General features: G+C 36.0%; 3 protein-coding genes across 4 annotated transcripts; 2 read left to right on the top strand and 1 right to left on the bottom strand.

The window, feature by feature from the left end:
- Positions 1-631: 631 nt before the first annotated feature.
- On the bottom strand, positions 632-6,729 carry LOC148852015 (uncharacterized). Its single transcript, XM_088942535.1, has 7 exons — positions 6,500-6,729; positions 3,259-3,358; positions 3,015-3,135; positions 1,990-2,111; positions 1,767-1,888; positions 1,501-1,660; positions 632-903 (listed from the first exon to the last, which is right to left on the bottom strand). The coding sequence occupies exons 1-7, from the start codon at positions 6,624-6,626 to the stop codon at positions 849-851; spliced, it is 807 nt and encodes a 268-aa protein (XP_088798661.1). The 5' UTR covers positions 6,627-6,729; the 3' UTR covers positions 632-848.
- A 13,439-nt stretch (positions 6,730-20,168) lies between these two features.
- Positions 20,169-22,926, top strand: LOC148852014 (BTB/POZ domain-containing protein At1g21780-like). Of its 2 annotated transcripts, XM_088944933.1 has the most exons (4): positions 20,169-20,412; positions 20,606-20,751; positions 21,822-21,937; positions 22,039-22,926. In XM_088944933.1, the coding sequence occupies exons 1-4, from the start codon at positions 20,300-20,302 to the stop codon at positions 22,645-22,647; spliced, it is 984 nt and encodes a 327-aa protein (XP_088801059.1). In that variant the 5' UTR covers positions 20,169-20,299; the 3' UTR covers positions 22,648-22,926. The 2 variants fall into 2 exon arrangements, with proteins under 2 accessions (XP_088801059.1, XP_088801060.1); XM_088944934.1 differs by lacking the exon at positions 21,822-21,937 and having other exon boundaries at positions 20,196-20,412; positions 22,034-22,926.
- Positions 22,927-30,372: 7,446 nt separating this feature from the next.
- Positions 30,373-33,692, top strand: LOC148852013 (putative pentatricopeptide repeat-containing protein At3g15130). Its single transcript, XM_088943680.1, has one exon. It carries the CDS (start codon positions 30,884-30,886, stop codon positions 32,933-32,935), a length of 2,052 nt encoding a protein of 683 aa, XP_088799806.1. The 5' UTR covers positions 30,373-30,883; the 3' UTR covers positions 32,936-33,692.
- The last annotated feature ends 24,232 nt before the right edge of the window (positions 33,693-57,924 follow it).

The following is a 57,924-nucleotide window of genomic DNA, read 5'->3' as shown; positions in this document are numbered from 1 at the left end:
ATCTGCTCCCAACAAATGTTCCCGATGCTGTTCCAACAAACCACTATAGTCGTACATCGAGAACATCTCCCAACAAACCGCTATAGTCGTACATCTAGAACATTTCCCAGGAAGATCAAAGAGATGTTAACAATAATGTGTTACTGCATTATTTTGTTGGGACAGTATTGGGAGCGTTTCATTGGTAGCATATCCCTAACTGTGGGTTGTGAGCAGTCATAATAAGTCATTACAGTCGGACATCAAGAACATCTCCCCATGGATGAGAAAGATGTTCTCAATGTGTGTGAATGCATTGGTTAGTTGGAACAGTGTTAGTGTTAGGAGCGTTTCATTGGTAGTACATCATCTCAACAAATGCTCCCAATGCTGTCCAACAAGCCATTACAGTCGTACATCAGGAACATCTCCCGGAGATGTTGCCAATGTGTGACTGCATTGTCCCTGTCCCATTGGGACAGTGTTGGGAGGGTTTCATTGATGCCAGATCCCTAAGCGTGGGTTGTGGGGCATGTGCACTTGGTGGCTGTCGTGGGATTTTGTTATTTGATTAAACAGTCAGTAACACAACTCGCCATCAAGTGCAGATCAACCGATTACTTGAAAAAAGGAAATACACTGAAGATGAAGATAATTCCATAGCATACCTAAAACCCATCGAATTAAAGGAACATATTTACAAAGTAAAGGGCGAATTTCATCCTTCCTTACAGTTACAGAATCCACACACAACAGAATATCTAGCTACTTTGTATATGCAACTCTTAAGCAGTATGCATTTTGTTTTTTCAAGTCGGAAGAACACACTTCTTGAAACAGAGTTTAACTCTAAGTACAAGTCTCCAATTTCACTCCGTTTTAACCGCTGACTTGGAAATCCTCAATGAATCGAACACACTTCGCCTGTATTAAAGAAATATAGTTGTTGATGAGTAAAAAGTTCACTAAACAGACCTTGAGAGTTGAGGGTCACTATTCCCATCACCGAGTTCTCCTTTCATCCTGGGTGGACCCAAAACATACCACAATCATAGCAAATAAATGAAAAACAAAAGATAAAAAAGAAAAGAACAAGGTTCAAGATTCTCTCAGCTAGTAGAAGGTGTGATGGGAAAAGAAAGCTCTACAATAAAGAGCCTTATAAAACTTGGTTTTTCTTTCCTTTCCTTTCCTTTAAATGTTCAATTAAAAAACAAGAGATTTGATCCATAACATTTAAGATGTGAGTATTGAGTTGTGAATAGAATTCTTTTATGCAACCTGCTCCATGAACCAACCCGGCTTGACTTTTGTGGAGAAGAACTTGGTGGGTGTGAAGCGCTTGGGCCGATAGGGTTTGGGTCTAGTGTATATACATCATGTTTCTAGTGTTTTTGTAGGGTGTTTTCGTGGATGTAGTCTAAGATTGATTGGCTGAACCATTAAATGTGCTCTTGTTGCTTTGTTTCTGTTAAAATGTGCGAAAGCTCTATTTGCTAAAAGGGTGCAATGGAAACTAACCTCTTAAGTGCAACACTCCTCTTGGCAAGCATGATGCTTGTGAAAACAGAAACCATTGCAAGGCCCAAATGCTTAAGAGTATGCCCACCGATTACTTGGCGAGTCAAGTCGTAGATTTGTTGGTCCGCTAATTCTCCTATTTTACCTATGAGAAAAAATACTGCAACAATGGGAGTAAATACCATGAGTAATCTGAACCAATGTGATAAACAGCATTGCTAGACTACAGACTTTCATGAAATATCTATATTCCAAGAACCACAAACCTCCAGCCCAAAGCCAATAAATGGAATGAGTATACATTGGAGGCAATAAGATGGCCATTGCAGCAATAGCAAGGCAAGAAACCAACTGGAATAGTATGTATAGACGGACATCACGAAAAATCCTGCAGCATGAATAAGGGAACAAGAGCGATGCAATGAGATGACTAAGTCCCAAAGGTAATCTTCATTATATATTGAGAAGAATGGGATCTTAAATGCTTACCTCCAATACAAAATGCTTCCTAAACCTGCCATGATAAGGGGAATGATAGACATTGTTCCCTTCTTCTCATCAACCCTTTCAATGATAAATATTGCCAGAACTGATGCCAATGCAACACTCATCTGTATTAATTAGGAACATTTATTTATGGTGTGTAAAAACAGTAAGAAGATAATAATCTGAAGAAATACAAGTAAATAAAACAAGAACAAGAAGAGCACGTTCTGTTTCTTGGTGACTACATGGTCAGTCCAGAGGTTCTCCTACTTGATGGATTGCCTAGATTGGCCCATCTTTCCTTTGCTGGACAATTAGGTTTGTTAATCTAGAGAATTAGACTAAAATGTGAGAAGTAATTGCCAAAAACAAAGATCTTGTCATTCTCATTGGTGTTATGGTTCTCTGGAGACCGGCTCTAGTCGTAACTAGGGTCCCAACAGCTATTGCAGCTGTACATTGGGAACATCTCGCCATGGAGGACAAGGGAGATGTTCCTGAACATCACAATGCAGCAGTTCATTGACATTGTATGTCCTTATGGCTAATACCCACAAATAGATGAATTAATACAATAAAAAACTCGCCATCTTCCAGTTTCAGCAATTGTTAGATAGAAATCCTTATAGGAATTAACTGATATGATCTTTCATGCATGTTCTTGCTGGCAAGGAGAAGCTAGACCAAAGGGAGTAGAAAAAGCAGGACAGAAACCATTTTTCTAGTCATATATGAACCAAAAGTAACCATGTAAATATTTTGATCTTTTTTTCTTTTTATGCAAGCATTTTGTGTTCATTTCTACAAACTAGTCTCCTACATGGATTCACATAACTACCACTCATCCGCACATAATGAAGTCTAGCAATCTAACATAGTGTTGAATTCTAATTTATGTGCTATATTATAAAAATAAAACCGTATGCTATAGAAATTTCTCAATATGTGCTGCAAAGGGAAAAGATGTAACTAGATGCCCAATCCATGAAAAAGATTATTGCCCTTCACCTCCAAAAGAATAAACTCACCGGCACACGATCCCATACGAGTCGAGGATCATTTGGCTGGAGATGATAATAGCCTGACCCTAATCCAACAGCTGCCATGCTAATGTAAAAAATTGTCCAAGCCAACAATTCTCCTTGCAAGCTATATCCGCAGCAACAATTCATCAGCAACTCATAATCAAGATCATTTATCAACAAGGATAAATGAACAGAAACAATAATAGAAGAGGCTGATCAGTGATCATTGCTAAATTTTCAAAATTACCTCAATCGAAAATAATTTCCACGATAGCAAACTATGAGCCCGATAATACCAGCAATAAGAAAGGGTACATTTGAAACCACATCCAATGTATTAGGTATCCCTGACAGAATAAGAACTTTATAAGGTAGGAAATATCAAATAACAAGAAAAAAAGGGTACTGAAAAATAACATGAAAGGGTACTTACGTAGGAAGTTAGCTATGCTACTAAACAAATAAAAAGAGAAACGGTTAAAATCCTAAGATTGAAGAATGAAAAAAAAAATGTAGCATCACATGATCGTATTTTTAAGTTAATTGGTTTCTCACATAATATAACAATAGACAAAAGCACAAATTACCAGCAAAAAAGTAATAATCACAATATACAAATACAAACACATTTATAAAACCAATCATAAAAGTAATAATCAATCAGTTGGACTTTCATCAAAATTCAAGGGGGAATTTTGATTGATCAAAGCCTTTCCAGTACCATGTCTTTCCAGCATCATAAATTTTTTTGTATAATACGTTTAGAAATTATAAATAAATAAACCTATATATTAGGGCTGCAAATAAGTCAGATCAGATCTGATTCGAATCCAAATTCAATCCAATAAGAGTTAGATTCGGATACCTCCCTTGATCCTAACAAATTGTGTCGAATCGAAAAAGTCGATCCATTTAATTAATAGATTGAATTTGAATATATCCCAATCTATTTCACCATGACCCAATCGAATCAGTTAGTTAGTTATATTATATTATATTATATTATATTTTATTATATTATATTGTATATTATAAAAATAATATAATTTATTATTTATATTATATCATCAATTTTTTATTACAATCCAAATCGAATCGAATATCTGAATTTGAATTCGAATCCTAATCTTGGATATCAAACGATCGAATCAGATCAGGTATACCCTTTACTAAATCTGATGCAATCCATTTGCAGCCTTATATATACAAGTATGAGTTGGGCTAGACCCAATGGGTATAGAAGTTTTGGCCTTAGATCAGACCAGAATTTGTGGACCTTCCAAGTCAAGCAAAAAAGCCCAAACAAGAAGAATTATAGCAAAATTTGTGGAGCTTTTGAGTTCGGAACTGGTCCCAACATAGGCTCCCAACAACATCACAATAGGCATTGTACGTATGCATTGTTGAACATCTCGCTATGAAGGAGAAGGGAAATGTTCTCACTTCTCAATGCATGGCTGCAACTAGGGGTGATCATTTCAACCCGACCCGAAAAATCTAGGCTTGGGCCTAGGTTTTTTGTTAAGACCCGGGCCCCACAAAATTTAGGGTTGGGTTTGAGCCTAATTGTTAAGGCCCAACCCAGATATTTATAAATAATATATATCTTTATGTATATATGTTATTTAAAAATATTTGATATTGATATTTTATATGTTAAATAGAGATTAATAGAGATTTGTAGGAGATTAAAGATTTTAATCTTAAAGTCTTAGACCTTAAGAAATTATAATCTAGTATTTAATGAAATATAGAAATTACTAAACCCTAATCTTCTCGATTCTTTCTCTCTCTCACCAATTTCACAAAACCACCACTACGACCAATCTCTCTCTCCCTCCAAAAGACAAATCTTCTAGTGATGAAAATTCCATTGATGAAGATAAATCTAAAGTTTAAAGTGGTTGCAAGTTTTGGGTAAATAGAAACCACTTTCAATATTTTATTACTTACTTATTTACATTAATTTGAACTATTTTTTCTTAGTTTGATAATATATATTTTTTTATTTCAGTTTTTATTTGTAGGAGTTTGAGTGGAAGATGGAGCCCCTTTTGTGAATTTTACATGACAATAGATTGTTATTTTTTTTATAGATATTATAGGTTTAAAGGTTGATTTTTTGTTGATAGAAGAATTAGTTTGTTAAAAATACTAATGACCAATTGAAACTTATAAGTATTAAGTATTTAATTTACTAGGGGAAAAAAGTATAACTGTTTAATTTTAGAACTGAAATACAATAATTTGGCTCATAATCTTGACCGTCAGGCATGGGCTTGTATTTTTAGGCCCATAGTGCAGATCGGGCCGGGCCAAGCCTAGCCTAAGCCCGTTGTTACGAAAGCAAAGCCTGACCCGACCTGGGCAACACAGGGATGATTATGGGTCGGGCAGGGTTTTTCTAGAATCTTAACAAAATATAGAGCTGCCTAGGCCTGGCCCAAACCGTACCCTAGCTTAAGAATATGTGTTTAGGCCTGGGACCAGGCTGAGCTGGGTCGGAGTACGGGCATGTCCACATAGACATCAATTGATAATTAACTTTCAACTTTGAACTACTTGGTCTTGGGCTTGAGCTTAGGCCCCCAACTATACTAAAACATCAAATGATGATTCAACGTCCAACTTTCAACTATAAACATCTCAGTTTTCTATCAATGATATTCTTATAACAATAAGATAATAAAGAAATCAAAGGCTGCCTAAATTTCTTAAACATCAAAAATGTAACTCGCCATATAGCAGCAAAATTCTTTCCCCTCTTTTACCTCAAAGGTTAAATAACTTATTATATTTATAAAAAACTTGCCTTTTTTTGTCAAAGTAAGAGACCCTTATATACCCAAAAAGAAATCAAAAGCAACCTGTATTTTTTAAAAATCAACACCATAACCTCTGCATTCACATTTAGTACTACAACTCTTAAAAAATAAAAAACCCTTAACCCTACTTATATGTCCCAGCCGGATCGGGTTTTACGGGCCTAATGTTTTCAGCACTCAGGCCCGTCCCGTATTTCATGCGGGCTTGAAACGGGTCCGGGCAGGGGAGGCGAGGGCCGGGACGGGCAAACCGGGCCATAAATGATATCCCTACTGCACTGCAAGTCTGCAACGGCTATTGTTAGGACCCTGCGTTGGAACTAGATGACGAGTTGGCCACTCCTTTCCTCTTCAATCGGGGTTTAAGCAAGCATTTAAGCTCACTTCAGATTTGGCTTCTGTACCCCAGAACGAGTATATGAAGCCGTTTGTTGTGTTGAGCGAGAGAATGAACTCAACCAGAAATCCATTTTCCTTTTAGTCCAATTAGTTTAACTGGATACAAATTCTCAAAATCTCCCGGAGCACAATCCACTTCCCAAATCCAATCACGGACAAGAAAGAAACGAAGCAAACGCAGAGCGAATTCATGAATTTCAAACATGGAACTCAAGACAGAGCAAAAGATGGAGAGATTAATTAAAAAACAATTGATGGAAATACCGAAGAAGTTGCGCTGATCAGCGAAATCGTGATAAGCTTGAGGCTGGGGAATTCTGGGAGTTACGATCATCAGAACTACTAGAGACGCAATCGAAACTCCCCATATGTTCAGTGTTCTCTTCTCCATTTCCTTGCACCAGACCAGACCACCTGAGAGAGAGAGAGAGAGAGAGAGAGAGATGTATGAAACTGAGAGGAATCGATACGGTTGAGAACGACGGTGGTCTGGCTCGATCGGATATTAAATAAATATGCAACAATGCTTATGCTTCTACACTTCTACTGAATCGTCAACGTGGCATAATGAGGTCGCTGTAGGGGCACCATGGCTTCGACATCTGTAGTCGGCTCATTTTTGTTTTATGGATACGTCATACGTTCCACATTCATCCATGATCCATTATCCATAACTAAGCGTGGGCTCATATTGAGTGACACGTATTCCCGCATGCACCGAAACGAAGAGCTGCAAATGAATCGGATCAAATCGGATACATGGAGTTAAAGGTATATCCGATCCAACCCCAGCTTCTTCGCATGGGATTGAGCTTCAGGATCACGGGATAGGCCTCGTTTAGGAGTGGAATTGAATCGGATATTGATCCGATCCGATCATAATCTGATTCTATTTTATGGATTTGGACAATCTGTTGTTGGGCTTCGGATTGTATAATAGGATCTAATTTATCTATTTGGATCATATACACAACGGGTGTCCGATTTCTCCGATCGGGTTAAGGATGGAGAATAAAGTCTCCCTATATATATTAAATATTAAATATATAATATTATTTATATATGTCAAAATATTGAAAATATTATCTATATTTAAAACTTTATATTCATTTTTAAGTAAATTTATATTTTAAAAAAATACCATTAACTAAAAAGTATTGGGAAACTAGGTCTCTATAGAGAATTTATCTCTGTCATAGATTAAAGGTGGAGGACAACTTTTATCCCGACAGGATAGGGTCGAGGATCAACTATTATTCAAACCATTGATATGCATCTTGCTGCAAAATGAATTCACATTTGCACCTCACAAAAGGGTGCCCCACAATGTCCCACGGCATATTTCCGCCGTATATTGGGAACATCTCCCAATAATACTACAAGAATTGATGATGTCATCATCGTGAGATATTTCCAATACAAGGTGGGGATGTACTATAGGACGTTGTGGATACCACTTTGTGGGGCACAAATCTGACCTTCTGCATAATATATCAATATTTTGAACCATGTTGTATAGACCTCCAAATTTGAATGGCTTAAAATTTGTATTACAACTGTTTAATTGTGACAAAAAAGAAAGGGTAAATCTCTTAAATTATCCCTACTTTTTACCTATTTTCTTGTAGTACCTTAAGTTTTCTAACAATTGTCATTAAGCTTTCTAACCTTAGAAGGAAATGAAATGTCAAATTTGCCCGCCACTATTCTTCAAATTTCATCCCCTCTTCTTATTCTCTTTCTCCTTCTTTCTCTGCTTATCCTTCATCCATCTTCATCTCTGTTCATTGTCTTCTCAACTGTAAATAGAGAACTACCATTGGCCTCATTGTAGACATTCTTTCAACCCTCTTTTGAGCTCCTGAGCTAACAAAGAGATATTCTTCTCCGTCAACACCAAATCAGTTCTCAAATTAACATTTTTATCAAGATCAACCCTCCGTTGAGCTCCTAAGCTAACAAAGATGATGAATAGTCAAACTCTCATCACTCCATTGAGCTCCTGAACTGTTGGATTTTAATCTCATAAAAGATTAAATCCAATGGGTTTGATTGGTCAATTACATGAGAAATTTCAGCTGCACACTTGATTGAAAAATTAGCTTTTCTCTTGCCAAACCCAGTTTTGAACTTGTCCCACATTGGAAAAGTATAAGCTTTGTTTTCAGTATTTTAATAGGAGCTGATTTACACTCCTTAGAATTAGTAGAGGAGAGTATGGAGATTCGATACCGCACAACGTGCGCACGCGTGTGTGCAGTGCAATGAGGCACTTTAGAGGCGCACTTTGCTCGCACCTGCGTGGCTCGCGAAGGGCGGCTTTGGTTTTGATGCGTTGCTGACCGTTGATCACCATTGATGAGATCAACGGTCACAATTCGATCGGGTGTGATCAAGAGGCACAATTCAAAGTTAACAGTCATTAACTTTTAACTACTTTTTAAACAGTCACAATGTTTGAAATTGTGACTATTCAAGGTGCCTTCTCTAAACCAGCACCTACATTTTCTTCATACCTCTTCATAAACTATTTAAGGAGCATGAATCAAACTCCAAAAACACACAATTTTGAAATTCACTCACTCTCTCTCTCTCAGTCCGGTCTGCTACAGTCTCACAAAAGGTTTCTTTGGAGACTCTTTAACTTTGCTGGTTGCAGATTCTTGCCCAAGGCTCTGTTGTATCCTGGGAACGAATTTTCCTATAACCCAACAGCAAACTCAATGAAACTGAGTGGGGGCAAATAACATTCTAAAGACAATGTCTCCAGATGCGCCTCAAAGCTTCTCCTCCAAAGTTACAGTGACCCCATTTCTCCAACAATTTTAGAATGTTATTCTGCAATGGAGGCAAAAACAAGCATAAATTCGATCAAGATGATGAACCAAGATCTTGTTTGACTAAACAAGTTCGATGGAGCAAACTTCAACCGATGGCAAGACAAGATGATCTTCTTTCTAATCACACTAAAAGTATACTATCTGTTGGACCCGAATCTACAATCACTTTCTGAACCCATTGACAAAGACTCAGAAAAACCTAAAGAATGAAAGAGCAAAACGAGAAGATGACTCATTTATGTGTCGATGACACATACTGAATGCCTTATCAGACTGGCTCTACAACTTCTACAAAGAACTTACATCTCCAAAAGAAATCCAGAAGGCCCTGGAATTCAAATGCAAGGTGCAAGAAGTAGGTGCGAATAAGTATCTTATTGCAGAATACTTTGACTTCACTATGAACGACCATAAACCCATACTGGAGCAAGTTTATGAACTACAGGTGATAGTCAACAAAATTCAATCCCTTAACATTATCCTTCCTAAATCTTTCCAAATGTGAGCAATCATTGCCAAACTTCCACCCTCTTGGAAGGATTAGAGGAAGAAGATTCTGCACAATGCTGAAGAACTTACCTTGGAGTAAATTCAGCAACACCTTCGTATTGAAGAAGAGTCTCGGATTAGAGATAGTAGGGATAAGACCCTGGCCGGTATGCTGAACTCTAAGGTCAATTTTGTGGAAAATTGATCGAAGAAGACTAACACTGCATTACAAGTAAAGAATAAGGATGGGAACTTCAAGAAGAGCAACAATAAGAAAGGATCCTGCTATGTTTGTGGAAAGAATGGACATTATGCCTGACTCTGCCGACATCAGAAAGGCAGAACCAAGTCTGCAAATATGGTAGAAGACAATCTAGTGGCCATGATTATTGAAGTCAACATGGCAGAATCATCTTCTAGATGGTGGTTTGATTCAGGCGCCACAGTCCATGTTTGCAAGGACAAGTCCTTGTTCAAGACATATGAAGAAGTGACTGATGGCCAAGAGGTACAGATGAGAAACCAAACATGTGCCAAAGTTGCTGGAAGAGACAATGTAGAGTTGAACTTCACCTCTGGAAAGACACTGACTCTCCTGAATGTTCTCCATGTTCCTAACACTAAAAAGAACTTGGTCTTAGTAAATATTGTCTGTAAGAGGGGATGCAAAGTTGTCTTTGAATCCGACAAACTAATCCTATCCAAGAATGGGATGTTTATTGTAAAGGGATATGGTTGTAATGGTATGTTCAAATTAAGTATTAATGAATGAAAAGCTTCTGCTTATATTGTTGATTATTTCTCTTTATGGCATGATAGATTAGCACATTTAAATTTTAAATTCATAAAGAACATGAGCAAACTTGGTATAATTGCTTCAAGTAATGAATCAACTGAAAAATGTGAGATATGTGTAAAATCTAAAATGGCTAAGAAACATTTCCCTAGTGTTGAGAGGAATTCTCAACTTCTAGAACTAATTCATTCTGACATCTATGAACTCAATGGTGTATTAACTAGAGGAGGTAAGAGATACTTCATAACATTTATAAATGACTTTTCTAGGTACATCTATGTCTATTTTATGAGAACTAAGGATGAAGCCTTTGACATGTTTAAACTGTATAAGACTGAAGTTGAAAATCAACTAGAAAAGAAAATTAAAATCCTTAGAAGTGATAGGGTACTGAATACTTTAAAAATGAGTTTAATTCTTTCTGTGAAGAATTTGGAATAATACATCAGTGTATTGCTCTCTATACCCTTCAACAGAATGGCCTGACTGAAAGGAAAAATAGAACACTTACAGAAATGATAAATTGCATGTTGTTAAAAGTTAATGCACCCTTAAACCTGTGGGGGGAAGCACTCCTGACAGCCTGTCATTTACATAACAGAAATGTTTCTAGAGTTAATAACAAATGCTCATATGAATTATAGACAGGAAGAAAGCCTAATTTAGCATATCTAAAAGTGTGGAGGTGCTTAGCATATTTTAGAGTTTCAAATCCTAAAAGAACCAAGTCAGGTTTGAGAGCTAAGAGAAGTATGTTTGTTGGATATGCAGGACATAGCAAGGCCTATAGGCTTCTAGACTTAGAGTCCAACATAATAATTGAAACTAGAGATGTTGAACTCTTTGAAAATAATTTGTATTCTGAATCTACAGAAAATGACAGAGAACCTGAAAGAGAAACTCACATCTCAATACTTGTTGATAATAATGAGACTGAAAGAATAAATGACACAACCGTAACACCTACAATAGGACTTAGAAGAAGTCAAAGACAAAGAACAGAGAAACACTTAGGTTCAGATTTTATCTCTATTCAATCAATTGTATTTTTGGTTGAGGCTGATAGAAAGAAGATTTTAAATAAGATACCTATTGTCCTAAACATTGAAAATGATCCAAAAACCTACAATGAGGCTATGACTTCTAGAGATGCTGCCTTTTGGAAGGAAGTTGTAAATGATGAAATTGATTCAATAATGTCAAGTAACACATGGGTACTGGTAGACCTGCCTCCAGGATCAAAACAAATAAAATGTAAATGGGTGTTTAGAAGAAAATACAACACTGATGGAACTGTACAAACTTTTAAGGCTAGATTGGTAGTCAAAGGATTTACTCAAAAGGAATGGATTGATTACTTTGACACCTATGCACCAGTGGCTAGAACAACTTCTATTAGAACACTCATAGCATTAGCATCCATTTATCACTTATCTGTTTACCAAATGGATGTTAAAACTGATTTCTTAAATGGTAATTTAAATGAAGAGATTTATATGGAACAATCAGAAGGATTTGATCTTATTGAAAATGAGAAGAAAGTCTGTAAACTGGTTAAATCACTATATGTATTAAAACAAGCACCTAAATAGTGGCATGAGAAATTTGATTCTTGCATTCTAGTTTTTGGTTTTAAACATAATAGTGCTGATAGATGCATCTACTCAAAATTCACCGAAAATTATGAAGTAATTGTATGTCTTTATGTTGATGATATGCTTATTGTGGGTACAAATATGATTGGCATAAATGAAACTAAAAATTACTTATCTTTTGTCTTCAAGATGAAAGATTTAGGAGAAGTAGATACCATATTAGGAATAAAAGTTAAAAAGCATAGTAGGGGTTATGCATTAAGCCAATCACATTATATTGAGAAAGTATTTGAAAAATTTAAGCATCTAGGGTTTAAAGAATATAGCATGCCATATGATTTTAGTATAAAGTTAGTAGAAAATACTGGTAGAACAATTGCACAACTTGAGTATGCTAGTGCAGTAGGAAGCTTGATGTATGCTATGCTTTGTATCATACCTGATATTGTATTTGTAATAAATAAAATCAGTCGGTTTACAAGTAATCCCGGTGTAGAACACTGGAAGGCAATTGAGAGAGTTCTTGGGTATCTCAAGAAAACCTTAGAACTTGGCTTGTTTTACTGTGATTATCCAGCTGTACTAGAAGGGTACACTGATGCAAGTTGGATTACCGGTAATGGAGATAACAAGTCCACCTTTGGATGGATTTTCGTCCTTGGTGGGGGTGCGATCTCTTGGGCATCCAAGAGACAAACTTGTATATCTTACTCAACCATGGAATTCGAATTCATAGTCTTAGCGGCTATTGGAAAAAAGGCTGAATGGATTAGGAATTTATTATTGGATATAAAATTTTGGCCTAGTCCTATGCCTCCAATTTCCATTTACTGTGATAGTGAGGCAACTCTGTCAAGAGCCTACAGTGGTACCTACAATGGTAAGTCCAGACATATAAATCTGAGACATGAATTTGTTAGGCAACTAATTCAAAATGGAGTCATCACTATAACCTATGTGAGGTCAAGTAAAAACTTGACTAATCCTCTTAGTAAGGGCTTAGCTAGAGAATTGGTAAGAATGACAACAAAAGAGATGAGATTAAAACTTTACTTAGTCACTTATAATGGTAACCCAACATGAACTAAAAAACCATCAATATTGGGTTTAATGGATAACAAGTTACAGCAATGTGACTGTTAGCACTGACATTGAGAAATTTCTCATCATAACATAAACAATGTTGTCCATTATGATGAGAGGTTGAGTTAAACTCTTAATGAAGTTCTGAAATGTGTCAAATAACATAACACATAGTGGAACTTCACTTATGTGAACATAGAAGTGGTGCTGCTTCTCATGAGAGTTTGGGTTTGCTCTCAGGATTATTCATGAAACCAGGAAATAAGCACATGGCCATAACAGTGCTGAGTAAAACTTGAAACTCTTGTAGAGACTGGACATTTTTGTGTGTATAGGTGTCTCTGGTCTGTCTTGAGAGTAATTGGTTTAAAGTCTTACCACCAATAACTTTGACAAGGCTCTGAGATATCTATACTAACAAGAGGTTTAAGTTGATAAACACCTTTTGTATGCATAACTGTGTCATAGTAGTTTGGATTGAAAGAGAACTATGTAATTGATCAATCAATGTGGAGAATTGTTGGATTTTAATCTCATAAGAGATTAAATCCAATGGGTTTGATTGGTCAATTACATAAGAAATTTCACCTGCACACTTGATTGAAAAATTAGCTTTTCTCTTGCAAAACCCAATTTGACATTGTCCCACATTGGAAAATTATAAGCTTTGTTTTCAATATTCAAAATTAACAGTCATTAACTGTTAACTACATTTTAAACAGTCACAATGTTTGAAATTGTAACTATTTAAGGTGCCTTCTCTAAACCAACACATACCTTTTCTTCATACCTCTTCATAAACTATTTAAGGAGCATGAATCAGACTCCAAAAACACACAATTTCGAAATTCTCTCTAACTCTCTCTCTCTCTTAATTCGGTCTACTACAGTCTCACAGAATGTTTCTTTGGAGACTCTTCAACTTTGCTGGTTGCAGATTCTTGCCCAAGGCTTTGTTGTATCCTATAAATGATTTTGCCTGTAACCCAACAGCAAACTCAGTGAAACTGAGTGGGGGCAAATAACGTTCTAAAGACAGTGTCTTCAGACGCGCCTCAGAGCTTCTCCTCCGGTGACCCCATTTCTCCAACATGAGCTAACAAAGACGATGGGCCACCAGAATACGGGAATACGTACTCATGGATATACTTAAATGAAAAACGCCATGAAAAGGCTCTATAACTCACTGTAATCCCCTCTACTCTGTTCCCTCCCTTTTCTCTCTCATAGAGATGAAAAAGTTTGTTTTTTCTTTTTTTAATAACAGAGATATTGGTTGGGCTAGCAGGCCGAGGGGTCGGGGGGTGCATCGGCACCAACAACGGTGCCGACACTAACAAACAACGAAGATACGGGTATAAAACCAGAACCGATGATGTTGTATACTCAGCACCGACGTCGTATCGCTGCTGGAGAACTCCAGAAAGCTGCTGATGTTGTATACTCAAATCGGTGTTGTATATACTCCGGGTTCTTCATCTTGACACGAACCGTAGGTAACTTTCTGGGTTCTCCTTACAGATCTCAGATGGACGGTGACTCGGTGAGTACCTACATTGAAGCGGCGGACGACAGGCCAGATCTCGGATTTGGGTTCTCCTTGCAAATTTGAGATCTGGGTTTTCCTTGCAGATCTCAGATGGACGGTGAGTACCTACATTGAAGCGGCAGACAACGGGCCAGATCTCAGATCTGAGTTCTCCTTGCAGATTTGAGATCTGGGTTCTCCTTGCAGATCTCAAATGGATGGTGAGTACCTACATCGAAGCGGCGGACAATGGGCCAAATCTCATATCTGGGTTCTCCTTGCAGATTTGAGATTTCCAACCTTTCTCATCGTCGCACTGTCATTCGGAAATTGCAGCGACAAGCATTGATAGTGAAGGCGACGGAGCTCCTCTCTATTCTTGAGCTGCAACCTCCACCACCATCCGGTGAAAGCTATAATTTCTGCCCCCACTGCCACCTCTACCTCCATAACCTCCACCACCGCCACCGCCACCGCTAATTCCATAGCCCCCGCTAGCAGCACCTACATAGCCACTACCACCGCCAGTTTCATAATTTTCGCCACTGCCAGATCCATAGCCTCCACCAGCATCGCCACTGCCATAGCCTCCACCATCATCTCTGAGAATAGAAAGATGGTGAAGAAGAAGGGAGAGAGATGAAGGGCAAAATTGAATTTTGAAAAAAATGTATACATCACGGGACGTGGTGTCAGGTGTTTATGAATTTTGGCAAGGGTAGAGTTAGTCAATTAATTGTACAACTTAAAAAGTACCGCAAGATAATAGTTAAAGAATAGGGGTACCGCGTGTCAATTATAAACAGTAGTAATAATTTAAAAAATTTACCCAAAAAAAAAGAAAAAATTAAGAATTTGCTGTCACGGAGAAAAATCACAAAACCAATCAATGTCTTTAATCACTGACCAACCTAAGTTGACCCAAGTAAAGCGGCTGAACCATCTATTTCCACCTTTTCCTTTTCTCTTTATAGGATTAGATCATTCTCTTTTTTATACTGTTTCTTTTCATTAAGAATCTTTGCAAATGGGTTGACACGGTGTATAACTATAAGATGAAAAAACCCTCTCCGCGAAGTTACCCAAAAGTTTCTCCTTTTAGAAAGAAGCTTATAGATTAAAGAAGACATTTTTGCTACAAAGTATGGATTTTATTTGAAAGAAACAACAGGGAAAAGAGCCGGTGATTCCCAATATTGACTTAGTCGAGATGAGGTCATATAGTCTTTCCCTTGGTGTTTCCTTGATATAGAAATTTTTTTGTACCGGTCAATGGTTATTTATTATATCATTTTAAAAAAATCACTTTAATTTTAAAATGGGGAAACAGGCTGGTGTGGCACATTGTTATTGGTCTGATATAGAAAATTTTTTGTATCAAGAGAAAGACGATGTAATGGCACCCACACCCTACTCACAATAGATAAAATAGGGTGGCGTGGCATTAGACTTGTTCATGGGCCGATCGGGCTTTTACTCTTCATGAATAGAAATTTGTTAGGCCCGAGCTCGAGCCCAACCCGACCAGTGGGCCTACAACTTGAGCCCAAGCCTGGCCCTAATAAAAAATTCGAAGCCCGAGCCCGGGCTTTTACTCATTGTCGGTGATTGTGTTCGTCGAAGTTGAATTCGCGGTGAGTTGAGAGTTTAACAGTGAAAAGTGTGTTAGTTCACATCTGAGAGAGAGAGAGAGAGAGAGAACTCACTATCGCCGTCGGTGCCTATATTCGCCGACTCGCCGGTGTTTGAGATTTGAAAGAGAAGTGAGAAGAGGAGTGAGAGAGAGAAAGAAAGAGAGAGAGAGAGAGAGAAGGACAGGACTCACCGTCGGAGTTGTTGCGACGTTGAATGTTCGCCGCCTCGCCAATTTTGTGGCTGCCTGAGAGTGTGAGCACTGAGGAGGATGTGAAGAGAAGAGAGGTTCGGCTAAGGGGAAAGAGGTGAAAGAAATGAAAGAGAAGAGAGGTTCGACTTAGGGTTTTTTAAATTTAGTCTATAGGTTGGGCTGGGCCGAGCTATTTTGGCAAATCTCGAGCCCGACTCGAATTTATTGCGGGCCGGGCTTTTTGGCCCGAGGTTAAGCCCACGGGCTCATTTGCATGTTCAAGCCCGTCTGGGGGCTGGGCCGGGCCGGGCCGGCCCGTCGGGCCACCCAACCCATGAACAAGTCTATGTGGCACATTGCGGGGTGATTTTGTCTGGTGTGCATGATTTTGTCTCATAATTGCTGAACAGTGGCGTGTTCACATGATAGTCGCCCAATCTGCTGTGCATGATTTTGTCTTCGGCCAATCTAGACTCCTTGATATTATGGTTTTAAAATTGCCATAGATCAGGATAGTCGGGTTGTTTGGCCCTGGAATCAGTCAAAGTATCGGTTTCATTTTGATCCCAAGTTTCTATTTTTTGCCTAAAATAATTCGAATTAGTCAAGGATCTATTGATTCGGGCAATGGAACCGTTGACCGGTTTGACCCCAAACAGTGGCTTGGGGCCATTTTTTATTTTTAACTATTTTTCTAAATTGTCACAGATTGATTTGTTTTACCAAATGTTCAAACCACTGACCCAAAAACCCATGGCCAAAGAAGTTCTGGCTTTGCAGTTTTTAAGGCATTGTTTGATACCATTACTGTGCATAAATTGTTAGCATGTGCACAATGTGTGGAATCCCATGCAAGTTTCATGTGTATAGAACAATGGTGTGTTCATTTGTGACAAGTTGTCTAGCTTGCTGTGCATGATTTTCTCTCTAACCCATTTGATTCCATCATTAAGGTTGTCAAGGGAATAGATTTGGTTTGGGACATGGTATATACCCATAATCTCCCTAATTATTTTGACCTGTTTATACTGATCGATTTCTATAATTATTTATGTTAATAAAATTTAAAATTTCATTTTTGATAATATATAATCTTAATAAAGATGATAATAGAATAGTAAACTATTTATATGTTAATAAATCAAGTATTTTAATGAAAATTATCTTATATATCAACTAACAAATTTATCCTTTTACACAAAATATAATAAAAATAAATAACACAAAAAAACTAGAAAACCCTTATACACAATTAACAATATATTGATTCGGAACAAGCAAAAACCAAAACTCATATATTGCTTCAATTTGGTTGGGTATAACCAACCCATTGAGAGCCCGGTGTTCTCATAAACATATGATTGAATCACCTTATTTCATATGTTATATGTAAATTTATATTGATCAACGTAAAATGTTTTAACAACAATGGTACCAAATGCAATCCAAATCTTCATTTTAAGAAACATTAATAAATGTGTACATGTATTTGCACATAACACTACCAAAGATAACAGGCCAAACAAAACTATACATGAATACATGGTGATTAAAATATTGAATGCAATTAATTCACCTCATGCATGTTAACAGAGAAATTGAATTGTGGGCAAAGTTATGCTTCCCACATAAGTTTATGCATCAACATTTAAATGCTCAAAGTGGACTTCAATTTTGGAAATATCAAGTCCAACTTTGAAAACAACCCAGATGTAGAGAAAGTAACATAGTAAGTATATTCAAGGGAAAAAGTCCAGTTCAGCAAAAAAAAAAAAAAAAAGGGAAAGGAAATGAAGAAAAAATAAGAAGAGTATATACCTATCAATTCAGTTTTTGAACTTCTCATTATCCTCCTCTACAACTCTCAACAAACTCTCTAAAAGAATCTTATTTTCCTGTAAATTGAGACTCTCAATATCAACTTCTTTGGTCTCACCTCCTACTCCAAATAGTAGACACTTCTTTATACAGTTATAAATGGGCAATTTCTGAATGGTTATAAGTGGGTAGTTTCTGAAATGAGAGTAAAGGACATATATGTCTTCTTTATACCCACTATATACTTAGACAAAGAGGGGAGGGGGGTGGGGTAGAAAACGTCCAATGATAATTCTAGAAAAAAGGAGTATTCACTCTTTTATATGTAGTATAGATAACAAGAGATCCATTCCAGGCATGAGCAATTGTTCGAACCAGCATGTCAAGCTAACAACAAACTTTCTTGCTGGGTACACTAAAGGTCTGTTCATTTCCTCTTAACTCCTATCTCTTAAGAGGAATCTTTTAATTTTAAGAGAAAAATGATTGTCCGTTTCCTCTTATCTCTTATCTCTTAAAATACAATCATACAACTTTTTGTTTTCCAATGATACCCCCAAAAAGACAAACAAAAACTCTCATATATGGAATCAAAATAGATATTGGATCATTTTCAGAATTCACAACAATGTTCTTGATGATGCGCAATCTGGCTGGTCTTAGCTGTCAACGACCTTGCCTCCGACTGGAGCAACAGGGAGCCTGAAACGGAGAAGACGAGGGAACTCCGGGGGGAACCCGGTGAGATTGCTCCGAAGCTCAAGTTAGTATTCTCTCAAAGGCAAGATAAAACCAAATGGCGCAAAGTTCACATGCTTTGTTCTTGGGGGTAGGGGGCCTTTTATAACCACTTCGCGCATTCACTCTGAGGCTTCTGTCAGGTCGGGTATGATTACTTATGTGCTTCTGCCAGTTCGGGTGTCATCCCTTCTACTAGGACAGAACCGCCATTGCTCCTTGTCGGAGCCGTCTCTGTAACTGGAGATGGCGGTGGCAGGTGGTGGTGGCAGTTGGCCGTTTTAAGTGCGGATGTCAAGTGTCAGATCCTGAGTCAGTCAGGTGTGTTGTCGCTGGATACGGACTTCCTCGGTGTTAGGCATAGTACGTTTTTTTAGTTCGGCGTCCTGGGGGCGAAGTGCTAGAGTGGTGAGCGAGGTGAAGTCTTGAATTCGGATAGAGGTGTGTCCCGAACTGCCATGAGACAGGCCAGTTCGGGTCAATGCCCTTTGTGTTTGTCAGGTTCGGGGCCTAAGGGAGAGCTCGGGCTCTTTGCGGGGAGTTCAAGCTTCTTGTAGGGAGTTCGGACTACTGGTTCCTCCTTTCGGAGTTCGTGCCTCGGGCGTATTGTTGTGCCGAGCTATTACTTTTACCACATGTTGAGTAATTATGAGGTCGAGCCAAATCTTCCTTCATTAGTTCTCTATATCCAGAGTTTAAAGGGAAAAAAAGTTCACCAATACCAATATAACTCTTAATATAATTATTGCACATTATGTCAGATTTCATATCAAACGAACAGGTCCTAAAGAAAAAACTATCCCCGTTACGAAATTAACATAACTTATAAGTGAAAATTTACAATCATAAATACCCAATAAATTTAAATTTGCATATGCACCCCACAAAACATCTGAACCGTATATAAGAAAATATTTTCTAATGACAACTAATAACGAACAAAACGTGTAAGTCTATTAAAAACATCTCCTAATGACATATACCCGAAACTCACGCTGATATGTATGATATCTAAAAAAAACTTCTAACCATTCAATTGGAATCATAAACGTGATATTCAATTAAGTGTTATTATTGGTCAAAACTCTTATCATACCATATCTTTTTCCTCCGCATCATAGAATTCTTTAAGATTTATATCATTTCAAACTATATGGGTATAATTGTAATTTCATTATTGTTTAAATATTTTATTCAGGCTGGGTCCCTCGATTCGTATTTAACGCCGGAAGGCCACTGAGGCACCGACCTCCAGTCTTTTCATCTTCTCCGTTCTCTCCATCCTCGATAGCAGTCTTGAGTTGTAGTTAACTGCCAAGAAGAAGTTGCAGCGTCTTGATTCTGAGAGAGTGATGAGCGATTCGAAGGTAGAGATCATCTCGAGACTTGCTCAATGGAAGATAGAGAACTTAGTTCCCTGTTCTTACAGAAGGTCCGACCTTTTCAAAGTGGGAATCTGGAACTGGTAATACCTTCTGTTGTTGCCTCATTCATTTCTGTATCCTATTTGTTTTTCGTTCAATCTACTTTGTTGTTTCTTTATTTCTGTTGTTTCTTCTGGGTTCATCTAAATTTACTTCAATTCTAAGAAAAGAAGTTGGTAAAATGAATCGCCTGATTTAATGCTCTGAGTATCGTTGCTGTTGATCGAAATGCAGGCACTTGTCGGCAGAGAAGAACCGGTATCTCTACATTCGTTTGTTCCCAGAGCTTTGTCGGATTTCTAAAGAACAGCCTCCAATCGCCAGATTTGTTCTCCGAGTATCCGATTTTGGAGCTAACCGCTGCCCATATATCTCGCCAAGTAATTATTCTGATTTCATGACTTGCTTATATTTGAACTTATTAATTCCTTCTTACTTCTGTTACATTAAAACTTCATTTTGTTTTGAGCAACTAACTATATATTTCGCTTAAAATGTGTTTCCAGCATCAATTCACTTAGGCTGTGTTTGGTTTGAAAGAAAAAGTAGGGAAAGGAAGGGAAAGGTAAGGAAACCTTGCCTTTCCCTTCCTTTCCCTAACTTTTCCTTCAATTCAAACATAGCCTTATCAGAAAGCACAATAGAAAAAGTAATGTCTTTTGGTGTTTTTCACATAATGTGGTGAACTAGACATAAAATCGAATAAATGAGTTCTCCAACTAGCCCGATGAGCAAAATTTAATAATTTCAAACGCCATTATTGATTAGATTTACAGTTTGAGAGAGGTTCCTGTTTCATTCAGTCAAGGATCTTTTTATTCCATAACTTTAGAGATTCATTCTTTTTACTCGATTTCTTAAACCTTTGTGAAGCTAAACTAATGTTCTATTTCTTCATTTCTATTTCTACTTCAGCTCTTTGTCAGGAACCAAAAAGAGGGAAAAAAGCAATATCGCTATAGGATTCCTTCATAGTTAAGTAATTGACAGATGGGGAAAATGAATCATGTATTCATGTGCCAAATTTTCTGTTCTTGCTGTTGACTGTTGGAAGAGCGTTTGTATGAAGTTGGTGGCAGTGTATTTTAGAATTTGAGTTGGTTTGATCCTTACTGGATCCATGTTCCATTGGGGATGGCTTTTCTGGTACATTCTGTCAAGCCTTTCCTGGTTTAGCTACTTTAGTGTTGCAATGTCCAGTGTGAAGCAAGAACTCTGAACTCTGCTTAAAATGAAATTTTTGGTATGAAACCTGTCAAGGGGGTCCACACTTTGTAATTTCTTCTATGTTAGGAAACATAGGAATCCTCTTGATCAAGCTCTGAATAGTGGAATGTTTAGCTTGTCCTTCTGTTATCAATAGATTTGTCCCATCAACTTGATGGTGGTCTTCTGTTTAGGCGCAAATATATACAGATTTTCACTGGCATGCCATTTCTCGGTGCTGCAGTTCAGGAGAGGCTGCTTCGGACCGGTGAAGACTTTGTTTGGCCTGTTGATTCTAGTACTAATGGTCGAGTAATCATTGATGTTGAATTTCTTGACCTCAAGATCTCTCCACTAAATGTTAGTAGCTTTTGATAATATTCTAGATTCTGATGAACACTTTAATCTCAGCATACATGTTTCTCCTGTTTAGAACTGCTTCTAACATACCTAAAGTTCAGGGTGGAGAAGCCTATTCTATATGGCCTAGTGAAGGAACAGTGCAGAAGAACCTTGCAACCGAAACCACCCTGCGATGCTTCTCTCGTATGCTTGATGAGGCTATCCATGCAGATGTCACCATCAACACAGCTGATGGAACACTGAGTGCTCACAAGGCTGTTTTGTCTGCAAGCTCCCCTGTGTTCCAGAGTATGTTCTTGCACGACCTCAAGGAGAAGAAGTCTTCTACAATTGAGATAGAGGATATGTCACTAGAATCCTGCACAGCTATGCTCAGTTACTTGTATGGGACCATAAAACATAAGGATTTTTGGAATCACCGGTTTGCACTTCTTGGGGCAGCAAACAAGTATGATTTTACTGACCTAAAAGAAGCTTGTGAAGAAAGCCTCTTGGAAGATATCAGCTCCAGCAATGTCCTTGAGAGACTACAAGAGGCCTGGCTCTACCAGCTGAACAAGCTGAAGAAAGGGTGCTTGACGTATTTGTTCGATTTTGGCAAAATATATGATGTTCAGGATGAAATGAATAGTTTCTTCCACCATGCCGACAGAGAATTGATGTTGGAAATGTTTCAGGAGGTCCTTACAGTGTGGAAACCTGCATGACTTCCACTCTGCCAAATTTATTAGCATTTACTGTGATTGCATACATGTAAGAATGTACATACATATCTTTTGTATGCTATCATAATGCAGGCATATTACCCATGTTAGCAGTATATGGAAGATGCATCTCTCTTAGTTGTTTTGAGTTCAATGTGTATGTTTTTGTCATTATTGCTGGTTTGCTACATACTGTGATTTGTCTAGGATGTGCTTATAGCACTCTTTTGTTCAAGGCCCCAAGCTGAAAATGAGAAATCTGGAAGATGTTACAACAGTTCATATTTGGCAATAATTTTCTTGAAGCGTTGAGCATACCATCAATAATTTAAGGGGGAAAATTCTTCTCTACGATTCACGAGGTTATGGAATCTTTAGTTATTTGGAGAAATATAGTTCTAAATTGCTAGGGCAAGATTTTGTGCATCTCAAATGATTTCTATAGGCTCTGTTTGCAGTGCAGACTGCAGGGGGAATTCAAAATCTGGTTTAATTTTGGTTGAGATTTGACTGTCTTGTTTGCTTGTGAGAATTAAAATGATGTGGCTCGCACTTGAAGGGGAAGATTGGGGGGAGTATGGTAAGACTGTAGTATTCAAAATGATGCAGTCCCCACATTAATCAAAAACTTTGTTCACATAGCATCCAGTCCCATATTGGGAGTATCTCCCATACATGTATGTTCAATTCATGGGTAAATGTTCCTAATGCGTGGCTGGATTCTCATGTTTTTTTCACAGTTGTGCAGAGTTTTGGGAATACGGCGGCCAGTCACAATGAGAACTCGGAGGCTTTTGAGCTGTAAGGGACATTTTTCCGAGTGGTCTCTAAAGATAGGGAAGTGCTTGTTTATTTGTAGGAGTTATGATCAATGTTATCAACTCACCATTGACGTTAGTGGTTGAACCCTTTGAACCATCACTCACTTCTTTTTTGTTCCAATTTTTTTTTCTTTTTTTTTTCCAAGTTAGGAATTGACTAAAAACAAATCACTTAACCAAAATAATATTCATAACTTTTATAATAATTTGTTCTCATATCTAATAATATTAATAAAAAATCATAATAAATTTTTAACATATTTAATAAATCTGTTCTCATATCTAATAATAAATTTTAACATATTTTTTTTATAACTTTGATTCTAAAATTGAATTATAACTTTAATTAATAAAAAATCATAATTTTATTAGTCATATATGAGGAGGTATAGATATCCAAAACCATCGTGGAATTGGGCTGATCCGGGTCTTGTCAAAGTTAATTCCCAGTAGGATTCAATTTTGAAATCATCCTTCCTTGATTGGCTGATTGTCTCTTATCTGTTGAATCTCGACCAGAAAAACAATCTCCGAGAGTTGATATCTTCTGTCAGAGATTTCCTAATTAGAGATCTCCACTTTCCAAAAGTTGTCATGATTACAAAGTTCTAAGAGTAATTGTCTTTTAAATGATAAATCTTCCCACTGTTTCGTTATCTGTTAATTAACTCGATTTCAAAACTGAACATCAATGGTCTAAAATCCATTAAAATATTAAAATTTGTTAAAAGAGAGCAAACACTTGACATCATGTCAACCCAGGGGTGGTGGTTTGAAGATCAGGGATCCTTTTCGAAAGACGTTCAGATTCAAACACACATTTTTAAGTCGGGATTCTGATTTTCCCACTCTGAGCAATATTTGTAATTGTTGGCAGAGTCTCATATGTTTCTCTAATTTTCGGTTTCATGTATGCATGACGTTTTAGCAATTGATGACTCATGATGCGTATCTGCAACTCTGCTCATCATTCCCTTTTGTTATTTTGGACGTAGGAAACTGAATCGTTTTCCTTTAGTCATTGTTTGCAATCAATCACTCAATATAAAATACTGTTTTCAAAATCGGATCGGATCGGACTGGAAAAATTGGGAATCGATCACCTGACCGATTTCGTTTTCCTCTAAAATCATTGATTTTGATCAACAAACCACTGAATCGGTTGATTAATCATTCAAACCGTTCAAACAATTTTGACCATTTTTCAAAATTTTATTTATTTATTTTTTTAATTTTAATTTTTTTTTGTTAAAACAGGCCGATTATTTGAGTCAAACCGCCAAACAATTCAAACCGATAATTAGACCTCTGACCGATTCATTTTTAAAAACCATGATGTAAAACCCCAATGGTATAAAATTAATAAGATGCCATCGGGTTCGACTATAATACCAAAAAGATATGATATTTTTTCATGTGTGAGTTTTGATTGATCAAAACTCTTACTACATCATATCTTTTTGGTATCATAGATTTTCCCATTTTCATGATCTTGATACCCCTGAATCAATCGAATATTTACATCAAATATCAAACCTTAGACATCTCAAATTACTCACTTGTCAACTTTTAGCTTAATTAAGATACCGTTAATTTCCCTTCTATTGCACAAAGACTTTGTTTCTAAGGTTTAATTTAGCCTAATTAACCACCTTTAGATTTGTTAGATCTGGACCCAGTTGGGCCAATCTTCCCTTACCAACTGATTTAGAACACCTAAAAATCCCACTTACCAAGTTTTAATTAAAAATACCCATATTTACTTATTTATCTAAAAAAATCCATTTTAATCTATTTCATTCTCCCGTACATAAAACCTCCATACACCCTCAAACGTATTACCATCCTCCTTTCTCACCAGAACCCCACAAGCCACTATTAAATTAGAATCCCTATTTGATCCCTATAGACTTGAATTGATCAAATTAGCCCTAAATTTACAAAATTACCCAAACCTCTAACAACAAAAAGGAATTTCGAAAGAATTCATCGTTCATCTTCTTCCCTCGATGTTAAACCAGCAGCGACGTCCCCTCATACTTCTCCCTACAGGTGTAGAATGGTCCATCAGGCTGTGCTGCCTTCCCTTGGAATAACGTGGGGGTTGGCCCGGCATGGTTCACGGCCCAAGCCTACACGGATTCGTATTATGTCACGGGCTGGGCCGATTTATGGGCTAAGTCTTAGGTTAAATTGGATCAAAGTTATTTATTTAAAAAACTTTAAATTTTAATTTTATATGAATTTTGATGTATACAATTATTTATATATATACTAATTAAATAAATTAATATAATTAAAATAAAGACAATTATTTATTTTATGAATATATATAATATATGGGTCATGTTGAACTATGCTACGGGCCATCCCAACACGCGAGCTGCACAGCCCACTCGGTCGTGCCATGCCAGCCTGAATATATATGAATCGTGTTCTGTGTCGGCACAGGAGCCTACAGCCCACTCGGTTGTGTCATGCCAGCACGACCCCCGGACCTAAAACCCCAATACGGTCTACATGCCGTGGGTGATACGATCCCATATACACCTCTACTTCTCCCCTTCTTCCCGACTTCTCCAGTTTCTTCTCCCCCGGACCCCTCCTCTCCGTCAGGCCCCTGTTCATCGTCTCTATCGAGGAGAGCAGGGGAGTTGCAGCGGCAGAACCCTCCCCTTATCCCCATTCGATTCGGGCCAAAATCCAATTGTTTTCGGGTCTGTTATTGTTCCCTCAGTCCTTTCCCCCACCATCTCGTTGCTTTTCCACCACTTGGGTCGTTGGCCGAATCCCCTACATCCTGTAAACTCGCCGTTCGTACTGAAGAAGCTACCGCAGCGGTGATCGGCGATTTCCATCATTTCACTTCCATCGATCTGCATATAGCCATCCGCGAAGGTCATCGTTGTTCAAGGGTGAAGAAGCCGTAGCCGAAGCAGATTAAACCTCCCCCCGTTTCATTGTTCATATGAAGGTCGAAATCAATCCGAGTCTGAGGTCGAATGTTGTACACTTGTACTCGAATAGGCCCTGATCCTCAGAATTCGATAAACGTCATCCATTCAAAGTCTGCGTGCAAGCTTACCATTCCATTCAAAGTCTCCTAATTCTGCTTAACTAACTCATCTTTCTGAGATGGTTGATGTTATTTTCTGAGTGAAGATAGTGTCTCTGACACCATTCTTTTTCTGCTATTTAATTTGCTAGCTGAGGTTCTCTTGGACGTATACGTATTCTTTTAAGTTCCATGATATGCTGCTAGTGTGGGGTGTTTTCTCATCAGAACGGTTTAAAAAAAAGTGATTTAATTTTACTGATTATCAGCTACTTTGTTCAATTGAAATAGAACTAAAAGCATTTTATGGTGCATGTTCCTCCATTGATATCTTGCTAGATCAGAGGTGATTTATTCTCTCTGTAAATTAGAAGAATGAGGGATGCCGATTGCAGAAAACAAAACAGATTTGAAACAACAAAAGATATGATCAAAAAAGAAAAACCAAAAAATGAAAATCGGTAATAATGGGGTTGATCAACAGATCCCGATGTTTAGCTTGATAGATTAGAATTTCCTTGTAGGGAGAATAATCTATTGAACAGAAAGTATATAAAAAATAATAATAATTCCATAAAAGAAATAAACAAATGGGAATGGCAACGGAGCGGGGAGACGGGGAATCCTCAATTTTTCCCTATTAAAAATTATCAATTTTATGTAGAATTTACACATAGGATATAGGAATTTGGGTGTATTTTAAGAATTGAATTATAATAATTTAGGGTAATTCACAAATAGAATAATGGGATCCTAAGATTTTAAGAATTTAGGAAAAATTTAGAGATATTTTAAATATCAATATTAAGCATGAGATATTTTACTAATTTACCTTTGGGTTTGGGGCGGGTTCGGGGAATTATATACAAAACCCGTCCCTGCCCCATCCCCAGTTCAGGGAAAAATATTTTCCCCATCCTCACCTCGTCCTTGTTTAGGGTCAGGGAAAACCCTTCCCATTCGGGGCGGAGCAAGCCCCCGAGTTAGGGAAATTGCCATCCCTATTAACAAATCAGTGATTTAAAAGGCATACCTAGGCGCACAGGCGAGGTGCGTTTTGGGGTATGCGCCTTGCCCAGGTCCTAGGTGCATCCCTTTCAAACGGTGCATGCCTAGTGCGCCTAGGCGTGTGCTTGATGCGCCTTGCGCCTTAGCCCAGGTGTGCATCCTTTTAAAATTTTATGCTTTTTGCCTTTTCTTGAGTCTAACGAATGGATCGGGGGATTTGCCCCTGGATCCCGATCACGCCCCTCGAAGAGAGCCTAAATAAGTCTATGTTAGGGTTTGAAGTCTTATTTCTCACATGAAAAATAATGATTTTACAACATTAGCAAATTTGGAGTTCTCGGAGCTTCGATGCGAGTGAACTGAAGCAGAGTAGAACCCCCAATATGTTAATGTTGTTCATTCATTTATTCCAATAAAATATCTTCTTAAAAGACAATTAAAGTTATCAAATCATTATTTTTCATGTGAAAAAAAAGAATTTCAAACCCTAACATAGACTTGTTCTAACTTGTCTCGAAGGGCGTGGTACAAAGGTGACTCATAGAATAAAAAGTGCAATATGTTTTACATCACATTAGCTACTTGAAGCAATGCAATTAAAGAAAAAAAAAGATTGTGGGTTTTACATGCTTGAAAATGTTTTATATATTTGCTTTTATTTTTAAATTCTCATTTGAATATACTTTACATGTTATGTTTATGTATTTTAATTTTAGATAATTGGATTTTTAAAACATTTATTTTGAAATTTATGTTTATATTTTTATTAACATTATATTTAATATTTTTTGAATATTTTTTGCATTTTTTTTAACTTTCTGACTTTATTTTTTATTTTTTAGCCTTCTTTTTTGTAGTGTTTTGCCTTTCTTAAAAAGGCGCACACATTGTCTTGCGCCTTTTATGCACCTTGTGCTTTTAAAACAACAAAACAAATAGGGTTATATATAAGAAAAAAATTGATAAAATTAAAGAAAGAAGAGAGAATAACAAAATAAAAACAAATATAATAATAAAAAATATGATAAAACTGATGTGTGGCGATCCCAAATCAGTCCAAGTGAGCCATTTTCCCACGCTCAAACACATTATCCATATTTAGAGACTAAGGTTGATTTGCATCAATTAAGGGGACCTTATACAACGTTTTTCGGCAATCAAGGACAACACAGAAGTTCACTAGGTTCATCTTCCTTGCTATCTTGGTTCCAACAAGAGCTGCATATGCTTCAGAAAAAGAAAGTTGATAGGTGACCCTAACTGCACCCTGATTAGGTTAATGATGCTGACCTTCTCTACTAGAGCGTGAAGCAGTCGAAATCTTCGAATTGGGCAACAGGCAACCCTAATTGCACCCTTATATTTTTCATGTTAATAATTCTTCTCTGATAGGAGAGTCTTCATTGTAACGTCTGAAGCTAGTATCTTTGATCGGCCATAATAGGGGTACAACTCAGGCAGGTTGGATCAGGTTGAGGGGTCAACCTAACCCTAAAATTCAAACCTTGGATTCAACCTTGGTCCAATTCCAGGTCAAGCCCAAAGTTTACCAACCCATGTCCAATCCAAACTCAACCTAAAATATATGCATAGCCCATGATGCAACAGCTCAAATTAGGTCAGGTTGGGATCAGAATGGACCCACCCAAGTTGCAAGCCCATTTAATCAGGTTTGTGACTCTGAGATTTAGTATGGATGTTCACAATCTTCCGTGGGATTCCATTTTGTTCTATTTTGGCTATCAATTACATAAAACACCTCTTACACTCTTTCGACTCCATTAAAGTAAAGACATGAGGTAATTTAAGCTAGCTGCGAAGCAGGGTCTAATATTGAATTCCATTCCAGTTACAGACTTACAGGCTTTACAGAAGTCTCAAGATTGCTGCATGATCTGCAGGAATTAAGCAATGATTCCTAAATGGTTGAATCCAACTGAATGGCAACACTTTTGCTTTTCAATTTTACAGCCTGATCAAGTTCAAGATAACCAGAATTTCCAAGAAGTTTTAGCGCACGTCTATAATGTTCAATAGTTAAATCAAATATTATAATCCCTTCTCATAGAATCAAAGTATTTGGTCCTAGAGCTAGGCCTAGGGATGATCATGGGCCGGGCTGGGTTTTGCTAGGATTTTAACAAAGTATAGGGTTGCCTGGCCCAGCCCGAACCGCACCCCCGGTATAATAATGTCTCCGGGACTGGGCCAGGCCGGGCTGGACGTGCAGGTATGCCCACATAGACATTAGTTGGCAATTCAACTCTCAATTTTCAACTACACTTGGGCTTGGGTTTGGGCTTATGCCCCCCCAACTACGCTAAAACATAAATGACATTCAACTTTCAACTATTAACATCTATTCTATATTTATTTAAAAAAGTATAACATATTAAATTGAATTTTCTATTAAAGGTATCCTATATCAATAAAATAGAAAAAAACCAAAATTAACCTAAAATTCTTAAACGTTAAGACCGTAACTTGTCGTATAAGAGCAAAATTCTTTCCCTCTTTCTATCTCAAACATTAAATAACTTTTCAAATATAACCTATTATATTTATATAAAAAAAAAGCTTACAATTTTTTTTTTTTATCAAAGCAAAGACAGCCTTATATAACCAAAAAGAAATCAAAGGCAACCTCTATTTTTTATATATCAACACCATAACTTGTTCCATTCAACAAAAAATGTATATCCCTACCATCTACTTCTATTATAAGTCTAAAATATATATCCCTACCATCTACTACCACATGTATAAACTTTATAAAACTCTTAAAAACTAAAAAACCCTTAACCCTACCATATGTCCGGGCCGGGCTGGGTTTTCCAAGTCTAATGTTTTCAGCATCTAGGGCCGTCCCAGATTTCATGCAGGCTTGGTACAGGTCCGGCCCAGCCCGGGCCATTAATGATCATCCTTACTACTTACTAAGGTCAAGAAGTAGAAGTGCAGTGCATACTGCAGACTTTAATTACGAAGGAAAAAAAAAAAAAAAAGGAATCTTGCGCCTTATGTTCTAGGGTCCTCTTCATTTGCTTATAGATGGAGATAGCTTGACCATAAGAGTGGTTACGGGTATAGGCTCTGATTATTGCATTGTAAAGAAAATAACATTTAGCCCAATCACCTGCTAGAAAAGTAAACTTTCATAAACTATATGTCCATTAATATCATATATATAAACCATTTTTGTCGCCAGGAATTTGGTTTATGATAGAGAGTACTAAAGTTGTCAGCGTGCACTTTCTTCAATCCTGTGATACTGGCGCGTTTTCGCAACATGGGTATCAATTGATTCTCCAAATCTCCGGTTAGCACAACACAGTACCAATCTTCGCATCCATTAATGACAGAGCGGCAGAGATTAGCAAAGCTCCTTAGAGACTGTTCAAAGTATTCATTACTCAACCGGGGCCTACAGACACATGTAACAACAGTGAAGATGGGACTTGGATTGGACTTGATAATAAACAATAGCCTTGTAGATATGTATGGAAAGTGCAACAGGCTAGACATGGCTTCACTTGTATTCGATAAAATGCCTGAACGAAATGTGATCTCATGGACAACTCTCATGGGTGGGTACTTGTGTCAGGGTAATGCCAAAGCAACATTGTCACTCTTCTGTCAAATGGGGAGCTCAGAAGTTAAACCGAATGACTTCACATTCTCAACTAGCTTAAAAGCTTGTGGTTTTATAGGTATTGCTGAGAATGGAATGCAAATACATGTTCTCTGTATTAAAACTGGCTTTGAATGGAACCTGGTTGTGGCCAATTCAATCATTGATATGTACTCCAAATGTGGGAAAATTGTGGAATCAACTAGGATGTTTGATATAATGCCAACTAGGAATCTCGTTAGTTGGAATTCGATGATTGCTGGGTACACCAATGCAAGACAAAGCAGCAAGTCACTACATTTGTTCAAAAGAATGCAAGAACATGGAGAAATACCTGATGAATTTACATATTCCAGTGTTTTAAAATCTTGTGCTGGTCTTGGAGCAGTTCAGGAAGGGCGTCAACTACATGCTTCTTTGATCACAAGAGGGTTTCCTATTTTGATTCAGACAATCATGGCAAGCGCACTTGTAGAACTCTATATAAAGTGTAGGCGGTTGCCTGAAGCAAGGAAGTTGTTTGATCGGATAGAAGATAAGAATGTGATTTCTTGGACGGCAATAATTGCAGGCTATGCTCAACAAGGCAAGCTACAAGAGGCTATTGACTTGTTTAGGCAGTTTAGGAAGACAGGCATTCAACTTGATGGGTTTGTTCTCTCGAGCATGATGGGTGTCTTTGCCGATTTTGCCCTTGTGGAGCAAGGGAAACAAATACATTCTTACATGGTAAAAGTTCCATACGGTTTAGATATCTCAGCAGCCAATTCAGTTGTGGATATGTATATCAAGTGTGGTTTAACGGTAGAAGCAGAGAAGTGTTTCAATGAGATATTTGCTAGAAATGTAGTCTCCTGGACTGTGATGATCAGTGGATACGGAAAGCATGGTTATGGCAAAGATGCAATACGTCTCTTTGAAGAAATGCAATTGGAGAACATCAAGCCTGATGAGGTGAGTTATTTGGCTGTGCTCTCAGCCTGCAGCCATGCCGGTCTCATTGAAGAAGGTAACAAATACTTCTCATCATTGTGCAAAGACCAAAGTATTACTCCTAAATTTGAACATTATGCTTGCATGGTTGATCTCCTTGGCCGAGCTGGGCATTTAAAAGAAGCCAAGGATCTCATAGAGAACATGCCACTAGAACCAAGTGTAGGCATTTGGCAGACATTGCTAAGCGCATGTAGGGTACATAGAGACTTGGAATTTGGCAGAGAAGTTGGAGAAATCCTATTGAGGTTGGATGGTGATAACCCAGTAAATTACGTGATGATGTCTAACATCTATGCTGAAGCTGGTGAATGGGGGGAGTGTCAGAAAGTGAGGGAGGCAATGAAGGAGAAAGGGCTGAAGAAAGAAGCTGGGTGTAGTTGGATTGATATTGACAAGGAGGTGCACTTTTTCTATGGAGGAGATGACACACACCCACTTACGGAGAGAATTCAGGAGGTATTGAAGGTGATGGAGAGGAGAATAAAAGAAGAGACAGGTTATGCACATGGGGTGAAGTTTGCACTACATGATGTAGAAGAGGAGTCGAAGGAGGAGAGTTTGAGAGTTCATAGTGAGAAGTTGGCAATTGGGTTAGCATTAGTGCATGGTGGGTTGGATGGAGGAGTTGTAAGGGTCTTCAAGAACCTGAGGGTTTGTGGGGATTGTCATGAATTCTTTAAGGGTCTTTCAAAGGTATTAAAGAGGGTGTTTGTGGTGAGAGATGCTAATAGGTTTCATAGATTTGAGGATGGCGAGTGCTCCTGTGGTGATTATTGGTGACAGTTGTGGGGTTTTAATGTAGCAACAACTGTATGGCCAGTGATGCTTTGGTTTTCCATTTTCCTCGATTTTGATCTTATTTGCCCACAACTTTGAATGCTTGTAGAAAGGACAAACAGCAAAATTTCACATTAGAACTTAGAGAGCTGATACGAAGCAAGCAAATAAATGGTAATGTGGTTTTATACTTTTATTTGGACCATTCTCGAGTTGAATTGATATTGACACACATGCTCACCGAAAATCAATCCTCTTGAGTCTCAAGTCTTTTTAAGTCTCAACCCATTTAGACATCCAGGAAGTAGATGATTACTGCAATGCTACCACTGCATAAACTCTTCACTCCAGCAAAATAATAAAACAATCAGTGACTGTTTGAGAAGGCTGAAGTGCAGTAGGCTTCTCGTTTTTGGTGTTCGGCCCCACACGGACAGCCTACAAGTTATGTTTGGTGAAAATTTCGGATAGCTCAAATCAGCTGTTGGTAAGTCATTTCAAAGGCTGTTCGCTTCAGCCTCTGAATAATTTATTCAGAGAGTTTTGAAGCAGCTGAACCAGCTTGGTTGAATCTTTAGCTCTGCACTCCAAAATTGGTCCTTTGTCTGTTTGGAAGAGTTTTCTCACTGTGTTTTTTGGGCTGTTTTTTGCAAGGCAGTACCCACAGTGTTAGACAGTTTTGTATGCCCTTAGCTTCAATCAAAATTGATGTACTTTATGAGTTTATTGTAAATGATTAAAAGTACACATTTGATTCATGTTCCCTTGGTATGTTTCTGTGTATTACCCTTAAACTGGACACTTATTGAGACTCGTGTTAGTTTTGAATGTTCACAACCAGCGGGTCGGTCTGGGGAAACCTATCCTGACAAGGCTGACACTATGGTGCCACCAAGTCGGTTGGGGTGGCTTGTCTCAGCTATCGGGGTGAGACCCTAGGCACATACAGTGTGAGATTAATTGAATCTTTGAACTGGACCAGATTTCCAGTATTGCCCTGGACCTTGGAGATTGATGGGCAAAACTGGAAAGTTACACCCGACCCCTAGACTCGATTATGATACTGCACTAGGTGTCGGATCGGGTTGTCTTTGATGTACCAATCAGTGAGATCCTTAGCGGGGGTCAAAACCTGGGTATGTTGGGACAATCCGAGAATTCATCTGAGTGGGTGATCATAGTGACAGGATCAGCCCCTTTGTCGGACAAAGGTAATGATCGGGGATGCACTCTCACTGTTGGAAACCAAGACTGCCGGCAGCTGATTTCAACCGTTGAAATTTGTTTTGCAAAATATATTTTATATGAGATATAAAAGTATATATATTATGGTTTCTAAAATGTTTGCAAAAGGTTTTAATTCCCGGGATCCATATAAGTTGAGAGTGCAACATTGTTCCTTGCAGCCGAGGGAGAGGTCCTCTCTTGTCGGGCAGTGTATGATCATTATGGGCTGAGAGGTTAAGTGTAAGACCATTGAGGATAATACCTGATGGGCTAATCTTGCATCTGCCCACAGTCCCTGGGTGTTACAAGGTGGCTTGGCCCAGGGACCACTTAGGGTAAGTGTTGGGCCCATAGAGCCCATTCAATGGGTTTCAGGGGGTGCACTGTCTTTAACAGTGTATTCGACTAGGCCTTGTAACAAAGGCTGGGCCGAACCCATGTGGCTGATGTGTAGATCAATGCTTGGGTCCCACGCCATACAAGGAAGCCCAACTGGGCAGCAGTTAGGAAGGTTAAGTGAGCACATAAGCTTAATGGGCCTAAAGCCCATTTCGAACTGGGCTATTAATTTAGTTAATTAAAGGGGTGAATTCTGAGATGGATTAGCAGTTAGGATAGGGTCTTGATCCTATCCATTCAGAGAGTCCAGATCTGAATGTGATTCAGATCTAGAAACCTCCTAATAAGATTAGGATAAAGCTAATCTAATTTGCAGATAAGATAAGGGTTTATCCTTATCACTAGAAGAGAAGGCTGATCCAAATATGATTTGGATAAGCACCTCCTAATGGGATTAGGAGCTGATCTTTTCAAGTTAACAAAAGGAAGGAGGGGGCGGCAGCCTTGAGAGAGACCAAGAAACACATCAAATCCTCTTTTAGTGCTGAAATCAAGAAGAGAGAATTCTGCAACCTGCGAATACTCTCTTGCCGCCTCCCTGCTCTTGCCGCCCTGTTTGCCAGTTCGATCTCCAGCTGTGGGAGAAGTCAAGATTGGATCTTGACATCAATTCTTTGAGAAATGATTGAAAAGGGAGTTGTGCTCACGTTCCATCCTGCTGTTTCTTGCGAAGGACAGAGTTCTTGGGGAAGAACATTGCTGATTCTGCTCCATCCTGCACTGCGCCGTCTTCAGTGGGAGCAGTCTTTGGATCCTTCCTTGGGCATGAACACCTTCGTTGGGAGATATTGCTTCTCCGTATCAGGTATCATTCTCTCCCATTCCTTTTAGTTCAGATCTGGTTCAGTTTAAAGGTTCATGATTAATCCTTGAAAATATGATTTTCTAAATAGGGAATGTGATTCCCAGTTGAAGGGAGAGAAAATTTTTTTAAATTCGCCCCTTATTCCGCAATCTTTGGGCGTCCATGTGATGGATCTCTCATTCCCTTCACACAGAACCTATAAACAATGTTTGATGAAAAGCCAGGAGAGTCAAATTTTCGTCATCAGGTTACATGGTTCTCTTTGTTGGAGGACTTTCATGTACTTTCATCTTGCTAACTTTGGTTTTACAAGGTGATGCTGATTCAAAAGGCTCTTAAGATTGCTTGGTTAAAACTTTGAAAAGCCCAAGCTCAATGCCCATTTTGGAGAGTCAAATCAGTTGTCGATCAACTAGTTGATAGGCTGTCCACTTCGGTCTCATTGAATAGCTTAAGGGGGTGTTTTGTTCCATGGATGAGAAATTTGTGGATCCACGCCACACTACTGTGGTAGGGACCAATCCACACCACACCACAATCCACAACTGTTTTGAACTATGGATAAACTATGTGGACTAAATCAATCCACACCTGCAATAGTGTTCTGTAGGTGTGTTGTGGATCAGTCCATACCACACTTTTTGATTTCATACATTTTGTGAAATGGCTACAAAGTCGATTGTAAAGAAGTAACTGTACCCAATAACCGAAATTAGTTTGGAAATATTATCGATAAATACATATTAACCAATAAAAATTTATTTTAACAAAAAAAAAGTAACAAAAATATTTTTTATTTTTTATTAAAAAATTAAATGATTCAATAAACAATGATTGAATTATTTAAAACTTCCATTGGTTTCATTGGTTGGCAGTGGGTCTCTACTTTGTTAGCCACAAAGGGAGGAAGAAATATAGCCTCAGGGGTGTAATGGTAAAAAACAACAAAAAATAAGGTATATGATGTATATTATTGCATGCCCTTCTTTGTCCACCAGTGGACGGGGACTATCTACGAAAAATAAGCATTGACGAGAAATTAATCTGGGATGGTCCCTGTCCAATGTCCATGAATTGTTGGCGACGGGGACCTTTCCCAATGAACTGAACACCACTTATTATTGTGGACGGGACCAAAATGGCCCTGTCCATGATATAAACACGGTATTGAACGCCCCCTGAATAGAGTGCCTTGCCAAAATCATCTGGCTTCTCACTTAGACAGCTAAGCCAATTGTCAACATAGTTTATGTTATTTATGCAGCTGAACCAAAGCACCTTCTTCAAAACAGTTTGACCAAGCAGAAAGCTTTATAGCCCAAACCCACTAGTTATGGAATTTGTATTTTGTACGTGCATGGTAATTTTAATCAGGGCCATTTACTAAATCAACCCATATAATTAATGGATTTACTAAACCTACCCTATAGTTTGTATTTTATTAAACACCCCTATAGTTTACAACTAACTTAGGCCCTATTTGGCAAGTCTTTGTGAAAGATCTTCTGGGCTTTTAGAAGCCTGCTTGACCAAAAATGGTCTTTTTCTGTTTGGCTACCGAAAGCCCACCAGACCAAAAGACAGGATCCCAAGAAAGACCCTAAAAGACCAAAATGGTTTGGATCTGAGAAGTTCCAAGCCAAGCTTATGGTCTATTTGGGCTTCTCAGCTTCCCGATACTTTTGACAAAAATTCGACTCAGAGAAACTCTCTGCCCCCAGCAATTGAGAAGCATCGAACACAGGTATGTTCTTCTTCTTCTTCTCTTCACAATTGCTAATCGTAACTAGTTGTTCACTATGTTCATGTTCTTCACCGTGTTCTCCTTTCTCATCAATGTTTGTCGTTCTTCATTGTGTTCAGGTATAATCAACCGGCATCTATCATTTTTTTTTTCAAATTCCATTGATGCATCAAGGTTTGAACTGGTTCTGATGCATAGATTTCTAGCATAATGAATTTATCAGAATGTAAATTTTGATCTGTAGCTTGATGTGCCTTCATCTGCCCATTGCTGTTTGTCTTGTTTAATAGCCAATGTTAAATACTTCAATCCCATTGTTTACCAACTTAAGTAAACACTATCCGTTTCATGGTTGAATTTGAATTGTGTATTCCCCAACCTGATCCATTGCTGGCTGGTGGCTGCATTGTCATACAAATAGAAACATCAGTGCTGCTGCAAGCAAATACATCAACCAACCTGAACAAGGGTCATGAAGATCATCGTTTCTCTATTACAGTATGTGCGAAACAAAAATAACCAATTTACTGGTTTGACAAAATAAATCACGAAGATACAAATCACAAACAGATGAACCAGTTTGTATCTGCCACCTCATGTGGCACACTGCAAAATTATGTATAGAAACATATTATTTTCTTTTTCAATATTTGACTTTCTTTACTCATGAGTACATTATAATCATTTCAGGTTGAGTTTTAGGGGGCAAAATGAACAACATTATTTTTACCCTTTTGCATTCAAGAACCACTGTTTGTCAATTTCCTTAAACAAGACATCAGATTTGTGGTGATTGTGTTATTGGCAACATGGAAAAAATAAATAAAATAAAAGACAGATGCATTGTTTTAAACCAACAATAAGAGAAACAAGGCAACTAGCAGCAAAAGAATTAGTGGTGAAAGGATCAGATTGGCAAACATGAAAGCCCAGGCTGTTGTTTACTCTTAAAAGTCTATTGAATAAACAAGACTAAGTTACCAGGAGCAGCAGTTATTTTAGACCAGATGAAGTTTAGATTGTCTGAGAAGCCTGCCCATGGTGAAGTGTGCTTCTGTGCCATGGCACAGAGAAAACTCATCAGTGAGAGACATCCTAGACAGATTTGGAAGACTTCAGTTCTAAACAAGAGGAAGGGGATCTTCAGATAAAGAATTTGAAAGTGATAAGTGCTGCATTGGTGGGGAAATGACATTGGTGGTTTAGAATAGAACTTAACAGGTTGTGGAAGGAGGTTGTAGAGGTGAACTATGGAGTTAAGCAATGGCAACTGGGATGCAGGAGTGGCCCATAGCACATATACGTGCCCTGTTCAGAATGGGATTGACAAATCCTTCGAAGCCTTCAGCAAGGGCGCAATATTTAAGTTAGGTAATTGAAAAAGGTACAGTTCTGAGCAGATAATGGTGTGACATCTGGCCCCAATCTGCATCCTTCCCTATATCAGGTATAGTACTGTCACATCCCTAGAGAAAAGCATTGTTTAATGTATTGTAATAGTCAAAACCATCCAGGTTACAGAAGTACCGCCAAAGTTAAAAAAAAAAAAAACAATAACAGTTTAGTATTTAGTATTTACAAGTGTGAACACAATCCCTTCTTGTAAGAAAGCTCATGATATGTTTCCATCTACCCATATTATGGTTACTAGCATCTGATTAACTGTTTTCTTTGCCTTTCTTTTATCCGGCATTTCTTGGAAAGTTGAGTACTTAATGGATTTCATGCAACTAAAATTGTTGTCCCTTGTTATCAATAATAGATTCTATTAATGATTAAAAAACAAAAAGAGGTAAAATACATAAAGTACTAAATCCAATGAATAGAACTCGTCCCAAATGCTCCCCAGAAACTACAGACAAAATTCACAAGAAGAAGAAAAAATATCAACATAAAGAAATCAAATATAATTCAAATCATAGTTGTCAAGGCGACGCCTAGGCGACAAGGCGCCCTTGGAGGCTCGCCTCGACTAATCGCCAAGCAGTTTTCTATAGCATGTTATAAAAAAACTTTTATATTCTTAATTTTTTTAGGTTATAATTATAAAATAGACATTTTAAACTAAAATTTTCATTTTATGTGTTTATATACTAATTTCTTTTTTATTATTTTCTTATTTGTTAGGGTTTAATCAGCAAAAACATTGCTAAATGCTGTATTGCACCCTCAAAAACTTCAAAACCTAAACCAACAAGGAAGAACATAAAATGTTGTCCAATCAAATACATTTTCTTCTTTTTCTTTACTAATTTTGTGTGTTTATACACTAATTTCATCTTCCACTTTTTCTTTTCTTCTTTTCCTATAACAGAAATAGGGGTTCAGCCCCTATATTTTTTGAATTTTCTTTTCTTCTTTTTCTTCTCATGAATATGTTGATTTTCTATACTTCAACATGAAGTTTATATTTTTCGTATAAGAATTATGGATATTTATTAAGGAAATAGGATTATGGAACCTAGGGAACTATCCTAGGATACATGTTTTTACTAAAAAAAATCCATCGCCAAGGCAGCAAGGCACCCCCCCCTGTCACCTAGCCTCGCCTTGGCGCCTTGAAAACTGTGATTCAAATCTTTACTTTTTTTCTATTATCTACTGTAAGCTAATGGGTCAAGCAACCCTCGGATCTATCTAACTCAGTTGTCCCATGCACAACATTGTAGTTGTCCACCAACTACAGACCCAAAGAACTGCTGCCCATACAACTAATCACCACCTGAAGGTCACCTCAATGTAAGACAACCACTCTGATGCTAAACTGATGAAGGGTAGTTTCAAACAAGATGGGTCTGAGTTACTTAGCAAGCTCAGTACTCGTTTTCTTTGAACTCCAACTTGAAGGACAGAAAAAAGCAAAAAGAATATGAAAACAAGCTTACTATAAAAAGAATATGCAGACAAGAGGAAGACAAGTTTCTTTCTTTAGTTCTTTTGAACAGGGCCTTCATAGTGGTACCTAATTTCTCTTATAGGCATGACTTATCTGGAAAACTCAATAAATTTTTTGTTGAAAATTTTCTCATCCATCTTCAAGCAGTGAAAGTGTTAACTATCAGACGTTTTACTTTCATTTTCAGTACAGAAAACACATTCTTACCAAGCACCTGAAAAACTGATCTGGACTACAGATTTGCTTCAGTTCTGAATTTTCACTCTTGCCAAATGCAGCCAAAAGGCAAAAAAAAAAAAATAATAATAATAGAAACCCAAAAACACTAAACAAAACCTACATTCTTAAACTTGATGGTTGAGCAAAAGACAATCAAACCTGTTGGAGGTGTTGTGGATCAGGAAGGATTTTAGTAGTAAGTCCTTTGTATCTGACTCTGTTACTGGAGTCTATTCCTTGGGTTACATCAATGCAGATCATCTCTCTATGATAGATGGTGTGCCCTAGATCCAAATTTAATTCAAAATACTTAGATTCAAATTGAATCTTATCCATCAGATTTAGATAGGATTATAATCAAATTCAGAGTTAGTTTCAGATATTAAATTCCAATAATAAATTACACTAAAGTTTATCAAAATATTATATATTACAAACAAAATGAACTAAAACATGACTGACATACTATATCATGGATAAATGAAGTGAAAATAAATTCTACAAGATACAAACCTATGACTCTTTTGTAAACAAAAAACGTTTAAACCAATGTTACCAATAGATACAATATAAGTTTTATCATTTTATGTAGCATAAATATTTAAATGTTATCAGATTGGATTGGATATACGCGGATCCATGCTTAATCCAACTGTAAACAGATCAAACCTGGATTACCCTTAACCAGATAAGATTTGAATTAAATATGAATTCAACAATATATATATACCATTTGCATTCCTAGTTATTCAGGTATGACCTCCACTCTAAATAGGTGCTAGAAGTGCTTCTATTTGGGCTATGGTTCCCTTTAATATTTGCTAGACCATTTGGAAAGAAAGGAACTATAAGATTTTTAAAGGAATTTAAAAACTCCCATCCCACTGTACCGCAGCTAGTTGTTGTACGAAGGTATTTTCTGTCTATAGTTTTCTCATCAATACAACAGCTATCTTTTCATAAAATATCCATTCTCCATCATTGTACAGATCCAAGTAGTTTTCTTATGAATAAGTCTCTCGCCCTTGCATGCTTCAGATCAGTTAAAGGGATGGTAGTTTCAACAATGAATTGGGTGTAGAGAGTGGTATTACTGTAGAAGTTTAGAGCAATATTTCCTGTTCTCCTTCTTAACATCCTTATAATTAATAAAAATGTTTGATTACTCGTGAAGGAGCCATTGCTTTATATAATGGTAAAACCTCAGGCTGACAAGTGACAAGCATGAAAATGTAGGTTCAAATCAAACAGCAGCCACTTTATGAGAAAATTTCAAAAGATTAGGTCCATATCCAGTACAATCCTCCCAAGACCCCGGATAATTTAGGCCATCATTAGGTAGTGATCTTTATTTGATTATTCATCAATGTCTGGACAAGTATCTTTTCACTCTAGTAGAAGTGTAAATCAGGATACACTCCTGGTGGAATGGATTTCCCCCATTTGAGACTATTCCAGCCAATTCCAATTCTAATTCTAATTTTCATTTGAACCAAACAAGTGGGGGCCGATTCTGATTGCAGCTGCAAACCAAATGGACCCTTAAATTAAAAGGAAAACCCTATAGAACAGTTGTAAGACCAGTTATACTATATGGAGTAGAATTTTGGACAGTCAAAAAATGTATCCAAAAAAATCAGTGTGGTAGAATTGCAAATGATAAGATGGATGGTGGAGAAACTAGAAAGGATAGGATCAAGAATGAAGTGATTCATAGAAACCTAGTAGTTCCAATAGGTGATCGAATGAGAGAAAGTAGAGTAAGATGGTCTGGTCATGTGCATAGAAGACTATCAACAGCACTAGTTAGAAGAAGTGATTTGTTATGAGTTGAAGGGACTAGAAAGGCTAGGGATATAGACAAAAAAATAGTAGTGAGAAATGATTTAAGCACTCATAATTTAATAGTGGATATGTCATTAAATAGAACAGATATGGCATTAAGGTAAAGGAGATGATATTCATGGAACGCAACTTTATATAACCTCATTGGTGCCAATCCATTAATCCTTGACTCATGAAAGATGAGACTTTAATCTTGATTAGTTTTTAAGTCTCAGTTGGGAAAAAGTATAAATACAAAAATGTACAGTACAAATACACAAAATAATACAAAATACGAGGTTTTGCACTCTACGAATTTGTATTTGTACTCTTTCCAAACTGAGCCTAAGGTACAAAGTGTAAACTCTCTAAGTAAGATTTACATCAAGTTCTCAGCTCAATTCACCCAAGCCTTATTCTAACAATTTGGGATGGGCTACTAAATCCAGTATTACCGTTTCTCTCTATGAAAGACAATATCTCCTATTGAATTGTGAATCACTGGGTCATCTCTCATCACTTCAACACACTTTTCAACCTTCCTCCAGCTATTTTACAATCTTCAATACCTCCCGTCCTTATTCTTTGCTTAAAAATAATGCTTCATGTTTATTTTGTATTGAATTTATTCTTCTTCTTTTTGTTCAATTTTCAACATAGAAAACCCCAATTCTTTACAAATTTTCACTTGATGAAACTCTCATATCCTAACCATCCAAAACATCAGACTAGAAACCTAAGAAATACATCATACAAGCTCTACCAACTGAAAATATGAAGGAAAGGAACTAAAAAAACAAAAGAATTACAAGAAACCAAGAAAATCCCTCAGATCTCAATCTCCAATATTCATGAATTGTATGCACAATGCTTTGATCATGAGACCTGCAGAAATGAGGAGAGTGGAAATTGTAACGTTGAGGAAGAAAATAGGGTATGAGGATTAGGAGGAAGAGGAGATGGTGGTGGCGGAGGAGGAGATTTATCAAGGCTCAAAAAGAAAACTACATGCATCCACTCCACCTAATTTGTTTCCATAATTGGGCTGACCAAGATCCAGAGGCACAGACAAAAAGCTAAATACCCAAGATCTCAATTCTAGTCATGGCAATTGCTATAGATAAATTTAACACCATAAAATACCAAAAGAACTGTTCGACAATAATGACTGTGATTTCTTTAATTGTGTCAATAACACATGCAGATAGCTTATAAGGCAAAGTAAAACACAGGAATGTAAGATTGATTTGACGGGCCCAAACAGTGCAAGTATTATCAACCAAGTATAAATAGATTGGTTGCAGCTGCCAAGTTGAATTATGAGATGAAAGATTCAAATATAGTGGTAGGATACATAAAGAACCTCTATTTGTGAAAGTGAAACTTGAAAGATGAAACTAGCAAATGAGAGAGAATTTAAGGCTTTGCTAACTTTCTAGGTAGGTTTGGAACATGGTTTTCAAAATTTAAAATCAAATTGGACCAAACGGTTCGACCAGAAAAATCGGAACTAGTTAGGTGATCAGTTTTGTTTTTTTCCAAAACTGGACATTTGCAAAAAGAACATTGATTTGGTCAGCAAATCACTGACCCGGGTGGTTGAACCATTTGAATCGTTCGAATCATTCAATGGTTTTTGACCTTTATATTTTTAATTTTTTTTGTCAGAATGGGACGATCGTTTGGTTCAAACGATTGGACCATTCAACCTGGGAACTGGACCCCTGATCGGTTCATTCTTCGGGTCGGTTTTAAAAACATTGGTTTGGAATTTAGGCTCAATTTGGAAGGAGTACAAATACAAATATATACAGTACAAATACATACAAAATAATTCAAAATGTAAGGTTTTCCACTCTATAGATTTGTATTTATACTATACATATTTTTGTATTTGTACTCTTTCCAAAGTGAGCCTTAGGTAAACTAACAACTCCATCAGGTCTCAATTGGATTTAGGTTCAGTTTCGAAGGAATACAAATATGTATTTGTATTTATACTATACATATTTGTATTTGCACTTTTTCCAAACTGAGCCTTAGGTAAACTAACAACTCCATCAAGGCTCAACTGGAAAATTCTATAAGTGTAAGATATTGTAATTTTTAATTTGCCAAATTTTATTTTATGATAATTTTTATATATTATTTAATTAAATGATATATTATTAAGTTTTTTATTTAACGCATATAATTACAAGTTTCTTAATAATTAACAGAACCAAGTTCCTATGGCTTGACCTCCAATTATGTTTCCCAATACATCTTATGTGAATAGAACAACACAATTAAAAGAGGTATATTAAATAATCAAATTTAAATTTACAAGTTTTTTTTATTCTTTTACACTTCATTTATTTATTTTAAGTTATTTTAATCAACTTTTGTAGTTACAATTTATAGTCACTTGTTTTTCTAGAAACAAGTCAAGTTGAAGTTTCCAAAAATTAATAGAATTGTAGCTTATGGTGTTTTATCAAGTGATGGTCCTATTAAAATTGTATGTAGAGAGTCAATAGGAGTTGGATGAATAGAAGTGTGCATTAAATTTGTACTTAGCCCTTTAACATTATTAATTAAACCATATAGACATATTATAACCCAACAAAATGTTGTACAATTGAAGGTTTCTTGAGTTAAAGATTATGTAAGTATTTTATTACTATACAAGCATTTATATTTATTTATATGATTTTTAGCTAATGCATATTGTCTTTTTTGTAAAATGTAGGTTGAATTTGTGTAGAAATTGACTATTGATAAAGTTGTTAGAGATGGATGTTTATTATTCTTTTTTTTTTTTGTAAAATTCACAAATTATTACAGAATTGACATGTAATAAATATTTAAAAAAGTTTGATTGTTATTACTTTTTATAATATACTTAGCATTATGTTTTGTGAGATTAAATAATAAAGTTGTTAAACATCAATGAGGTGAATAATATATATCAATGTGCAATAACATTGTTAATATTTAAGTGGATTATTATAGAGATGGTATTATTTTTCAATATAAATACCCTATAGTGACGGACAACACCGTTATTATACCTATAAGTTGATTATATAGTGATGGAAATGATTGTCACTATATTATGTAATAATGACGAATTTTAAAAATTTCGTCAATATACATTTATATATACTGATGGACAATCTATTACAATTTTCCTTTTTATATGATAATAATGACAAAAGTATTCGTCACTATAGGATATCTATATTAACGAATAACACCGTCACTATATCTACAAGTCAATTATATAGTGATAGAAATAATTATCACTATATTATTTATAATGACAAATTTTAAAAATTTCATCACTATAGATTTATTTATAGTGATGGACAATCCATCACAATTTTGTTTCTTATCTGATAATAGTGACAAAAGTGACCATCACTATAATATGTAATAGTAACAGATATTAAAAACTTAATTACTAAAATTTTACCTATAATGACGGCATATTCGTCACTATTTCATATTTTAGTAACGACAAAAAAGTGTTTGTCACTAAAACATATTACAATAGTAACGAACATATCTGTGACTATATATAAGTTTTAGTAATGCATACAAAATATTTGTCACTAAAATTAATCATAATAGTGACAAACTAAATTGTCAATATAAGGTATCCATTAATGACAGATTTTTAAATTCGTCACCATATGTTATAATGGCGCTGCCTATAGTGATGAACATAATTCCATTGATGCATGATCTCTAGTGATGATCATTATATTGTTTGTCACTATAATGACGGATATATGTTATAGTGGCGCCGCCTATAGTGATGAACACAATTTCATTGTTCGTCATTATAGACATTTTAGTGACGTATATATGATCTCTAGTAATGATTTTTGTCTATCACTAAAAACTGATTTTCTTGTATTACACTCAACCAATTTAGGAATTCCAGACCACCATAAATTATAATATGCAATTCATAGAGATCCACATCAAGTTTAAGTCCTTGCAGGACTTCTTTGACAATGCTCTTATCAATGTTTACACCCTCACTCCACTCCAACTTCAACTTGCAAAGATATTTCTTTTCATCCAATGTAACATCCTTAGCATCTTGCTCTGAAGTTTCATTCTCAAGTTTTGAAATGCAAAGTGATCTTAGGTTCTCCATACCCTTCATCTCTTCAAGCTTTTGCCCATTATCATTACCTACAAGGAATGGTCAAAGCGTATGGAGATTTGATAATTTCCCAATTCTTCTTGGTATAGATCTTATATCAACATCCATGTTAAGATGTTGTAGACTCGTCAATTGCTTCATTTGTGGTATTTTTTTGAGCTTTCCACAATCTTTGAGTTTTAGGGTTTGTAACTTATAAAATTTAACAATTGTTTCAGGCAACCGTTTGATCTTAGTTTTAGATAAGTCAATGTATGTAAGATGCTTCAAACCACCAATGACATCTAACAAATCAATAATGCTATTAGTGCTTAGATCCAACACACACACACACACACACACACACAAGTATTTGATATCTTCAAACATATTTGTACTAATACCTTGTAGTGTACATTGCAACATGATTTTCCACAATCTCTTCATTTCATATATGAACTTCGAATATGCTGATAAGTACTTATATTTTTGCAAAGCCATGATGAATGGATGACATCTCTTTTGTTTGTCAAATTTTCCACTCTTGAACATTCTTCATGAGAGATAAACTGTGTCAAATCATGTATAAGATCATGCATTATATATCTTGAATGCCTATCTAAGCCACCAATTACATTTTGAAATAAAAACCTCATTCACAACTCATCAAAATAATAATTTTCTTCCTCCTCTATTGTTCTTCCATCTTTTGGTAAAATGAGTCCGTTGTATGTATGTGTATATTTTTAGAAATTAGATGTTTTGTTATCTATCCTCCACGCATCATCCAAAACAAGTAAAAAGATTTTATTCTCAAGCAATTTTGCTTGTTGAATTTGACGTGCCTCCAAACTATTAGGAACAACGGTATGCCCTATTTATATATGTATATACACATACATGCATGCATAGACATTATATATATATATATATATATATATATATATACATACATACATACATACATATATATATGAGAGGATGACGCGCGTCTATAAGCATGTACACATACCTCATTCATGCAGGGATGGTAAACGAGCGTTTAACATGAACGTCGTTAGCCATTCCTCATTCAATGTATTTTTGTGAAAAATCTTTCGTTCTATTCTTTCCCGCGTCTCCATTCTCCACCCAAACCTTTCGTTTTGCTATCCTCTCCATTCGGCGAAGGAAAAAAGCATCACCGACAAAGGCAAGTTTCTTCCAGCGATCGGCGACAAAGGTTATACCAAACTAAAGCCAAAAACTAAGCAATAATAAAACCACAAACAAATTAGTCAATTCAACAAACCCAGAAATGATTTTACATAAGAGAAGAAAAAAAAATTAACCCAGAAATGATTTTACATAAGAGAAAAAAATAACCCAAAAACAAATTAACCCATAAATGATTTTACATAAGAGAAAAAAATAACCCATAAACAAATTAACCTAGAAATGATTTTAAATAAGAGAAGAAAAAAATCCATAAATAATTTTACATAAGAGAAAAAAATTAACCCAGAAATGATTTTATTATTGTTATGTTCTAAAATATACCAAAGTAAAATGTAGCCGTTGCAGACGAAGTCGTTGATGCCTTAAAACCGCCGCAGATGAACGTTGTTGCAGATGAAGCTATTGATGCCTTTTGCCTTTTGGGGTTTCAATTGCAGATGAACCACTGCAGGAAGAAAAGCACTAAACCATTATCGCTGGTCATTGGAAGAAGCTTGCCTTCACTAGTGATGCCTTTCCCTTTTGCAGTTTTAGTTGCAGATGAAGCCATTGATGCCTTTTGCCTTTTGGGGTTTCAGTTGTAGATGAACCACTGCAGGGAGAAAAGCACTAAACCTCTATCCCTAATTGCCAAAAGAAGCTTGCCTTCTCCAATGATGCCTTTCCCTTTTGGGGTTTTAGTTGTAGATGAACCACCATAGGGAGAAAAACACTAAACCTTTATCGCCGGTCACCAGAAGAAGCTTGCCTTCGCCAGTGATGCCTTTTGCCTTTGCCAGTTGGAGACAATAGCAGAACGTTGGAGACAATAGCAGAACGAAAGGTTTGGGTGGAGAATGGAGAGACGCAGGAAGGAAGAGAACGAAAGGTTTTTCACAAAAATACTTTGAACGAGGGATGGCTAATTGCGTTCATGTTAAATGCTCGCTTACCATCCCCGCACGAATGAGGAATGCATACATGCTTATGGAAGCATGTTATCCTCTCATAATGTTCGAACGGTGTTCGAATCCATCGCGCTTTGACTGAAGCCGAACCCTATATATACATATATATATATATATGTGTGTGTGTGTGTGTGTCATTGTAAGAAAATGTCACTAAAAATATATTTTGATTTTAATTTATGAAAAAACATTCGATCAACATTCTGTACCAAATACTCAATTATTTGTCATTGTAAATAATTTTTTTTTGTGACCGACATTAAACTATTTGTCACTATAAATCAATTCTATTGTTTTGTGAGAGACACTTAATTGTTCGCCACTATAGCTAACCATTTTGTGACAGTGATTCAATAATTCGTCACTATAATTCAACATTTAGTCATGATGACTCAATTGTCCATCACTACAATTCAACAACAGATGATAATTATCCATCACTATATATCTAGATTTTGTGACAAACAACACCTATAAATTACATTTTAATGACAGAAACTTCAATTATTAGTTGCTATAGACATTTTATAGTGACAAACAATCACTCTGTCACTTTGCCATCACTAAATATTATATTTATAGTGACGGAACTTTAAATCCATTACTATAAATTATTTATAGTGACAAACATCATTGCTTGTTCTTGTAGTGGTGATTCGTATTTACAAAATCTTGTGACAATTTCCATTTGTAAATGCAATGATTGCAAGACCCTTCCATCCTTTGGGCAACTCCCATCTCTCAAGCATCTCAGAGTAAGTAAAATGGATCAGTTGACGGTAGTGAAAGGTAACTTCTATGGAAATCAATCTCTAGGCACTAATTATACAGGTGGATTTCAATCCTTAGAGGCACTAAAGTTTTGTGACTTGCCTAATTTATCATCACGAGGAGGAGTAGGAGATGAGGATACGTATCAAATGCCCGGTGCTATCTACAATTCCAATTCCTAAAAGGTGAAAGTCAATCAAATAGAAAATTATTGACTGTCCCACGCTACAAATTTAAAGCAATCCTTATGCTTTGAGGTAGGAATGTATACTCTACGCCATTTATTATTTCTGTTATTATTATTATTATTGGTTATAATTAAACAAGGGAACTTTCTATTGTCATATAAGAGAATACTTGACATCTAAACCACACCTTGCACTTGCACTGATATGTGTATTACCTGACACCTAACCGTTGGTAAAAACTTAGAGCCATTCTTTTTAGGATTTTTAGGAGAAAATTGGTCAATGGGATTTTAGGAGTTCAAATCAGCCCCCATAAGATTTTTCCCAACAACCTCCCTGTCATGTATTGAGAACATCTTCCGATAATAATACTAGAAATGATGATGTTATCATCGAGAGATGTTCCTAATACATGGTGGAGATGTACTGTGGGACATTATGGGGGGCAATCTTGTGGAGGCTGATTTGATCTTGGACTTTAGTTCCCATTGAACAAAAAACTCATGTTCCTTTCTTAGATTTATGTCATGAATTTTCTAAGAATATGAGTAAATGCACTTATCCGAAAAAATAACTTAACTAAAAGCAAATGGGCCATTAAAAGCACCGTCTATTTATGTCCTAGGTTCTCTATTCAATCAAAACCCTGTTATCATTGTTACTAATATAGGAATAAAATTCAAAGAAAACAGACATGTTCAAATGAGGTTTTTTGGTCCCATAAATTACTTGGCAATGTTTATGGCGTAGTAACTTTTGTCAATTCAAAACAGATGGATGGACTGTTAAAACCTGGAACAAGCAGTCCAATCCAAAGGGTCAGTCAGACCTGATAGATCCTTGCTGAACCAATTCAATTATATATGGTCTCCGTCTGTGTTATTTGCGACAGACCCACCTGAACTCTTCTTTTTATTTGATTCATCTGATAGATTAAATTAAACAAACAAACCAGAATCTAAAAGGCAAAACCTGGGGGGTAGAAACCCCGCTACATTAGCAAGAAGTAATAATTTAGAAACCTGTGGGGATTGAAAATGCTTAGTTCTGTCTTTCAAACTCAACCAAATTTGCCTCTGCACATCGGTTAGCCTTCCTGTAGCAATGTCTCCATTGATTTGTCATTCCTTTTTTAATAACTCTTCCACTTCTACGTAAGACATTAAATCTCCAAGAGATGTTGTTGGGGTGGTTGAGCATTTGTCGAGAGAGAATCTAATTCCAGCACAATGTGTATGTAGCCCTAAGTTCATGCTAATTTGAGAACTCATTCCAGTTTCGGCAGTTAACATTGAAGTCCTTTCAATTGCTTCAATAGATCCTTGTAGATTTCTGGTTGGATTCAATATCCTAATGAAATGGTAAAAGCATCTTTCTGATAAATATAAATTTATAGTTTCATTTGTTTTTTTTTTTTTTATTTGTTGGAGAAAGGAGTGGATAATTTTTATATTTTAAGATGAAGAGAGACATTCATATTAGTGAAATGAATCAAGAATTAAAAAAAAAAAATTATATACCAATAAAATGATTCTTGTTATTTTAGCTGGTTTCATTTGGAGAATGGAGGTATTTTTTTTTTTGTCAATTAAGGTTTAAGAGAAAAGGATATGGAAAAAAATAAGTACAGTTCATGTGGGCATTTTGATAACTTAATGCATTCATTCCATCATCTAACTTAATGATCAAGGGGTCTTTATTGCAAATGAAAGTTCAAGAGGTATTTATCATTGATGTTAGTGCAAGAGGTCTTTGCAATTTACCTTAAATTTTATAATTAGGTTTGAAATCAAGATCAACATTGATTGTTCTTGGCCAAACTGCCTATTGGTATACTATAAAGACACACCTTGGGTGTAATATCTAATATTCTCTTTCACCATAAAGAATATCTATATTTTCATGTATAATATTATAATATTATTTTTTGGATGCCATAAAATAAATAATTTCTTTAAACCACTTAGGAATAAAGATAAAATATCAAAAATAAAATGAAGTGGACAGGACCAAGTATAGGGCCTAGAAAGGGAAGTAGAATGTTTCTCTAGGATCTATCATGGAATAGAAGAGTTGTCCAAAAGTGTTAATTTAATAAATAAGTAGGTTTGTTGTCAATTTCCTTTTAGTAGAGCTATCAATTATGATTGGGTGTAATTGACACGATAGTCCCAAGATGTTCCCAATGTACACATAGATGTTGTGCTTTCAGGGTGTTTGCACGATTTTTACTTTCAACGTAGTCTATATCCTAGTTTAGAACTGATTTTGCACATTTACTTGTCAAGTTGGGACTGTCTACCCTGACCTGGACCACATCACCAGACATAATCCATTGACATCACTTGATTATTGGAATGTCCCGTTCTTGAAATGTAATTTGGTCAAAATTACCTTAAATAAATGTATTACTAGGGGTTCCGCTATGATTCTAGAAAGACATAATATTAGAAAAACTTCCAACAATCAATTGACATCATAAAAGTGGTAACTAATCATGTGAGTTTTCATCAAAATTCATAGGAGTTGCAATTGATAAAAAGCCTTTTTAGTACCATGTCTTTCTGGTATCATAGATTCTCTCATTACTAGGCAAACATAAAACAGTTTTAAAAGATAATCCAGAACCATTTACTCTTTTTATTTTTTTTTTAATTTTCACATTTTATATTTGAGCGAGTTGATGACTGTTTCAAACCATGACTTGGATTAACAATTTTTCCTATTTCTCCAATCCTCAGAGAGAACCACCCCAAATGAGACTGGGATGGGGATGATTCCACCATAAATGGATTTCTCCAGTCACATATATTGGTACCATAACTATTTTGGGAGGACTTTTTACATGGTGTCCAGCTTTTGTAATTCGGCTTTGGAACAATATTCACCAAGCTAGTATATCTATTTGATGATCCATTTATAAATGCCTCACGTTCTAGCAATCCAACAATCATCATCGGATAAATCCTTCAAATAAATGGTACGGTATGTTTCCAATTTTGAAGACATAGGTAAATTTCCAGTAGTTATAAGGATTTTGCTTCCTTCAGCTCCAGCTTTCAACAAAGCTTTTAAGAAATTAGGGCTTTGTTTGGCAAGTCTTCTTAAAAAATCTTTTGGGCTTTTAGAAGTCTGATAGACTAAAAATGGTCTTTTTTTATTTGGCTATTGAAAGCCTACTAGACCAAAAGGCAAATGCCAAAAAAGACCCTAAAAAGATCAAAATGGTCTAGATCTTAGAAGCTCTGAGCCAAGCTATTGACAATTTGAGCTTCTTAGCTTCCTGACATTTTGACAAAAATTCGACTGAGTTCGAACTCTCTGCCCCAGCAATTGAACTAAGATATTGGATGAGATTTGCGAGAGTCCTAGGAGATCCCGGATCTGTATATTTCCTGTGCAGTTAGGAAGATTTGTGTTTTAGAAGTTTTGTTTTTAGTAGCCTTGTTTTTAGGAAGATATTCTTTTTGGATTAGTAAGTCTTTTGGAGATAGAAGTTGCATTGCATTTAGGACGTAGGGTTTTTAGAAAGTTTTGGGAGCAAGAAACTCCATCAAATTTGTATATATATATATAATAAGATAAGAATGGAAGGACAAACTTTTGGGCTTCTAAAATTTTTCATAAGAAGCATCGAGATTGAACTCTCACTTCCTCCCCTCCTTCTCGTCGGCATCTGTTTTCTAAAGATTTTTCACCCCTGTCCTCCAGCCATTAGAATGGCCATATTTACCACATTTTCACTCGGGTTTTCAGAAGTTTTTCATTGTCTTTTAGAGATTCTTCTCATCGCCATTCATCATCCACATTGATTCCCGTAAATCCCTTCTGCTATTGATGCTTTAGTGGTTTAACAAACTGGTGAAGAAGATTTAGTGGTTTAGTGGTTCATTGATGCATTAGTGGTTTAGTGGTTTATCGAACTGGGATGAAGCTTCTACAGAATCGGTCCCTGTATAATCATTAATATTGGCCTATTATTGTCATATTTTCATCTCTGATCTTTGGTTTTCTTATCCTCTTCTGCTATTATCCATGATTTCTGATCTCTGGTGATGAAACTTCTGTAGAATCAAATGCTACACAATCCCTCTATTACTATAGGGGGTCAACTGCATGAAACCTGATTTGCCACTCCACTCTGTCACAGATCATGCCCATTAATTACATTGTGATCCTTAAATCATTTCTCACGACCTCAACCCATGACCCATGCCCCTTTTGATGGGATTGAGTCCTCTGGGCTTATCCTGGAATTGCCTTGTTTTGTTGTAGTGGGATGGCTTTTATGTGTTTTTCTTAGTTTTGAAGTAGTTTGGATTTTTTTGTCCGTTTCCAGGTTGAAATTGGAGTGTATGAAGGGTTATCTGAGCCCTTATGCTGAGTTTATGAATAGAGTTTTTGTGATTAAAATTTTAGAGTTAGATTTGATGAACAGTAATTATGCTTTTATTAATTGTGGTTAGGAGAGATCTCTCCGAGTATCTCTTCTTTCTTTAAACCATCCTTTTTTTGTCTTACTAAAGGTGTGTGCAATATCTCCTTTCTTCTTTATTTTCTTTAATATTTCAGATATAAAATTCTTTAATTCCCCTTATGTCAGATTTGAGCTCTTTCTTTTTCATCTTTCCAGAAAATCATTACGAAGTGGTAGGACCTTCTCCTTTACTTTCTACATCACAAAATTCAACTGTTTATCCCTGTTGGATGCACCAATGTACTGCATGTGTACTCATAGGGAACTTAGATAGTCAACGGATTCCACTAAAGAAGCACATCGTTGTAGCTTTGGTTACTAATATTGCAATGCAAGACCTGGAATCAAATCCCACGCTGCCACCAGGGTTCGGGTTAAGGGAGGGGAATCTATATTACTTTAAAAAGTACAAATGTCCTTAAGAATATTTCTGGAATTTTCTAAGAATAATATTTACTTTTTTATATTCAAATTTAATGATAAAAAATGAGGGCATATAGGGTAATTGGTTCTTGATATTAAATGAGTTGAAAATAGATAATTTAAAGATATTCAATGCATTCAATCCTCTTTCATTAAATTCAACATTTAATTTATTAACTTGCATTCATGCTCATTGAATTATATATTTAAGTCATTTTTATTTCTTCTCATCATTAATTTCTATTAATTAAATCCATACTTAATAAATTAATAATTCCGATAACATAAATGCTTATACCTTTAAAATCTACCTAGCAAAAATAGTGTTTTCATCTAAGTGGTGGTAAGAAAATAAATCATTTTGGGTCAAATGGGTTAATCCATGTTGCCAAGATTAAACAATAAAATTAAAAAAATAAATAAAATGAATAACTAAATAAATAATGCCATAATTAAATAATAAAAAATTAATATAAATAACTGTAAAATGTAAGAAGTATTTTTATTAATGATGAAAATGGAAAGCCAATTTCAAAACCTACCTACAAATTAAATGATGTCATAGTCTAATAATAAAATTTTTAATAATAAAAAATTCAAAGAATCATAAAAATAAAAATAAAAAAGATAACAGAAAATTTTGGACACATATCTAATGTTTTATATTTGTAAAAAATAAAATATTGGGTACATCTCTAATATTGTACATTCATTATATTGAACAAAAATAAGTTTTATACATAAGAAATAATTTTATCAATGATGGAAATGTAATACACAATTTAATGCCAACCTAGAAATCAAACAATTTTTATTTTTAGATGGTGGGTTAGTGGTTTGAGTAAAATGATTCCATAGACAAACAAAAATTAAGTGTGACAAGTAAAAATTTTTATATAAAGGGAAAATTATAGTCAAAGTCGGTTGTACATTTAAAATTAGGTTGTAGGTTGGTCTAGAAACCAACCAAACTCTGAAAACTGGCTCTAGATTTCAAATTATAAAAACCCCCGCCAGGTCATCAGAGGCTTATGTGGCTGTTGCCAACATGGGACTCTTATTCCATGTTGGACACAATAGAAAATCAAAACCTTCTATTTCTCCCACTCTCTCTGCTTCGGTCTGTAGCCAAATCAAAACCTTCTCTCTCTATTGTTCTCCCTCAATATTTCTCATTCTTCTCCCTCACTCTCCCTTTTGGTCAAAATCTCCTTCTCCCTCAATCTCTATCGTTCTCCAATTGGTATAAATTTCATAGCCAAAAGTTTCTTGTGAATTTTATCAATTTGGTGTAATAATTTTTGAACCATACCAAGTTGGTCTCATGTTCTTTTATACGATCTGGTTAATACCATATAAGTGTGTAAGAAAATAAGAAAATAAAAAAGCGAGAGAGGGAGAGGGAGAGAAACTGAGGGAGAATGATAAAAATTGGGGGAGAGATCGACCAAGAAAGAAAATGAGAGAGATTGAGGGAGAACGATAGGTAAAGACAGAGAATGAGAGAAATTGATATAAATAACACAAATACAGAAACCAAAAACCATTTTTGTTTATTTTCAAATTACATAGTCGTTGAGTAGATAAAGATGACTGTGAGTGAAAGAGTGTGAGGGAGATTGAGAGAGAGAGAGAGACTAAAAACCCTTTTTTTATTTTCCAATCACTCAACATTAAAGGGCAATTTTAGTATAAGCTTTTTATTGTGTCCAATATGGATTAAGAGTCCCATGTTGGCAATAGCCACATAACTCTCCGATGACATGGCGAGGGGTTTTATAAGTTGAAATGTAGAGCCGTTTGTTAGAGTTTTTTTGGTTTATGGACCAACTTAATTTTAAATATACAGTAGACTCTGACTATAACTTTCCCTAATTTAAAACTAATCCAAAAGCAATGCTATTTCTTATCTAGATGGTGGGTTAATGATCCAACTATTCAAAAAAATGCATGATGTCATAATTGAATAATAAATATTTAAGTTTATTTTTAATCATATTGTTACTTTTTTTAATTTTCAATATATATCTTAACTATGATATATCTAAAATTCAAGTAATTAATGTGAAGAAAAGTTTTTCATGCATGTGCTTAATTACTAGCATATATATAGGTTTTAAAAACTAGACTAGACATAGAATTGATTCTCGAGTCGAATGGTCTGACTGTTCGGTTCAAATGAATGACCCTTATTGAGATTATTGAGTTTTTTTTTTTTGTGTGTGATTTTTGGCTTTCAAAATATATTTGAAAATTTACATGTGGGTCCCATACAAAATTATAATAAATTACTAATAAAACCAAGAGAAGTCTAACTCTTTCAACTTAAATAATTTCAAGGGAAAAATAGGTGGGGTACTTAAAATTCCCACCTATTCTCCAAGAATAAAAATAAATAATTGTTTTTATTTAAAAATTAAATATCAATAAAATAAAGAATTATTAATAAAATAAAAAGATAATCTAGCCATTTCAACTTAAGTAATTTAAAGGAGGAAAAAACAGTGGGTCCCACTTAAAATTCCCGCCTATTCGCATCTGACCACGAACAAAAACAAAATAATTATCTTTATTTAAATATTAATTAATAGTAAATTATTAATAAAAACAAAAAATAATTAATAATGAACTATTACTTATTAATAATTATTTGGTAAAATTTTCCAATTATTTATTATTTACTATTTGAATAATTCATTAGTAAATACATATTTTTATTGATAATTAATTATTAAGTAAAAAATAATTAGTTTATTTTTATTCTTGGTTAGATGGGGGATTTTAAATAGGACCCACTTGTTTTTTTTCCCTTGAAATCACTTCAGTTGAAAGCGTGAGATTATTTATAATTCTTTATTTTGTTAATACTAATTAATTTTTAAATAAAAATGATTACTTATTTTTATTCTCCGGGATGCAAATAGGTGAAAATTTTAAGTGAGATGCACTTAGCCAACCGAGGGCTGGCTCATTAGTGTGCTAACTGATATGTTCCAGTATTGATGCCCAATCAAATCCTGTGACCAAACGGACAAGGAAGATTGAAAGTAAAAAAATTGCAAAAATAAACCTCAATAATCTCAAAGCCATTAAGGATCAAATTTTGTTAAAATAGCAAGAAATTGACGTCATGTCAAGTTGTCAACCCAGGGGTGATGATTTGTCGGTTTTAACTTTGAAGAGTCCTCTCAACCCAGCGGTCCTTCAATATTCATGCGTTCTCTTTTTTTGTGTATTTAAATATTCGTGCGTTTTGGAGACCATTAGAATACGAGGAGAGACCGGATCAGATCCACACACAGGGCGCTTATGTTCCCAATGCATGGTCGATGTGTATGTGAGGCACTCAAATGGGAGAAGTGTAATACTTTTTCGGATAAATGATATCGAAGGGGTGTAAATGGTATTCAAAAATCTGATTTCGAATTCGATATTCGAAATAATCGAATCGAATTCGGATAATTCGAATATTTAATCGGTCAATTTCGGATATCCTATTTATACCAAATAATTAATCGGATTCGAATTCGGATATGACATGATTCAATTTGATAAATATCCGAATTCAACTGATTATTTAATTTTTATATATAATGTTATATATAGTAATTAAGTTATATAAATAATTTATATGCTTTATATCAATAAAATATTTATTTATATATTTATTAATTATCTAAAATAATTGATCAATCGAATTCAAATCAAATTGAATA

This window comes from Nelumbo lutea, chromosome 5, assembly GCF_056320005.1.
Source record: "Nelumbo lutea isolate HS-2025 chromosome 5, American lotus-T2T, whole genome shotgun sequence".
NCBI lineage: Eukaryota > Viridiplantae > Streptophyta > Magnoliopsida > Proteales > Nelumbonaceae > Nelumbo > Nelumbo lutea.
This window is presented reverse-complemented; position numbering and strand designations above follow the sequence as displayed.

Bases quoted from the DNA above. Each gene is read 5' to 3' on its own strand.
- LOC148852015 (XM_088942535.1), bottom strand. From the start codon at position 6,626: ATGGAGAAGAGAACACTGAACATATGGGGAGTTTCGATTGCGTCTCTA. The intron at 1,889-1,989 runs GTAAGCATTTAA...TTCATGCTGCAG, and splicing joins GGAAGCATTTTGTATTGGAG to GATTTTTCGTGATGTCCGTC. The intron at 1,661-1,766 runs GTTTGTGGTTCT...CCATTGTTGCAG, and splicing joins TTATTGGCTTTGGGCTGGAG to TATTTTTTCTCATAGGTAAA.
- LOC148852014 (XM_088944933.1), top strand. From the start codon at position 20,300: ATGAGCGATTCGAAGGTAGAGATCATCTCGAGACTTGCTCAATGGAAG. The intron at 20,413-20,605 runs GTAATACCTTCT...ATCGAAATGCAG, and splicing joins AAAGTGGGAATCTGGAACTG to GCACTTGTCGGCAGAGAAGA. The intron at 21,938-22,038 runs GTTAGTAGCTTT...CCTAAAGTTCAG, and splicing joins TCAAGATCTCTCCACTAAAT to GGTGGAGAAGCCTATTCTAT.
- LOC148852013 (XM_088943680.1), top strand. From the start codon at position 30,884: ATGACAGAGCGGCAGAGATTAGCAAAGCTCCTTAGAGACTGTTCAAAG.